A 72,089-nucleotide genomic window follows, 5' to 3' on the forward strand; every position below is an offset into this window, starting at 1 on the left:
CTATGTGGAGTGCGGCTCTGCGGGTGGAGGTCGGTGCCGGAGGCTCCATTATTCTCTATGTGGAGTGCGGCTCTGCGGGTGGAGGTCAGTGCTGGAGGCTCCATTATTCTGTATGTGGAGTGCGGCTCTGTGGGTGGAGGTCGGTGCTGGAGGCTCCATTATTCTCTATGTGGAGTGCGGCTCTGCGGGTGGAGGTCGGTGCTGGAGGCTCCATTATTCTCTATGTGGAGTGCGGCTCTGCGGGTGGAGGTCGGTGCCGGAGGCTCCATTATTCTCTATGTAGAGTGCGGCTCTGCGGGTGGAGGTCAGTGCTGGAGGCTCCATTATTCTGTATGTGGAGTGCGGCTCTGCGGGTGGAGGTCAGTGCTGGAGGCTCCATTATTCTGTATGTGGAGTGCGGCTCTGCGGGTGGAGGTCGGTGCTGGAGGCTCCATTATTCTCTATGTGGAGTGCGGCTCTGTGGGTGGAGGTCGGTGCCGGAGGCTCCATTATTCTCTATGTGGAGTGCAGCTCTGTGGGTGGAGGTCAGTGCTGGAGGCTCCATTATTCTCTATGTGGAGTGCGGCTCTGTGGGTGGAGGTCGGTGCCGGAGGCTCCATTATTCTCTATGTGGAGTGCGGCTCTGTGGGTGGAGGTCAGTGCCGGAGGCTCCATTATTCTGTATGTGGAGTGCGGCTCTGCGGGTGGAGGTCGGTGCCGGAGGCTCCATTATTCTGTATGTGGAGTGCGGCTCTGCGGGTGGAGGTCGGTGCCGGAGGCTCCATTATTCTGTATGTGGAGTGCGGCTCTGCGGGTGGAGGTCGGTGCCGGAGGCTCCATTATTCTCTATGTGGAGTGCGGCTCTGTGGGTGGAGGTCGGTGCTGGAGGCTCCATTATTCTCTATGTCGAGTGCGGCTCTGTGGGTGGAGGTCGGTGCTGGAGGCTCCATTATTCTCTATGTCGAGTGCGGCTCTGCGGGTGGAGGTCGGTGCCGGAGGCTCCATTATTCTCTATGTGGAGTGCGGCTCTGCGGGTGGAGGTCGGTGCTGGAGGCTCCATTATTCTCTATGTGGAGTGCGGCTCTGCGGGTGGAGGTCGGTGCCGGAGGCTCCATTATTCTCTATGTGGAGTGTGTCTCTGCGGGTGGAGGTCGGTGCTGGAGGCCCCATTATTCTCTATGTGGAGTGTGGCTCTGCGGGTGGAGGTCAGTGCTGGAGGCTCTATTATTCTCTATGTGGAGTGCGGCTCTGCGAGTGGAGGTCGGTGCTGGAGGCTCCATTATTCTCTATGTGGAGTGTGGCTCTGCGGGGGGAGGTCGGTGCTGGAGGCTCCATTATTCTCTATGTGGAGGGCGGCTCTGCGGGTGGAGGTCGGTGCTGGAGGCTCCATTATTCTCTATGTGGAGTGCGGCTCTGCGGGTGGAGGTAGGTGCTGGAGATTCCTCATTACTGGGTGCGGGGGACATTAACTCCTTCAGCACTGAAACTCTTTTGGGGTCTCTGTGTGGTGTGAACAGTGACGTAACAGCAGAGGAGTACCTAGGGTTTTGGTTCGGGGGGCGAAGCTTCTGAGTGGCCCCTAACCAGGTAACCTTGATTGACACATTTCACATCTCATATTCCGGCCCCATCACCATCTATTCCCAACCTGCACAACCTCCTCATCCTACTGATACCCCACTACTGAGCCGCTGCTAGAAAGTAATAGTGCCCTCTGTGTGCCCCATTGACAGTCACAGTAACCTGAGTTCCCCTATAACAGTAAGTGCTCACTTTACATTTTATAATGTCCCGAGTCTTCCCCCGTACAGCTCCACTACACACAGTATAATGCCCCCTTACTGTATATATGCTGACCCCTTAGTATTCCCCAAACTGTTTCATAGCTCCAACACTGTAATCTCCACACTGTATAATGGCCCCCTAGATAGCCTCCATAAAGAATAATGCACCAGACAATCCTCAATATAGTCCTCAATATAGTATAATGCTTTTCCCATAGGTCTCCATATAGTATAATGCACTCGCAATAGGCAGACTCTATAGTATAATGTACCCCATAGGCAGCCACTATAGTGTACTGCAGCCCTTAAAGGGAACCTGTCACCAGTTTTGGCCTATATAAGTTATGACCATCACCTTTTCGAGCTGATATACAGCATTCTATAATGCTGTATATTGGTCCCCAACCCGACCTGCAAGAGAAGAAAAGACGCATTATTATACTCACTTGATCCGGTCTCAGGGATGTCACAGGTCAAAGAGCCCCGACACCTGCACACTGCAGTACTTTGCTCTACCCTTAACAGGGCAGATAAGTACACCTGCACATGAGCGCGATTCCGGGGAGCCTGTGACGCATCATCCACACGAAGCAAGCAGGAGGACGGCGATCATCGGAAGATGGGAGTCGTTGGACCATGAAGAGCGACACCCCTCGGACTGGACCGCCCTGCAGGTGAGTATATCAAAAGATATTTTTCTCCTCTTACAGGCCGGTTTGGGGGCAGATATACAGCATTATAGAATGCTGTTTATCAGCCCTGAAAGGTGATGGCTGTATCTCTTATCAGCCAAACCTGGTGACAGGTTCCCTTTAATATAATACACGCCCATAGACAGACTCTAGTTTATTGCAGCCCCTAATATAATGCACCCCTAAAGGGAGGCCCCGCTGGCATCACTGCTTGGCCTCCCGTCCCCCACACACCAACTTAATCACTGCTCCAGGCTATACTGTGAGTTCCGTATGCTGCCGACTCCATGCTTTGTGCCTCTCGCTTCCTGCATACTCTGCATGCTTCCAGGCTGTATGCATAGGGGGGCGGCACCAGAACTCTCTGGTTCTTATGGAATTAGGGTGTACCTGCCTAATGTGTTACTGGCCAATTACCAAGAGGTCTCTAGTATTTAGGGCAACTCCACCTGGTGGTAGCTGCCTGAGAAACGCCTTTACTCAGTTAGCATCTTGCTGCTAAGTTGCCAGGTCCTGTTCTGTGTTTCGCCTTCTCTGGAGGCTTGTTTCCTAGCCCTGTATCTGTGCCTGTCTGCTTTGCCCTCCAGGAGGCAGAATATCCTGGTCTCTGTGTCCCTGTTCCTAGCCTTGCCTTGTATCCGTCCGCCCTCCAGGAGGCAGAATATCCTGGTCTCTGTGCTATTGTTCCTTGCCTTGTCTCATACTTGTCCTCTCTGACCTCCAGGAGGCAGTGTATCCGGGTCTCTGTGTCTTTGTTCCTGTACCTTGTCTTGTACCGTTACCTTGTCTGAACTCAGTCCTACCTCTGTCTGTCAGTCTCCTTGTCTGTGGCTCCTTTCCCTGCTATGTCTATCCTTGTGTCGTCTCCGACTGCCTGTGCTCTGCACTCTTCCGGCTCTGCTTGTGCTCCGTACCCTTGCGGCTCTGCTGGTGCTCCGCACTCCTGCGGTTCTGCTTCGTTCTGCTTTGCTCTGCTTCTGATGCTGCTCAATATCTTGATACTAACTGCAGCTCCTTTCCACAGCCTTGTGGGTCGCCCTCCCAGGGCTGTGGGGTACTCGGTACCGGGCCGGTGTCAGGGGGATTTGTCACAGCAGCGGTGACCCGGTCCGTGGCCCAGGGCACCCAAGCAATGGGAAGATGTAGTTAATGGTAGAATAGTTTGTGACGCCACCCGTGGTGTTTGGCAAATATGGTGTTAGGCCAACGCTGCATACAGATCCGCTGGGACTGATGGTAGGTGCAGCTTAGATGGTAAAGCTCCCCACAGGTGGAGCTGTAGTCCCAGGGCAGTGTAGATGTAGCTGCCACGGGAATGTAGCAGTGCCAAAAGCGTAGGGAACATACAAGACACAGCGGTTGTAGTTTCTGTACCTTTACTGAGTATATGCAGTCCAGAGTCCTGATTACAGATGGTATTGGAACAGGTTAGCCTGGAAGCAGATCAGGATTCTCTCTCAGCAGAAGGGCTGTGCAGTCTCCTTCCTAGCACTTTGTAGTGTGAAGCACTCCAGTACTTAGTTACTCTGAAATGCCTCTCCTCAGATGTTCCTAGAACTATACTTGTATGACAGACAGCTGTAGCCTCTCTCGGGGACTCCTCTCCTGAGTCCTGGCTCTCTATTCAATTGCTGTTGTGTCCCAAGTCTTTGGTGAGAGCAGGGCATTTACAGCCTCCTACTCCTCTGGTAGCTGTGGCAGGACCGTCAGTATCCGTACCACCGTGGAGACCAGACTCCAGTTCTCTGTGCTCTCAAGCTGAGGGAGCTCGCCTTCTGCAGCTCAACCTCTCAGCTTCGTTCCTCCCGTCTGCACACTTCACCCTCCGCAGACTATCTGATCCTTCTTCCTCCTGGCCCTCAGAGGACACTCCTCTCCAGAATCCTGGTTCAGAGTTCCCCCTGCTGGCCCGGAGTGGAACTGTGTTGCATGCATTAGCTTAACTGCTGGAGAGACCCATCACTGCTTCCAAGCCTGGCATTACCCTCCCCTGGAGGAAGGCAAAGTCAGTGTGGTGACCATACTCCTGGGGGCGCCACATTCCCCCTTGTGGAATGAATAACATATAAACAATTGAACAATAATAATTTGTACAAGATTTGAAAAAGGGAAAAATGTACAAAAACCAAGAGCTCAAAAATGGTCCTATGATGATAAGTCCAGCATCAATGTCCATGGTCCATTCTTGGCAAATGGTAAATTATTTACAAATAAAGTTTTTGACCACACACAAGTCCTGTGGTTCAGTGTCCATAAAACAAACTCCGAAGGAAACTCTTACAGCTTACCTGTAGGTACAAAACTTAGAAAACAGTTACATATTTATATTCAATTTCAATATTCACATTACTTTATATACGGTATCTAACTGGTAGTATGCCTTGTGTGGTGCGAGTGGATCTGCATAACCCTAGTGTAGGCAAACTAGGTAGCATTGTCCTATGGACTCTTAGACTCACCATGGGTACAACAGGTTCACCATTGGCAGGGCGAGGGTTCTCTGGCTCCACTGCTGGTGTGGCATCTGCTACCTGATTCTCCTGATTCTCTTGAGTCACATCTTCCTGTGCTACCACTTGGGGAAACGGCAACACTGGCACCACTATAGCATCGTTCACTTTAGTCCAATTTGCAGGGAATTCTCCCAGCACGGTACTGACTGTCTTTTCTTCCTCTGTAGGTGGGATGTTATCTGATCCTCCCGCTTTTTCTTTCAACTGGTCAGGGCATAACTTCAATTGATCCCTGGATACCGCTGCTATGGTCTCTCCTCCATCTTTGCTAACAAGGCATACTTTGGCATTATCAAAGTTCGATGGCAAAATTGTATAGGGCTCCTCTTCCCATTGATCATCCAGCTTATGCAGTCTTCTTTTTCTCTTGAGAACTTGTTCTCCCGGCGAAAAAGGAACAGCAGGTGCATTTTGGTTATAAAGTCTCTCCTGCTTCTGCCTTGCCTGAGCCAGACTCTTCTCCACACACTCCTGTACCCTTCTGTACTGCTGCTGCCTCTCCTTGTCCCAGTCAGCATCTGGTGACGTTACTTCAGGCGTCAGGACTCCCATGTCCAAGTCAATAGGCAGCTTACCAGGCCTTGCTCTCATCAGGTACGCTGGAGTACAGTTGGTAGAGTTCACTGGGATATGGTTGTAGAGGTCCACCAGATCGGGCAACTTTTCTAGCCACAGATTTCTCTCCTCCAAGGGCAATGTCTTCAGTAAATCAATCACTACCTGATTCATCTTCTCGCACATGCCGTTGGTCTGTGGGTGATAAGGTGTTGTCCGGATCTTCTTACACCCATATAAGTTGCAAAATTCATGGAACACTTCTGCCTCGAAAGCTGGACCTTGGTCTGTTAGCACCCTTTCAAGATAACCATGTGGTCTACAGAAGTGCTGTTGGAATGCTCTGGCCGCTGTCCTGGCCGTTAGATCTTTGACGGGCACAACCACCAGGAATCTTGAATAGTGGTCCACAATGGTAAGGGCATAGAGGTAGCCTGACCGGCTTTGAACCAGCTTCACATGGTCCAGGGCTATCAACTCCAGGGGCTGTTTGGTGATGATTGGCTGTAAGGGAGCTCTCTGGCTGTCTCTATCCTTTCTGCGCAGGTTACACTGTCCACACTCCCAGCACCACCTCTCAATGGCCTTCCACATGCCAGTCCAGTAGAACCTCTCTCGGAGCAATGTTTCCAACTTCTTCCATCCAAAGTCTCCAGCTCCATTGTGGTATGCTCCTAGGACCATTGATGCATCTCTCTTTGGGACCACCACCTGCCTGACCAGCTCATGTGTGCGGGCATTGATACTCCTCCGACACAGCTTCCCTTCATAAATGAACAGCCGACCTCTTTCCTTCCAGAACTGATGAGTTTCTTCAGGAGCATTCAACTCTGGGCATGAGTCACCTTGTGTCAGCAGCTCTTTCACCAGGTGGACTGCAGGGTCATTATCTTGCACTTCTGCCCAATCTTGATGGGGCAACGGATTCAGAGTGACTTCCTTCAAGCCAGGCCGCCTGTTTCTCACTCCTTGAGCACGTTGGGCCACCAGTGGCTGGTGGAAGGGAGGCAATTCTACCTCTTCCAGAGCCTCAGGGTCTTCTCCTGCATCTGGCAGATTAGGCATTCTGGACAGCGCATCAGCATTGGCATTCTTGTGCCCTGCTCAGTACTTGATGGTAAACTCATAATTGGATAACCGAGCCATCCAGTGCTCCTAGCTTGGCAGTGTCCAAGTGGGTCAATGGGTTGTTGTCCGTGAAGATTGTAAATTTGGCCGAGGCTAGGTAATGCTTGAACCTTTCGGTGACAGCCCAGACGATGGCAAGGAACTCCAGCTTGAAAGAACTGTAATTATCAGGGTTCCTCTCAGTGGGATGCAGCTTCCTGCTGGCGTAGGAGATCACTCTCTCTTTTCCATTCTGTACCTGCGACAGTACTGCTCCTAATCCCACTTTGCTGGCATCCATGTACAGCACAAAGGGTTTGTCATAATCTGGGTAGGCCATGACTTCGTCACCTGTGAGAGCCATCTTCAATCTGGTAAAAGACCTCTCCATCTCTTCAGTCCATTCAAATGTGGAATTCTTCTGCTTGCCTTTCTTGGACTGCCCAACCAGAAGGTTTTGCATCGGGGTGGCTATTTCAGTAAAGCCTTTGATGAATCTCCGGTAGTAGCCTACCAGTCCAAGGAATTGGCGTACCTCATGGAGGCTGCTGTGCTTCGTCCAGTCCCGGATGACCGTGACCTTGTCATGATCTGGTGCCACACCTTCTGCACTGACCACGTGACCAAGGTACTGTACCTTAGGCTTCAGGAGGTGGCATTTGGAAGGCTTCACCTTCAGGCCAAAATTGGCCAAAGCTTCAAATACTTCAGCCAGGTGTTCCAGATGCTCTTCATAGGTCTTGGAGAAAACAATGACGTCATCCAGGTCCAACAGGACCGTCTCAAAGTTCAGGTGTCCCAGACAACACTCCATCAGCCGTTGAAATGTTCCTGGAGCAGTGCAGAGCCCGAATGGCATGTAATTGAACTCACAGAGACCCATTGGAGTAGTAAATGCTGTTTTCTCCTTATCTGCCTCTGCCACGGGAACCTGCCAATACCCACTGGTGAGATCCAAGGTGGAAAAGTAGTTAGCAGTTTTAAGTGCAGCTAATGACTCTTCAATTCTAGGTAATGGGTTGGCATCTTTATGTGTGATACTGTTAATTGTCCTGTAATCAACACACATTCTCATAGTACCATCCTTTTTCTTTACAAACACTATTGGAGCTGCCCATGGGCTACAACTGTCCCTAATGACCCCAGCTTCCTTCATCTCTTTCAACATACTCTTAGCACATTGGTACTGTGTTGGGAGTATTGGTCTGTACCTCTCCTTTATGGGTGGATGGTCTCCAGTGGTGATATGATGTTGCACCCCTTTTGCCTGCCCAAAATCTAGTGGGTGTTTGCTGAATACCCGCTCATACTCCTGTGTCACTCTGTAAACCCCATTTTTCTGGTACGAAGGTGTAGAGTCAGTTCCCACCTGCAGTTGCTGGCACCACTCTTCTAGCTGCTTCACAGGGCCATTGTCCTCCACCGGATCGGATGAGACCAAAGGCTCTGCTGCCTGCAGTGAGTTGTTATTAACAGTGAGCAGCTTAGCAACTGTGGCGTACTGAGGTATTGTGGCTTCCTCATCCCCACAATTCAAAAGGCGTACAGGTACTCTCTCCTTTCGTACATCAACCACCCCTCTGGCTGTCAGGACAGTGGGCCTGCTATTGGTATATACTGGCTCTACCAATGCTTGGTAATCCTGCCCTCTGAGCCCTATGGCAGCCTGAAACCAAACCAACATTTCACATCTGGGGGGTATTACAATGGGAAAAGCATCACCAACTCTGACGCTGCCAATCTCTCCGCCAGAGAATTCTACCTATTGCCTTTGCATCAGGGCTCGGATCTCCTTCTGCAGGACTCGCTGTTCACCAGAACCAGCAGTCTCAGCCACCTGTTGTAACAAGACAATAACCTCGGACAGACAGTTTTCAATTACATTTGTACCAAGAGTCATTATGGGATTACATTCACGTCGGTCAATATCAACAATTATCAGACCTTGTGATTTTAGCTCCACCCGCCCCACTTAATTTCCTTGCATCCAATCTGTGGCAAGGTATGACCATTATTAGCAACTACTGTTAGTTCATCAGTTGGGCCACGGGTGAGTTCAGAATCAGCCCAGTACCTCTTGTACAAAATATACGGCATAGTGGTCACCTGGGAGCCAGTGTCCAGCAAAGCATTCATGGGGATGCTGTCTATCACCACAGGAAGGATTGGTCTCCCTCCCACATACTTGGCTCTCCAGTTCTTTGGGCCTGCTGAACCTACTCCTGGGGGTTGGCCCTTTGCCCCAGGGGTTGCTCGTTTAAAGGACAGTACCTTGCAAGATGACCTGCCTTGTAACAGCGCAGACAGATGGGGCGTCCGTCCTGGTCATAGCGATCATTGTTCCTTCCTCGAAGTGGCGGGGTTCTCCTCCTCCAGAGCCACGGGACATCCTCTGGACTGGAAGCAAGCTGGACCTTTTCTTTGGAGAATCCTGCAGGGACTGAACGGTTCTGGTGAGTGCAGCCATTCCTTTGGTCAGCTCCTGGACCTGAAGACGCAGCTCCTCTGTTGGATCTTTATCCAGGGTCTGGGTATCAGCCTCCACAGGGATGGAAGGAAAGGATATAGCTTCCTGATGGTAGGTGATCGCTGGGCACCTAGGGGGTGCTGGACCGCTGTCAGAGGATTCCTGCAGTACCCGGATAGCCCTGTCCTTAAACTCTACAAAGTTCAAATCAGGATTTTGCAGGGTAATGATGCGTAACTGTCCTCTGTGGGTACTGGACAGGAGTCCTTCGATGAACTGCTCCTTTAACAATTTGTCTTCTTCTTTCACACTATCAGGGTCAACTTGCTTAACTGCTTGCAGCGCCTCCTGCAGGTTGAGGGCATAGTCCCTGATACTGTCCTGAGCCCTCTGTTTACAGCCAAAGAACCGCATCTTAATTTCAGCTGCCGTGCGGGTGTCAAAAGTGCTCTTCAGTTTGGCCAGGACCTTTGCATCAGTCTCTTTATCAATGTCTTGCCAGGCTTTCACTTCTCTTAGCGCTGCACCCGTTAGCTGTCCAATCAGGATGTTCACTTTCTGGTCTTCAGACAGAGGGTAAACTTTAAACAAGCTGCACAGTCTTTCTTTAAATTCACTAAGTGTGTGGGACTCATCCGAGTACTGCGGTAGCCAAGCCGCTCCCGGTATGTAGGGCATGGACAGCGGCATTATGGGGACCGGAGCGGCAGGCGCTCCTCCTTGCGGTGCTGCGGGGTTGGCAACGGCGTCCGCCGCTGCATTGGCTTGTAGCGCAGACATCTTCTCCCCCCAAGTTAACGTTAGCCAGGGCCGGGGGTTGTGTGAGCTCACCGGCGGCCGCTTCACAGGCCCGACGCTCCGGGCTGTAGGCCTCAGCTCCTCCTCTTCTCGCGCCCTCTCCTCTCTTCCCGCGCGGCTCTTCGCTTCTTCGTGCTCTGCGGCAGGCTCCGCCCACGAAGGCCGCCCCTCTTTCTTCCCGCGCGCGCCAAGCAGCACGGCAGTGGCGGTTTCTGGCCCCAAATTCTCACAGTTCACAACACAGTCTATGGCACACAGGACCCGGGGATACCGGGCTCCGTAATCCTGTTTGTGACGCCAAATTGGGTCACCCTCTCAGGGCTGTGGGGTACTCGGTACCGGGCCGGTGTCAGGGGGATGTGCCACAGCAGCGGTGACCCGGTCCGTGGCCCTGGGCGCCGAAGCAATGGGAAGATGTAGTTAATGGTAGAATAGTTTGTGACGCCACCCGTGGTGTTTGGCAAATATGGTGTTAGGCTAACGCTGCATACAGATCCGCTGGGACTGATGGTATGTGCAGCTTAGATGGTAAAGCTCCCCACAGGTGGAGCTGTAGTCCCAGGGCAGTGTAGATGTAGCTGCCACGGGGATGTAGCAGTGCCAAAAGCGTAGGGAACAGACAAGACACAGCGGTTGTAGTTTCTGTACCTTTACTGAGTATATGCAGTCCAGAGTCCTGATTACAGATGTATTGGAGCAGGTTAGCCTGGAAGCAGATCAGGATTCTCTCTCAGCAGAAGTGCTGTGCAGTCTCCTTCCTAGTGCTTTGTAGTGCGAAGCACTCCAGTACTTAGTTACTCTGAAATGCCTCTCCTCAGATATTCCTAGAACTATACTTGTATGACAGACAGCTGTAGACTCCTCTCCTGAGTCCTGGCTCTCTATTCAATTGCTGTTGTGTCCCAAGTCTTTGGTGAGAGCAGGGCATTTACAGCCTCCTACTCCTCTGGTATCTGTGGCAGGACCGTCAGTATCCGTACCACCGTGGAGACCAGACTCCAGTTCTGTGCGCTCCCAAGCTGAGGGAGGTCGCCTTCTGCAGCTCAACCTCTCAGCTTCGTTCCTCCCGTCTGCACACTTCACCCTCCGCAGACTATCTGATCCTTCTTCCTCCTGGCCCTCAGAGGACACTCCTCTCCAGAATCCTGGTTCAGAGTTCCCCCTGCTGGCCCGGAGTGGAACTGTGTTGCATGCAATAGGTTAACTGCTGGAGAGACCCATCGCTGCTTCCAAGCCTGGCATTACCCTCCCCTGGAGGAAGGCAAAGTCATTGTGGCGACCATACTCCTGGGGGTGCCACACTTGCGTTTTTCTCCAGTGTGAACAGCTCCAAACCTGTTCCTGCATACACCACTCCTTCCTGCCAGTACCTGCACCTCCTGTGTGAACAGGTCTCTACCTATTCCATACACCACTCCTTCCTGCCAGTGTCTCAGCCGTGCCCACCTGCCAGTGTCTCAGCCGTGCCTGCCTGCCAGTGTCTCAGCCGTGACCGCCTGCCTGAGTACCAGTCGTGCCTGCCGTGATCACCTGCCTGTCTGTCAGTTGCACCTGTCCTAGTGTCCTGCTCCCCAGTGGGATCAGTAGCCACAGCCAGACACCACCCTGGAGTGGAACCAGGCAGCTACCTACCGCACAAGCCTGACCTCACCATCAGAGGCTCCAGTGAAGACCAAGGTAGATGTCCTAGTCAAGCCCATTCCAGAGTAGTGTGGTTTCTGGAACAGTGGGGCCACAACCCCCTTGCTCACGCCAATCTGCCAAGGTGCGAGCGTGACATGCACCCTCTATAGCATATTGAAGCCCCTAATATAATGCACCCCCATAGGCAGCCTCTATAGCATAATGCAGCCCTTAATATAATGCACCCCCATAGGCTTCCTCTATAGTATATTGCAGCCCTTAATATAATGCACCCCCATAGGCAGCCTCTATAGTATAATGCAGCCCCTAATATAATGTACCCCCATAGGTAGACTCTATAGTATAAAGCAGCCCTTAATATAATGCATCCCCATAGGCAGCCTCTATAGTATAATGCAGCTCCTAATATAATGCACCCCCATAGGTAGTCTCTATAATATAATGCAGCCCTTAATATTATGCACCCCATAGGCAGGCTCTATAGTATAGTGCACCCCCATAGGTAGACTCTATAGCTTAATGCAGCCCTGAATATAATGCACCCGCATGGGTAGACTGTATAGTATTATGCAGCCCTTAATATAATGCACCCTCATAGGCAGCCTCTATATCATAATGCAGCCTTTAATATAATGCACCCCCATAAGCAGCCTCTATAGCATAATGCAGCCTTTAATATAATACACCCCCATTGGCAGCCTCTATAGTATAATGCAGCCCTTATTATAATGTACCCCCATAGGCAGTCTCTATAGTATAATGCAGCCCCTAATATAATGCACCCCCATAGGCAATCTCTATAGCCTAATTCAGCCTCATTAAAAAAATAATTCCAATGCTCACCTTTCTCCCTGGTTCCTCCACTGCTATAAGTGCCCGCACATCTCCAGACAGAGGGCTCCAGGTAATGACGTCATCACAACCCCCTCTCAGTGTTGGCATCGGTAATGTCAGACGCTGAGGGGGATGATGGCAGAGGGAGAGTAATGCTCCTTCTCTCATCAATGCGGTCAACTGTATCAGCTTCTAGTCAATACAGCTGAACTTGTGATGATGGGTGTGGGGGCCCATTGCTGGCAACGTGCGTTCCCCCCGCCTGATCAAGGGCCCCATAGCAGCCGGATGGCAGAGCTGGGAGATCAATTCTCCCTGCCCTGCCGCAGAATGTAACTGTACAGGTGCGCTGTGCATGCCGATACAGTTACAGTACCATAGCTCTGGTGGGCCCCCTCAGAGTGCGGGGCATGGGGCGTCCGCCCCCTCTGCTCCTTCTGGTAGCTACGCTACTTCATAAGAGCTGTGGACAGAATGCGGCTTAGCTGGTTCCCAAGTCCACATTAGATCCATATAGACAACTGGAGGATGAGAGGACAGAAGCCCCAAGAAGTTCCCACAAAATGTGATTATTTCTCTCCTAGTTCCGCTCCAGCACAATAATGTAGACACTAGTGATGAGTGAGCCGCTCTCCACTACTCCATCAGACATCGGGAGCTCGGACAAGCTTGTTACTCGATTATCGCAGGTGATGGAGCGCCATGCTCGAGTTCCCAGCCAATAAACATGCTGGAATTGCCCTCCATATACGGCAAGGCTGTAGTCATGTTGGCTACTGACATTACTGTGACTGTCCGGCCGCATCACGTTATCAGGTTTATAGAAGACCCAGTGACGCGATGCTCGGCACACCGTCATCAGGAGGCAGCTCAGGGAGAGTTGTTATAGGAGGGAGCTCTTAGATAATTGTTCGCCCCCTAAATATTATAAAGTTGTATCCTTTAGTCTTTCATGTGGCCCTAGGGTGTATTTAACCCCGAAGCCTGTTTTCACCTTCCTGACCAGGCCAATTTTTTCATTTGTGAGCACTGTCCCTTTGAGGTCATAACTCTGGACTCTTCAATGGATCCTAGTGATTCTGAGGTTGTTTTCTTCATGACCTGTTTGTGCTTCATGATAGTCTTAAAATTTCTTCAATATGACTTTTATTTGTGAAAAAATTGAAAATGTGTCACAAGTTTGAAAACTTAGCAATTTTTGAACTTTGAATTATTGAGCCTTTAAATCAGAGAGATATATTACACAAAATAGTTAATAAATAACATTTCCCACATGTCTTCTTTGCATCAGCTTAATTTTGGAAACATGTTTTTTGTAAGTTAGTTAAGGTAAGTTCACACTGGGCGTTTTTTTAATTGCTTTTTTATGCTAATTTTTGGCTGCTTTTTACAGTACCAGCAAAGCCTATGAGATTTCAGAAATCTCATGCACACACATTGTTTTTTTGTGCCATCTGGATTTTGTGCTTTCCTCTGTTTTTTGGACATGGAGAATGTCCGGTGCAGCGTTTTTCACCCATTGACTTGAATGGGTGTTGAAAAAATGTAAAAACGCAGGTATCATTATTAGCAGCATTTTTCCTGCAGAAAAGTCATGGATATTAGCATGGGCAAAGAGACACCAAAAATGCACCAAATCTGCACCAAAAAGGCACCTAAACCTGCGTTTTTACGGCAGCTTTTTCCTGCCAAGAAGATCAGGTTTTGCTGCAGAAAAAAAAAGCAGCAAAAGTGCCCAGTGTGAACTTACCCTAAGGGTTAAAAGTTGACCGACGATTTCTCATTTTTACAACAAATTTACAAAACATTTTTTTTAGACCACCTCACATTTGAAGAGACTTTGAGTGGTCTATCTGACAGAAAATACCCAAAAGTGACACCATTCTAAAACCTGCTCCCCTCAAGGTGCTCAGAACCACATTCAAGAAGTTTATTAATCCTTCAAGAACCAAAGAAACGTGGAAGGCAAAAATGAGCATTTCACTTTTTAGTCACAAAAATGAACTTTTAGCACCATTTTTTTTTATTTTCAAAAGGGTAACAGGAGAAAATGGACCACAAAAGTTGTGCAATTTCTCCTGAGTATGGCTGGTTTCACATTTGCGTTAAAACAACGCTGCCCCCTGCGTCGTTAAGCCCCGCCCCGAGCCGGCTCCCTGCCCGCCCCATCCGGGATCACCGCCTACTTTCGCATTTGCACGCATGCGATCGGCGCACCCTATATTTAGCATAGGGTGCGCAGATCATGCGCTGCCAGTGTGAAAGTAGCGTGCTGCGCACTTTTGACGGTGCGCCGTGCGCGCCGGAATGCAGCATGTTGCATTTCGGCGCGCACGGAGCACCATCAAAAGTGCGCAGCATGCTACTTTCACACTGGCAGCGCATGATCTGCGCACCCTATGCTAAAGATAGGGTGCGCCGATCGCATGCGTGCAAATGCGAAAGTAGGCGGTGATCCCGGATGGGGCGGGCAGGGAGCCGGCTCGGGGCGGGGCTTAACGACGCAGGGCGCAGCGTTGTTTTAACGCAAATGTGAAACCAGCCTTAGATGATGCTCCATATGTGGGGGAAAACCACTGTTTGGATGCATGGCAGGGCTCAGAAAGGAAGGAACATGGTTTGACTTTTAGAGCACAAAATTGGATGGGATTGAGAGCGGACACCATGTCACATTTGAAAAGCCCCTGATGTGCCTAAACAAAAATCCCCCATAATTGACCCCATTTTGGAATCTAGACCCCTCAAGGAACTTATCTAGATGTGCGGTGAGCACTTTCAACCTCCAAGTCCTTCACAGATGTTTATAATGTAGAGCCATGAAAATAAAAAATCACGTTTTGCTCCACATAAATGATCTTTTAGCTGTGATTTTTTTTTTTTATTTTAACAAGGATAATAAGAGAAAATGGATCACAAAAGTTGTGCAATTTCTCCTGAGTATGCCAACACCCCTACGTGGGGGAAAACCATTGTTTGGGCGCAAGGCAGGGCTAGGAAGGGAAGGTGTGATGTTTTGGAATTCAGACATTGATGGAATGGTCTGCGGGTGACATGTCGCACTTGAGGAGCCCGTGTTGTGCCTAAACAGTGGCAATACTCCATAAGCAACCCCATGTTGGAAACTACACCCCTCAAGGAATTTTTTTATCTAGAAGCATAGTTTTATAGCAGTTATTATAATGTTTTTAGTTTTACTAGTGTATGAATTTATAATGTGATGTTATGTGTAAGATGTATATGTGTGGAGTACATCAGATTATAAAAGTGTGCTGTGTCAACAGGGTAAAAACTAATTTTATTTATTTGTGGACATGTGGTATGCTTTGAAGCAATCCTGTCATGGTTTGCCTGGGATGCTTAGGTCTGAAGCTGCTGGGGTTAATCTTGGGAGCCTTCCTTTGGTTTCAGCGAGGCTTTTTATAGCCTCTTTGTGGATCTAGGTGTCGTAACTCGTAAGTAATAATTTTGCCCTCAGCTGAGTACGTCGAACCCCGTGTGTCAGTGCCTTTGTGCATGAGTCCTCTTCTGTATGTTTGATTTTGACCTGGTTTGTTCCCTGTTGTGATTTTGCCTCCTGATTCTGTACCTCATCTGCTTCTCTGGTTTCTGACTTTGGATGTGTCCTAGGACTTTTCTACTTGTCTTCTGATTCGGAACTTCCTCATCTGACCAGGCTTACCTGACCCCGGCTTGCTTTGCCTATACTTCCCTTGTGCCCTTCCCTCTCTGTTTTCCCGTAATTACCGTTACCCTCCTCGGGTATTTGCTGTGTGCTCCACTATCTCCTCTGGCAGCATTGCGCTATGCCCCACCACCTTCCCTCATGACCTGCAGTCACGTGATCACAGGTCCTGTTCCTGCATTCTACTCACTCTCCCAGCTTCTCTGCCTGCACCGCGGCACAGCAGTTGCTGCCCTCAGTTCCTGGACAGCGTGGGAGCTGCTATCTGTCCTGAGGCATCTGTGACTCTGACCTCCCACAGCTTGGATTGCTCAGACCCCTGGTGAGTGTTTGCCTGGCAGGTTCTGATAAATCCTGAACTCAAAGATCAGGTATCTTAGGGCAGGTTTCACATTGGTATGTTGTGTCCTTTCAGATTCCCCTCTGCTTTAGTGATCTTCCTTTCTTCACAGTTTGGGGAACCAGTCCTGTAAAATGTTGACCTGGGACAATACGGGCACTATCAGTTTCAGAAGTACTGCAACCATCACCTTCCTGAGATCCAAACATTATGGCCTTGATGACTAGCTCCTGAGACTGAAGGAAGGTCCCCGTATTGCTGGCAGATCAGAACAGCACAAAAACATTGTACGGTGTCATCTATACAATGCGCACAGCTAATTTTTTGTACCATACTTGGGCTTTTTGCATGGCATTGTAGGGTTTGAGGACCTGATCTGAGAGATCTACACCCTCCTTGTACTGATTGTAATCCAAGTTACAATCTGGCTTTGGGATTGTGTTGTGGTACCACCAACAGTGACAAGGGAGCTGTTGTCACAGTGTATGGTGGTGAAGATAAGGACATCCCTTTTGTTGGACTATCCCCTGTACTGCTAGTTGAGAAAGTCTATCAGGAGCAGGAAGATAAGGACTGGAAGAAGTTGTGTTACAGAGATTAATCTCCCTCAGCAAACCCTCCTCCATTACACTGTGCTAGAAGGAATGCTGTGGACTGCTGTGCCTTTGTAAAGAGTCTTGATCTGTGCTGAACTGAGATATCAAAAGAGACTGGTAGTCAATGTGCCTCTAAGAAGCAGCTGTATTGTTTATAAAGCCTGTGCTTAAGAGACTTTGAATTATACTGAATGTGCTGTGACATAAAACTACATTGTTCATGAGGACTCTATTGTATCTGTGTCAGCAAGTGGATACATCTTGTGCCTGACAAGCTGCAGTACATGGTCGCCCTGAGTAACAGGTCCCCCAGAGTTCCAAAGAATTCATGAGACCTTTCCCGCCCATATCTGAACCTAGCGGCGTGCTCGTAACATTGATGGCCCGTCTGGGAATTCTGAGTGGGAATTAGCATGTAGAGGGAAAAGAGGCAAAGTGACTGGAAAATACAACAGCACAGTACCTCAACTTAACTCTGCTATACCACTTAAAGGGAACCTGTCACCTCATTTTTCCGCAATAATCTGTGGCCACTGCCTTTCGTGGCTTATCTACAGCATTCTATAATGTTGTAGATAAACCTCAAATCTAACCTGAAAGAAAAGAAAAACAAGTTTTATTATACTCACCCGGGGGTGGTCCGGTCCGATTGGTGTCGCAAGTTCGGGTCGGGCATCTCCTTTCTGCTTGCGATGTCGTCTGTTGTGAGTTCAATTTTCCCTTCACCATTGAGGTCTGATGAACTACCTCCTCTAGTGAAGGAAGGTAGTGAGGCTGATTACCAAACACCTGGGCAGCTAGATGATGACTGGGTGGCTGGAATTGAGGACTGGATATAAGGCTGCCGACGCCCTTCTTCCTGGCTGGTGATTTTCCTCCTGGATTCTTGGAGACCAGTCTGATTCCTGCATCTCAAAGCTAAGTTTTTATGCTCTTCTTTGTACTCTTCAGTTTTGTTTTGGTTTTTCCTTGTTTTTTGGGAGTTCTGCCATCCCCGGCCGGGGGTGAGCTGAACTCCATTTTTGTCTCTGATCTGTTGATATTTTGCTCTGTCTTCAGAATACACCTGAGTGCTGATATAGTCTTTTAAAGCCTAGCGACTTCAGGGCCTGTTTTTCCTATCAGTCGGTTGGCTCATTTTGATAGGGTTTTTGCGGATGGCAGACAGCAGCTTTCCTATCCTGTCCTATGTAGTTAGCTTGGGCCCCATCATTTGCTCAACCTATCTTTCTATCTGTGTTAGTGTTTTCATCTTGCTTCACCGTCATTATATGTTGGGGGCTGCCTATTGCTTTGGGGTCTGCTCTGGGGCAGTTTAGTTTTTCCCCTTTCTGTCTTTAGGCTATATAGTTCTCCGGCTGTGATCGAGGGGTCTAGGGCACCGTAGGAACCCCCCACGGCTACTGCTAGTTGTTGTGGATAGGTTCAGGGGTCTGCAATCCGATAGCTGCCAACCTCTCTGGTTTTTCTGGACTTAGCTGGTATTTTGTTTTTTCCTCCTTCGGTGACTCATCATAACAGTCGTCATCTTTCTTGCCTCATGTTGTGGCTCCTGCGCAGGCATACTGATCTGCCCTGTTGAGGGCAGAGCAAAGTATTGTAGTGCGCAGGCGCTGGGCCCTTCTGACCTTTCCCAGCGCCTGCGCACTGCAGTATTTTGCTCTGCCCTCAACAGGGAGCCACAAGACGAAGCAAGGAAGATGACAACATCGCAAGGAGATGGGAGGCGCCGGACCCGGACTTGCGACACCCATCGGACCGGACTGCCCCTGGGTGAGTATAGTAAAACTTGTTTTTCTTATATTTCAGGTTAAATTCGGGGCTTATCTACAGCATTATAGAATGCTGTAGATAAACAATGAAAGGCAGTGGCTGCAGCTTATTGCGGAAAAACGAGGTGACAGGTTCCCTTTAAAGGGGACTAGCCCTAAATGAGCACAGCACCTCAACTCAACTCTGCTACACTAGTTAAAGGGGACCAACCCTAAAGAAAGCTCACTAGCAGCAATGGATGTGGAAATACAAATGGACAGAATCAGTGAACTGCTTCTTCAGTTAACATGTGAAGAATTGAGAACAGTAGCAGAACATATAAAGATGTCAGAAGAATTGATCTCTAAAGCAGGCTCCCACAGACAACTTGTAGCCACCATTACAGAGATGGATGAGTTGGAGGAGAAAGAAGCTGAAGATGTCACGGGCATGTTCCTCCAGGAGCTAACACAGTTTCTACCCGGGTTGAAGTTAGAAGATGGAGGGGTAGCACTGGGTCGCCCTCCCAGGGCAAGCGGGGTACTCGGTACCGGGCCGGTGTCAGGGGGATGTGTCACAGCGGCGGTGACCCGGTCCGTGGCCCTGGGCGCCCAATAAAATGGGTGGTGGTGGTGAATGACTTATAGGAATAGTTTGTGACGCCACCTGTGGTGTTCGGCAAATAAGATGTTAAGCCAACGCTGTGTGCAGATCTGCTGGGACTGATGGTGTGTGCAGCATAGATGGTAAAGCTCCCCACAGGTGGAGCTGTAGTCCCAGGGCAGTGTAGGTGCTGGTGCCCAGGTGTAGCAGGGCTGAGTGTGTCGTCGCAGAATGAATGGAGGACACCAGAGGTTGTAGTTCCAAGGCTTTACTCTCAGTCTGTAGTGCACCCCTGTGCCTGCCTCTGTGCCGTGTCCTCCAGGTTAGAGACTCGGTCAACCTCCAGGCTAGATAGGATTCTCCATGCCAACACTCCGCCAATGTGTGCCTTTCTGAACGACTCCTCCAATGCGCCTTTAGTGCGAAGCACTCCAGTACTTAGTTACCCTGGAATGCCTCTCTTCAGATGTTCCTAGAACTCTACTTGTATGACAGACAGCTGTAGCCTGCTCGGGGACCTCCTGGATCCCGGCTCTCTATTCAGTTGCTGTTGTGTCCCAAGTCTTAGATGAGAGTAGTGCATTTACAGCCAACTACTCCACCGGTGTCTGCTGCAGAACCATAAGCGTTCGTACAAGCTCAGAGACCAAGCCCCGGCCTTGCGCTGGAACCTATAGGCTGGGTTCTCTCTCTCTAACCCACGTCCTCTCTGTTCCGTTCTCCTTTGTTCCGTGCTTATCCTTCGTTCTAATGGAAGCTGCAGTTTCAGGTCTACGTCTCTTGTCCTTCCTTTCCTTTCCGTGCCAGCTGGCTCAGGTCACTGAGGCAGTTGCAGCACTCCTTCCTCCATCCCTTCTCCCAGGGATCCTCACTCTTCACCGAGTGACTGTCCTCTCCTACTCCGCCTGCCCTCTCTGCAGACTGACCTTCGATTGACTGACTGACTGATCTCTCAATCCTACACTTTCCCCTTCTTTTATACTAACTACACCCACCTCCCAGCACATCTCGTGTTACGAAGCAGGGTTCTACGAAGGGTGCTCTGCTACCCTGAGCCTGAAGCTGCAATGTGGCTCTGCTGAACTATCCTGTGTGTGGGATGCGGGTGTTGGAGTGTAGCAAGGAGTTCCCACCTTACCTGGATGGTGGGGTACTACACCTTAGGAGAAGGTGCATTACCTCTGTGGCGACCGAGCCTCAGGGGCGCCACAGCACCAATTACCAAGAGCGATATTCTCCTTCCTCAGACAGAACTACAGGAATTGAAAGAACAATTCAAAGCCTAAACAAAAACCCTGCAGAAATCTACCGAACCCTCTGAATGTGTGACAGACTCTGACAGAACCTTTAAACTGCTTGGGTTTGATAAATCAGGAAAACAGTTACTCTTCATCACCACAAATCGCCATAAGGAAAAAGTTCAAAATCTTTGGACAGATTTGAGAGTGTAAGCAGAAAGAGATACTGTCTTATACGAACTTGTTGCAACAGATCGATGCAGGTTTATTATTATTATTATTTATATAGCACCATTAATTCCATGGTGCTGTACATAAGAAGGGGTTAAAAAGTTATAGATATCGTTTACAGTAAACAAATTTACGATGACAGACTGGTACAGAGGCGAGAGGACCCTGTCCTTGCGAACTTACATTATATGGGATAATGGGGATAATAGGGCTGGAATGAGCGTCTTAGTGAGGTTGTGGAGCAGGTGGGAAGGGATGGGGTCAAGTGCACAGGTGGTGAGATGTGATTTGAAAAGGAGGTGAATAAGCTCTCCTTCAGTGATGTTGGAGAGGGAGGTTATTAGGGAAGGGGAGAGATCTGGTATATGGAGTGGTTGGGGTGGTGGAACAATAAAGGTTTGCCTTGTTTGGTCGATCTTATTTTTGAAGTAGGTGGCAAAGTCCTTGGCAGAGATGAGGGGAGTTGGAGGTGGCAGTGGTTGGCGGAGGAGAGAGTTGAATGTGCTGAACAGTTGCTTTGGGTTGTAGGATAATGAAGATACAAGGTTTGTTAAATAGGTCTGTTTAACAGAGGTGAAGGCTAATTTGAAGGCAAGTGTAGCTTGTTTGAAAGCAGTGAAGTCATCTGGCAGGTGTGTTTTCTTCCAATGCCGCTCCACGACCCTGGATGCTTGTCGAAGTTTTTTGGTGAGATTGTTGTGCCAGGGTTGCCTTTTGATTGTCTCACTTTGCCATGCATGAGAGGGGTGACTGAGTCTATAGCTAATGTGAGGGTGGCATTATACAAAGCGGTGGAGCTGTCCGTGTCGTGGAGTGAAGATATAGAGGACAGAGGTAGAAGAGAGTCTGAGAGTCTGTGAATGTCTAGGTGTGCGAGGTTTCTGTGAGGATGTGCTAGTGGCTGGACATGGGGGGTGGGTGAGGAGGACAAGGATGAGAAGGTGAGTAGATGGTGGTCAGACAGGGGGAAGGGAGAGGTTGTGAGATTAGATAGGGAACAGAGGCGGGTGAAGATGAGGTCTAGTGTATGTCCATCTGTATGGGTGGCTGTGGAGGACCACTGAGTAAATCCAAAAGATGAGGAGTTTGGAGGCTGCTGGCTGGCGGGTGTCAGTAGGGATATTAAAGTCACCCATGATGATGGTGGGGATGTCAGCCGAGAGAAAGTGAAGAAGCCAGGTGGCGAATTGGTCAATGAAGGCAGTGTCTGAGCCTGGTGGTCGGTATTTGACAGCCATTTGGAGATTAGAGGGAGAGTAGATACGGGCAGAGTGAACCTCAAAAGAAGGGAAGATAAGGGAGGGTGGGGATTGGATAGGGATGAAGGAACAGTTTTTTGAAAGAAGAAAATCCACTCCTCCGCCATTTCTGCTGCCAGAGCAAGGAGTGTGGGTAAATTGGAGGCCACTGTAACTCAGTGCAGCAGTGGAGGCCGTGTCAGGGGGTGTCAGCCAGGTCTCAGTGAGGTCCATGAAGGAAAGGTTGCGGGAAGTAAATAGATTGTGGATCACATGGAGCTTTTTGCAGATGGAGCTGATGGAGCTGGCATTCCAAAGTGCTCCAGAGAGAGGAAGCAGGGGGGTGGGATTATTGGAAGGCTACCAGCCAGATAAGATCATTGAGGGGTGGTGAAAGTGATCAACCCAGGACTGAACCTCCGCAGTATGCTAGAGATGAAAAGTCAATTTTCCCTACCACAGTTGGAGATTCTCTTTAAAAGGGCACTATAAAGAAGAGAGTACTTCATAATTGTTCCACTGACTCATTAACATCTCAGAGAACAATAATCAATCACCCTAAAGTTTCTTGTTCAGAGCGATTGAACTTAAGAATAGACTGTTGTTCGCATCCAGAGATGTAAGGGCGGAGGAGATAATGGGCTAGTCCAGAAGTTCTTGAGATCGTTGGGAATGGGCTTAATCAGCAAATATATTAAGTTACAGCTGAAACACTACCTAGAAGATCCTGGCATTCTGGACGAAGTCCTATTTGAAAAAATGATTGAGGCAGCTAGTTTGGAGTCAGAGAGCGAACTGTTATGAATAGGTCACCGAGGAGGATGGCAGGAAAAGGCTAGGCCACCAGGAAACCAGAAAGGTTGGTCACTTAGCAGATTACAGACCTCTGATCCTAACAGCACAACTAACAGTGGCCATGAAGTGTACCTACGATGCCCTAGACGTCTCAGCACAGCTGGAGAACAAATTAAGCCTAAAGCAAGAAAGGTGAAAGCTAAATTGCCCCGGAGTGGAACCCCAAAGAAATAGCCCCCAAATATATATTGTCGGTGAGACAAGATGAGGCACAAACACAGGCAGAAAATAGACTGAGCAAATGATGGGGCCCAAACTGTCTAGATAGGATAGGAAAGGAAAGATAATGTCTGCCATCACGCAAAAACTTTAAAAAATCCAACATGTCTGATGTACAGAAAACACTGAGGTCTCAGGACCTCTCCCCACTATATCAGCATTCTGGTGTGAACTGGCAGCAAAGCAAAAGAGACTAATATAACAGGGGACTGAACAAACTGACACAAGCTGTAACATATGGAGCGGGGTCCAGAACATCCCCAGCAGGGAGCACGCTGGACCAGCAAAACAAGGCAGAAAGAGGCAAAACCAGATCAGATGCAAAGGATTAGCAAATGAACAACTTAACTGAAAAATTCAGGATCAGGCAGGAGACAGCAGACCTCAAGTGGCATAGGAAGAAACTAATCACTATCAACAACTGAGCGAAGCCTGCTCACTTATATCCTCCCAGTCAGTAACCCCTGTTTTCCAATCATCGTCATCAGGTGGCAGACTTCTGTCAACCCGTCCAGCTCCACTACCCGCAGTAACCACCAGAGGGACTCCCGACCCAGAAGTCAGATCAGAGAATTCACAACAGTACCCCACACTTGAGGGGTCACCGAACCCTCATCAACGCCACCAGGCCGATCAGGATGGGCCCGGTGAAATGCACGAACCAATCTCTTGGCATGAATGACAGAAGCAGAGACCCAAGAATTATCCTCCTGGCCATAACCTTTCCACTTGACCATGTACTGGAGTCTGTCTAGCTAGACGAGAACCTACCTCATACTCCAAATTACCCTCAACCAATACAGGGTCAGGGGGTGCTGCCATGGGAACTTCTGGCCCCACAAACCTTTTCAACAAAGATTTATGAAAAACGTTATGAATCTTAAATGTAACTGGAAGAGCCAAACGGAAAGAAACGGGGTTAAGGATTTCCAAAATCTTATAAGGTCCAATGAACCTTGGCTTGAATTTTGGAGATGCAACCTTCATAGGAATATTTTTTTGAGGACAACTAAACCATATCACCCACTTTAAACCGGGGACCAATGGTCCTATGCCAGTTGGAAAACCGTTGGGCCTTTTCCTGAGAGTGGGACAACTCATCCACTACTTGGTCCCAAATCTGCTGCATTCTCTCTACCACAGAATCCACACTTGGGCAGGCCAAAGCTTCCACCTGCCCCGAAGAAAATCAAGCATGAAACCCAAAGTTACAGAAAAAAGGAGACATCAAAGTGGCAGAACTAGCCCCATTGTTTAGTGCGAATTCGGCCAAGGGCAAAAATAAGACCCAGTCATCTTGATCAGCAGATATGAAACATTTCAAATAGGATTACAACGTCTGGTTTGTCCTCTCAGTTTGCCCATTGGTCTGAGGATGAAATGCAGAGGAGAAAGATAACGGAATTCCCAGTTTGGAACAAAAAGCTCTCCAAAATCTGGAAACAAACTGGACTCCTCTGTCCGACACAATGTTCTCAGAAATTCCGTGCAAACGAACCACCTGTTGTAAAAACAAGGGCATCAACTCAGAAGATGGCAACTTTGGGAGTGGTACAAGATGGATCTTCTTAGAAAATCTATCACAGTTCACCCAGATAACAGTCATTCTCTGAGAGACAGGGAGATCAGAAATAATATCCATTGAGATATGGGTCCATGGCCTCCTGGGCACCGGCAGAGGCATCAACAAACCACTAGAATGAGAACAGGGCTTGGACCGAGAACGAGTCCCACAGGACTGCACAAAATTCCTGACATCACGAGATAAGGCAGGCCACCAAAAAGACCAACTCACCAAATCTCTGGTACCAAAAATACCTGGATGACCAGCTAACGTAGAGCAATGAATTTCAGACATTACTCTTCTCCTCCACTGGTCAGGGACATACAATTTTCCCATAGGGCATCGCTCAGGTTTGTCCTCCTGAAATTCCTCCAGGGCACGTCTCAAATCGGGTGAGATGGCGGAAAGAACTGCACCCTCATTTAGAATGGTAGTAGGCTCGGTCACATCAAGAGAATCCGCAAAGAAACTCCTAGAAAAGGCGTCCGCCTTAACATTCTTAGTGCCCGGAATCATGATGAAGAGTCTTCAGTACCACGGCTGAGAGAGAACCTTAAACAACCAACAAAAGGGAGGACAGCCAGAGCTGACTGGGAAGAAGTAATAGGAAAACTGCGAGCTGAGCTGATGGAGGGAAAGAGTTGATTTGTTCCAGGCCAGGATCTGTAGCTCTCAGACCCAAGAGTGGGTTCGAAAACAGAAGATATCTGGCTTGTGAGGCGTGCCGTTCATCAAATCAGAGTGCAGTATGTGTCCACTGTTTAAAGGGAAGGTGCTGTGATTTTAATTTCTGTACTAATAATTATTGATTATATAATCAATTATTTTTAATACAAATTAAATTAACTACTTTAACAGTTTTTAATTATTGACTTTTACTTTTGCCACTGGAGGCTGCCATTTTCATTAGTGGGGGCATGTGTCTGGGCACGACACTTGCACACCTCACTTTACGGCAGCCATGGGCATAAGAGACTGCAGTCAGAATCTGACCGCATCTCTTCCATTGAGGCCGCTTCTCCTGCCTCTTAACTGTGACCTGGACATGCCCCTGGGCTGTTCAGGTCACAGCTGTGGTAGGAGATAGCTGCCAATTTATTGTAGCCCGCAGCATGTGCTGTGGGCTGTATTTTCCTCTGTCATCGCACATAGTACTAAATGTGTGCAATGACAGGAGCTGCCGGGACCCAAGGGTTCAGGGTGAGTATCTGCAGCGGAGAGGGTGATTGCAGCCTGTAATTAGTATTCCAGTACAAGCTGCGATCACAGCTCACTGCCGACCTGTTCGGTGCACAGCAGGAAGATAGTCACACTGCTCTGCCCTGAACAGGATGCAGCACTTCCTGGAAGAGGAGAGAAGGTAAGTCTAAGCTTTTTTTAAAAAAATTTTCCTATGCATTGTATAGATGTATGGCTGCATGTATGTATGGCTGTACGTATTGTAAGATAGTGCTTACTGTGTGTGCTGGGGAAAACTCACTTGGCAGCGGATTAACGTAGACAGGCATGAATTTTCACACAAACAGTCCATACCGTTTATTTAAAACGTCATAACCCGCACCATAAGCCATGTTGCACATCACTGGCTTAAACATAGTCCATTACTTCATCACATATGGCTTTACAATGCATTCACTTGTCACACCTGACTCTCTCCAGCCAACGGGTGACCGCACATTTCAGTAAGTGACCTTTGTCAGTGCTCATAGTTCCTTCCCCATACCCAGGGTTACCTTTCAGGAGCTCCTGCTCCACAGGCTTACTTCTCGCCAGTCCAAGGTCCTCAACAAGACAGCATCTTCCTCAATGCAGGGCCTTCCCTGGCTCTGCACACACATGTGGCCTGTCCAGGTGCTATTCAGGACGTTCGTCCAACACCCAGGCCACCAGGTCCAAGGTCTCTCTGCCTGCTCTTCAGGAAGTCCATCCCCACCTGGGACCTTCCAACACAGACCTTCCAGGAACTAGCACTCTGAACCATTCAGGTCCATACACTCTGATCATGTGACCCTCCTGGATCTGCTAACCCATGCCAAGGAGGGTGGATCCATTGAGGACGTAGAGTTTGGCCACCAGCTCACCGAGGACCAACGGTCCCAGCTAGCGGATACTCTGTGCCCCTTCCGGAAGCTGTTCAGCAGCCTTCCCGGAAGGACCGAGTTGGCTGTCCATCACGTGGACACTGGGGATCACCCCCTTATCCGGTGGTCAGCATATTGGTCTCTCTCGAGGTGCTGCAGCAGATGCACCAAGAGATTGATGAGATACTGAAGCTGGGGTGATCCAAGCATCCAACAACGCATAGGCATCGCCAGTAGTCCTCGTCCCCAAAAAGGACTGAACCCGGTTCTGCGTGGACTACTGGGGGCTGAACACTGTCAAGGTCACCGATGCATTCCCTATGCCACGCGTTGATGACCTGCTTGATCATTTGCCTGGGGCTAAGTACCTGATCGTCATGGATCTGAGCTGGGGATAATGGCAGATCCCTCTGACCCACGAGGCCCAGGAGTGCTCTGCCTTTATCACCCTGTTTCGACTGTATGAGTCCACCGTGATGCCATTCGGCATGAAGAATGCCCCTGCCACTTTTCAGCTGATGGTCAACACGCTGCTCCAGGAACTTGAAGGCTATGTGGCTGCGTACCTGGAAGATATTGCCATCTTCAGTCCCACATGTGAGGATCACCTAGAGCATCTGATGCAGGTGCTTAGGTGACTCCACTGGGCTGGTTTGACCATCAAGCTGGAAAAGTGCCAGCTGGGCATGAGGGATGTTCTCTACCTGGATCACCAGGTAGGTGGGGGGTTCTGAAGCCAGAACCCAGGAAGGTGGATGCCATCGCATCGTGGCCCACCCCCAGGGCCAACAACCAGGTGATGTCCTTCCTCAGGACAGATGGGAACTATAGAAGTTTGGTTCCACACTATAGCACCCTGGCCAAGCCCCTGACGGACCTCACCAAGAAGAAGCTGCCTCTCACGGTAGACTGGTCAGTCACTTGCAAGACGGCTTTTCAGGCGCTCAAGACCGCTGTCTCCAGCTCCCCAGTACTACAAGATGCTGACTTTGCGTGGCCATTTGTAGTACAGACCGATGCCAGTGACTTTAGCCTTGGTGCCGTGCTCAGCCAGGTCAATGCAGCGGACCAGGAGCATCCCATCCTGTACCTGAGCAGGAAGATATTGCCGAGAGAGGTGGCCTACTCCATGATGGAAAAGGAGTGCCTGGCAAATATGTGGGCCCTGCAGCATCTGCAAACATACTTGTACGGGCATCCCTTCATTGTATAGATGGACCACAACCCTCTCTGCTGGTTTCACACGGTCTCCGGGATGAATGGGAGATTGCTGCATTGGAGCCTGGAGCTCCAGCAGTACCACTTCTCCATTTGCCACAAAAGGGGCTGCGACCATAGCAATGCTGATGGGCTATCTCAGCAAGGACAGATTGCGGGAGTGTGCTCGTGGCACCCAGGAATATGATGCCCTCTAAAGCGGGGAGGTGTGAGGGATGAAGTGCTGGTCTCTCCCCTCCTGAAATGTGCCCCACCCTTGCATCCCCCAAGGCCATTAAAAGCCATGCAGTGTTTAACTTTAATTAAAAAGCCAGGAGGAAACTCTTTGAAGCTCTTAACACAATGGTGTGAAATCTGCTACAGCCAGCTGGTTCCCATTGTTCCTTCATGCTTTCATCAGGCACCACAGGTCACAGCAAGGCTATGAGGTATTGAATCTAGAAAATGACCTATAATAACAGAATGCAATATTTCTGAGACCAGCCGAGCACATAATGCACAGATAAAATCCGGTGGAGCCCAGTGGCGGTGCAGCTGGCCCATTCGGAGCTTCGGGTGCAAAGTTGTGGGTCATTCATGATTCTGGACAGAAAATCTTATTCTCAGACATGGGAGGAGGGAGGCAGCCAAGCCCAGGGGTGGCAGCAGAGTGTGGGAGAGAACAGCCTAGGAAATATAAGGCAGACCCACATTTTGTACTGCATTTTTTTCTAATGGCCGGAGGATACGTTAGCTGACGCAGCCAGGAAAGCCTGTAAGTAAGATTTGGACCTGTGATCCATCAGCACCTCCCTGTGGGCACATGCTACATAACACAGTAATTGCAAACTATCTATACCCTATCCTTTGAACTACACTCCTGACTGCATACTTGTATATTGTTCTGTAAATATATGCTTGTATACTTCTAGTGCGCCTCAATTTGTTTTGAAATACAACAAGCTCACTCCTATTTAACCCTATATTATATACTTAGCAGTTTTGGCATCCAAATGAGAAGCAATATACGTCTATGACAAGGTGAATAATCTCAGGATACTGCTATACATCCACCATCACGTGTTTTTTCATACACCAGCAAGTGAGTACTCAGCTATATATTATATATTTTTTTATTTCCCAGCATAGCACGGTGTGTCTCTTTTCTTATCAGCTTTAAATATAAAATTAATCTTGGGCTGCTTCATCACACCATGGGGACTATATAAGTGGATCCGCATACCGCTTGGGCTCAGTCCAGCTCCAGCAGAATTCCAAAGGAGCATGGAGACATGTTTAGAAGGATTGAGGGATGAAATCTGCCATCCGTACTTGGATGACAATATGGTACACAGCAAAACCTTTTGTGAGCATGTAGAACATGTGAGGACCAAACTTCAGCATGTTCAAAAGGCAATTCCGCTTTCTAGGGAGTATTGCGTCCTGAGAAGGATATACCATGAACCCTTCAGAAATCACTCTGAAACTGGCCTTAAAAGACAAGCGGCCCTCTACTGTCAGGGAGGTGAGGCAGATCATAGGATTCCTTTCCTGCTATCGTACTTATATATTATCTGGAGCATCTACAGGATTGCCGCCCCACTTTATTTCCTCTTGGGGGGGGGGGGGGGGGGCAACAGAGTCAACAACACCCATGGAGAAAACGAAAAACACGGGCAAGACCGGACTTAAGAGAAACAATGCCGTTTTGTCCCAGCAGCCCATTCTCTGGAAATCAGACAACCAGGAGGCATTGGAAGAACTAGTGGAATACCTGGTAAAACCACCCATATTGGGATATCCTGATTTCAACTTGCCATTTGTTCTTGATTTCGACGCTTCTCAAGTTGGACTGGGAGCTGCCCTTTATCAGCATCAAGATGTGAAATTGAGAGTTATCGGTTACGGTTCCAGAACATTGACAAACGCCGAGAGAAATTACCACCTGTATGCGGACGACACTCAGATCTACCTCTCTGGTCCAGATGTCACCTCTCTGCTGTCCTGAATCCCAGAGTGTCTATCAGCCATATCCTCCTTTTTCACCTCTCGCTTCCTAAAACTCAATGTAGACAAAACTGAACTCATTATCCTTCCTCCATCTCACGTATCTTCTCTACCCGATCTGTCTATTATAGTAAACGGCATCACACTCTCTCCCGCACCTGAAATCTGCTGCCTCGGAGTAACTCTTGACTCTGCCCTGTCCTTCAAACCACATGTTCAAACTCATGCCACCTCCTGTTGCCTCCAACTCAAAAATATTTCCAGAATTCATCCCTTCTTCAGCCCTCAATCTACTAAAACTCTTGTACATGCCCTCATCATCTCCCGCCTTGACTACTGCAACACTCTCCTTTGTGGCCTCCCTGCTAACTCTCTTGCACCACTCCAGTCTGTCCTCAACTCTGCTGCCTGACTAATCCACCTCTCTCCTCGCTACTCCCATCTCTCGCCTCTGCAAATCCCTACACTGGCTCCCAATTTTCCCAACAAATCCAGTTCAAACTACTAACACTGAACTACAAAGCCATCCACAACCTATCCCCTCCCTATATCTCTGAACTAATCTCCTTATATCTTCCCTCACATAATCTTCGATACTCTCAAGACCTCCTACTCTCCTCCACACTTATTCGTTCCTCACACAACCACCTCCAAGAATTCTCTTGATTATCCCCTAACCTCTGGAATTCCATGCCTCAACATGTCCGATTATCCACCACCCTCAGATCCTTCAAACGTAACATTAAAACCCATCTTTTCAGGAAAGCTTACAGCCTGCAATAAACATTCTGCCGCCTCACCACCAGCCGAGCTTTCGCCTGTAAACCACCAGAGCTGCTGCACCCCCAACCTTCTGTCTTTTCCCCACTATCCCATAGAATGTAAGTCCACAAGGGCAGGGTTCTTTCCCCTCTGTACCAGTCTGTTATTGCAAATTTGTTTACTGTGAGCGATATCTATAACTTTGTATATAACCCCCCCTTCTCATGTACAGCACCATGGAATTAATGGTGCTATATAAATAATAATAATAATAATCATCTCTATTACAGCAAAGAGTTTGAGGTTTACACGGACAATAACCCCTTGACCTATGTTCTCACTACAGTCAAACTGAATGCAATGGATAAGAGATGGATAGCTGAACTAGCTGACTTTAATTTCAGTATTAAGTACAGGCCAGGGAAATGCAATGCAGATGCTGACGGATTGTCGAGAATGCCACTAGAGCCTGAGGAGTGCAAGCAAGACTGCTCAGAGGAAGTCAGTCTGGAAGGTATTGAGAGCACTACCCAAGCAGTACAATCTCATCAAGAGGTAGACACCATTGTGTTGTCCGTTGATGGTGGAAACCACTGTAAAAGTGAAAGAACGAGATCACCCCCTGTCCATTCAGCAATTACCAAAAGGAACAATCCATAGAGCACAACAGGGAGATCAGATAATTGGCAGAGTACTTCCTTATGTGGACCAAAATCATTTTCCAAGTAAACGAGAGAGATAATGAGTCACCAGCAGTATTGGTTTTAGTTAGAGTGGTCAAAGCTCTACCTCAGTGAAGACTGTATCCTGTATCATAAAGGAGAACAAAAACGGCAGTTGGTGTTACCCAGAGTGTACCTTATGTTGGTCTTCAAAGAACTCCATGAAAACATGGGACACCTGCGAGTGGAATGAACAACAAATCTGATCCGTGAACATTTCTTCTGGCCGTACATGCAGAGAGATATTGAGAGGTATGTGACCAGGGAGTCTGGTTGTCTGAAAGATAAATATCCCAACACATCAACCCGGGCACCTATGCGCCACATCCAGACTATGTCACCGTTTGAGATGGTCTCAATAGACTTTTTAAATCTCGAGATGTGCAAGGGAGGTTATGAATACATCTTAGTGGTGATGGACCATTTTACTCGATTTGCTCAAGCATATGCCACCACCAATAAATCTGGTCGAACAGCGGCAGAGAAGATCTTCAATGATTTTGTTTTGAAGTTTGGGTTCCCTATGAGGTTACACCATGACCAAGGAAGAGAATTTGAGAACCAGCTCTTTCCAAAGTTAGGAAAGTACTGTAGAATTCGGAGATCCCATACAACACCCTATCACGCAGATGGTAATGGACAAGTGGAATGTTTTAACTGGACAATATTGTCAATGTTCGTGTCTCCCTCTTTCCTCATAGACTGTAAGCTTGCGAGCAGGGCCCTCACTCCTCTTGTTATTTGTTATAATCTACTGTATGTGATTATTGTTATGCTGTAATGTCTATTGTCTGTACAAATCCCCTCTGAAATGTAAAGTGCTGCGGAATATGTCGGCGCTATAAAAATAAAATTTATTATTATTATTATTAATGTTGCATACTTTAACAGCTGATGAAAAGAGAGACTGGAAGAGTTCTCTGTCAAAAGTGGTACACGCCTGTAACTGTACCAAGAGCGAGGCAACGGGTTACTCACCTTTCTTCCTATTGTATGGACGATCGCCAAGACTGCCAATCGACATCATGTCTGTCAGTCCAGTGTCAGAGACTTATAAAACTTATCCGGAGTACATTCAGAAATAGAGAGAACGGATGACAGAGGCAAACAACATAGCGTCCAAAGTGGCTACCCAAGAGCAGAGCAAGAGTAAGTTGTACTTTGATTGAAAATGGTATGTAGCAGAACAAACACCAGAAAGTCGGGTGCTCGTCAAGAACATAATTGAAAAAGGTGGTCCAGGAAAACTTCATTCGTACTAGGAAGACAAGGTGTACAGTATGTGGTTGTAAGGAGGAAAGCCAATGACTGTCCAGTGTATGAAAGCTGATTGGAAATGGGGGACAAGAAAACCAGAATAGTCCATCGGAATTTACTACTACCCTGTGATTATCTCCCACTACAAGTCCCGAGATCGACTAAGGGACTGCCACAGACAAAAGCTCCGGAGGTGGATAGTGACCTTGAGAGTTCCGATGAAGAAGACCACATTGTTGTATCTCTCGGACCAGCAAGGAGAGGGATGTACTATCCTCAGGAGAGTGAACTAAGTCCCGAGGCTCCAGAGTTTGTACTAAGGAGTTCAGATGAAGTCAATTCAGTTCTGATGATCAAACACCAATCATTGCAGAGACCAATCGACACTCAGGAGGAGTATTACTGGACTGTGTGGAAACAGATAATTCAGAAGTATAGGAACTTACAGAGGCAGTTCCAAGAGCATCTGAGGAAGTAAATGAGTGTGGCGGAAGAAACTCCTGCAACCGAACCTGTGGTATCTGAGGAACAACCCACCAGTAGGATGTCTATTCGAGAAATGAGGAGGCCTGTGATGCTGACGTATGAGACACTTGGTAAACTGAGTCGAGTCCCAAGGACTGTCACAGGTGTCTCTGCCCACGGACCAGGTAAGCCCAGTTGAGTGGTATTCACCACCAAGAGGCAGTATAGAAGACGTTGCCTGGTGGACAAACTTGTTTTATCGCTCTGATTTTCCTTAAAAGACTTTGTGGAAACGAAGAACTGTTAAGGCCTAGTGAGAGAGAGTTGGTTGAAGACATACGATAACTTCCAGCTGAAGAGATGCTGTTTGATTTAGTTGTTTATTTCTTACAGGAGTCCTACAAGTAAAATCTCATAAAAATAGGTTGTTATTAATGTTTATGAATGTTATGCCGATATGTGTTATGAGCTCATTTTCTGCTCCACCAGTTGAGAGTTCCCCTTCCGTTCTCCCTCTGGTGGTGACGGGAGGTGGTGAGGTTGTTTGAGTGGTAGTGATCTGCCACCTGTGAGGAAGATAGTGATTGAATCTCTGGAGTATCAGACTGGATATAAGACAGCCGACGCCCTATCCTGTTGCTGGTGATTCAGTCTGTTTCTCAGGTCTAGGACTCAGCTCTGTTCCAGTCTTCTAAAGATAAGTTTGTTTTTTGCTAATGTTCACACTTGCTCTTGTTGGTCTTTTCAGTTTTTTGTGTGGTCAGCCAGCCCGGCTGGGCTGTGCTGAATTTCCACTCTTATTTGCCAAATTGCCTTTTTTTGTCCCTTATTAGATTGGCCTCTTTTTGCTCTGTCTCAGAATATTTCAGAGTGCTGATATAGTGGGAGAAGTCTAGTGACTTCAGGGTTAATTTTGCTATCAGTTGTGTTGGACATTTTGTAGGGTTTTTTGGCAGACTGCAGACAGTGTCTTTCCTTTCCTGTCCTTTCTAGTTAGTCTGGCCCCATCGTTTGCTCAGCCTATTTTCCTGCCTTTGTTTGTGTTTTCATCTTTTTTCACCGTCAATACATGTGGGGGGCTGTCTCTTCTTTGGGGTCTGCTCTGGGGCAGTTAGTTTTCCCCTTTTCCTGCTTTAGGCTTATTTAGTTTCTCCGGTTGTGACGAGGCGTCTAGGACCACCATAGGAACGCTCCACGACTGCTGCTAGCTGCGTGTTAGGATCAGGGGTCTGCAGTCTGCATAGTTACCAACCTCTTTGGTTTTCTGAGACTTAGCTTTTGTTGTTTTTTATTTCCTCCTCGGCTACCCGTTCATAACAGATATGTATATGAAGTGACATGACTCCCACCACTGTCTTAGAATTGGTCAGATCGATCAATTGAGGCAAATGTCCAGGACGACATTCAAAAAGAAGGGAAGAGTGTGACATGCAGAAGTAGTGCTAAATGCTGTGGTTCAAAAGCATCCAGCAACTAGAGGGGTTAATACAGTCACAGGAGATAGGGAGTGATTATCAAAGCCCCAGATAAATTATGGGAAAATTGTTTACTGTTCTGGCATCCAAAGGGATGAATGGTGTGTGATCTCTCTCTCACAAAAGTTCAGGCAAGTGAACCTTAGGGGCATAGCCCAACTCCACTCTGTAATGGAATCCTATATCCTATACGTTTAGTTGAGAAAGTCTGTCAGGATCAGGAAGATAAGGACAGGAAGAAGTTGCGTTACAGGGATAATCTGCCTCAGCAAACCCTCCCCCCTCCTCCATTACACTGTGCTAGAAGGAATGCTGTGGACTGCTGTGCCTTTGTAAAGAGTCTTGATCTGTGATGAACTGTGCTATCAAAAGAGACTGTTCGTCAATGTGCCTCTAAGAAGCAACTGTACTGGTTATAAAGCTTGTACTTAAGAGACTTGAATTGTACTGGATGGGCTCTCCCAGTACTTACCCGCACGCAACCTTCGATCCTCTCAAGAGCTCCTTCTCTACTCGCCCCTTCTCTCTTCTTCGCACAACCGAATACAAGACTTCTCCCGTGCTTCCCCCATACTCCGGAACTCTCTGCCACAACACATAAGACTCTCACCAACAATGGAAACCTTCAAGAAGAACCTGAAGACCCACCTGTTCTGAAAGCCTACAGCCTGCAATGATCCCCACTTTTCTGAACCACCGCACGACCAGCTCTACCCTCTCCTAGTGTATCCTGTAGACTGTGAGCCCTCATGGGCAGGTTCCTCTCTAATTCTGTACTTGAGTGTCCCTTGTCTTACACATGTTTATTGTACTTGTCTATATTTCTCCCTTTCATATGTAAAACGCCATGGAATAAATGGCGCTATCTAAATGTATAATAATAATAATGAGCTGTGACATTAAACTACACTGTTCATGAGGACTCTATCAATTGTATCTGTGTGAACAGGTCGACTCATCTTGTGCCTAAGGAAGCTGCAGTACATGGTTGCCCTGAGTAACGGGTACCCCAGAGTTCCAAAGAATTCATGAGACCTGTCCCGCCCCTATCTGAACCGTGTAACACGGCGTGCTTGTTACACTTATACTTGACAACCAGCATGTTGTCGCTGCATTGGATTCGGCTTTTACTTTTTCTCTGCGTTTGCCCAATTAGTGGCTTAGTCAGGCCTCTCTGATTTTTTTCGCATGGCGCCACAGGCAACTGTACCTCTGGCAGAGAGAGTCTTGAAGAGGGGGATGCTGGTGTGAAAGTTATCAATGTAGAGGTGATCACCCTTATCCAGCAGTGGGTACATCAATTCCAACACAATTTTCCCACTCACCCCCATGATAGGGTGACATTCAGGGGGGTTAATCTGAGTTGGGGCGGGAAGAGAGGAAGAAACAGACATGGGCAAAGTCAGCTAAGCACAACAGGACAAATCATGGTATCACCAGAGTTAGGCCTCTTTCACACATCAATTTTTTAAAATCAGTCACAATCCGTCAAAGTGGATCCTGTGCTGATTGTAAAAAACTGATGCACCGGATCTGTGTTTTTCACGGATCCATTGAAGCAGCAGCTGTAAGAGTTTTAAAGGAACAGAATTCTAGAGAGAGCGAGAAAGAGAGATTTTTTTTGTGCCAGAATGGAAAAAGCAGCTGTAGGGGTTAAATTAAAGAGAGAAATTATTCCGGGCATGCTCAGTTTTAAACAACGGAATCCATAGCTGGATTCTGTCTTTTGACGGACAGCGACGGATCCTGCGCCCGTAGACTTCCATTATAGCCAACGACGGACGGCTCTGGATCCGTCGCTGTCGGACTTTTTGACGTACACAAAAATTGTTACTTTGTCCATTGTGTCCGGCCGACGGACAAAGAATTTACGACGGATCCGTCAAACGACGGATGAAACCGACGGTCATCCGTCGCAATCCGTCGCCAATACAAGTCTATGAGAAAAAAACGGATCCAGTGGCATCATTCACTGGATCCGTTTTTTTTTAAAAAAAGACGGATTGTGACTGAAGGCAAAAACTGGTGTGTGAAAGAGACCTTATCTACTCACGCCATAGGCAGAAAATATAACTGACACTGCCTGCAGGATGCAGCGCAGAGAAATAGCAGACCTGACACCAGAACGAGGCAGAGAAAAGTTATCTCCTGACATGACCGGGAGAGGGGAAGACAGGACTCAGAACCCGGTCTGGATCATGACAGTACCCTCCTCTCAAGGGGGTGCCACCGGACCCCCAGGTTTCCCAAGATAAAATGCATGAAAAGCCTGAGCCAACCGATCAGCTTGGACTGATCGCTCCCAGACCCAAGATCGATTCTCAGGACCGTAACCCCTCCAATATACCAAGTACAGAAGTGAACTGCAAACCATGCGATAATCAACCATCCATTCAATTTTGATCTTCCACAGTGACAGGAGGCGGAGGAGATGGAGACCATGCAGAGGAAGGTACAAATGACATAAGAAGGAACTTATGGAACACATTGGGGAACAGAAATTTAGGTCCTACAGATAGACGCTTATCAGCAAAATGTTTTCTGTTTGCTCTGAGCCACCCCAATGTTCTTCCGGACCTCCCTCCACACCTCCCCCACCCATTGAACCGCCGAATCAGACCCTGGACACCCCGAATCCAACCTGGAAAATTCACCAAAATGGGGGTGAAAACCGTAGTTAAAGAAAAACGGAGAAGTGCCGCTGCACTGATTAACCTGATTATTAAATGTAAATTCAGCCACGGGCAACGAGGAACACCAATCCTCCTGCTGAGATGTGGCAAGACACCGCAATATCTTTTCAAGTGACTGGTTGGTCCTCTAGGTCTGACAAGTGGTTTCAGGATGGTAGGCTGAGGAGAAGGTCAAGCTAATATCCAATCTCTTACAAAATGCCCTCCAGAATTTGTATACAAATTGCACCCCTCTATCAGACACCAAATTCAGAGGCACGCCATGCAACCACACAACGTGCTCAATAAACAACTTAGTGTTTCAGCGTTAGTCAGTCCTGCCAAAGGTACATAATGCGCCTGTTTATTAAATCTGTCAACCACTACCCAGACCACAGTTTTGCCATTGGAAGGAGGGAGATCAGTGATAAAATCCATGGACAAATGAGTCCAAGGTCTACCCGGAATTGGCAATGGTACCAGTTCCCCGGCCTGTTATGGAGACTTTAACACCTGCACATGTAGCACAAGCAGACACAAACATGGTGATGTCAGAAGACATGGAGGAACACAAGAACAGTCTAGCAATAGCTCTCCGGGTGGCCAAGACTCCAGGGTGCCCACAGAAAGCAGCGTCGAGGAACTCCCGGAGCACCCTCAACCGATACTTAACAGGAGCGAAGAGCTTGTTATCAGGCAATGACGGAGGAGCAAAACACTGAGCCTCATGAATATCCCGCTCCAATTCAGAGGACACCCCAGCAACGACCACCCCATGCTGAAGAATGGAGTAAGGAGGTTCGGGAGATGATATCAGATCCAAGCTGCGAGATAAGGCATCAGCCTTGGCATTCTTGGAACTTGGCCAAAAAGGTGATGAAAAAATAAAAACGTGAAAAAAAAAGCGACCACCTTGCCCGTCTAGGGGTCAAACGTTTGGCAGACTCAATGTACGACAAGTTCTTTTGGTCTATAATCACCGTGATCCGTTAAATAGCCCCCTCCAAAAAGTGCCTCCATACTTCATAAGCCAGTTTTATGGCTAATAACTCCCGATTCCTGACATTGTAATTTCTCTCAGCAGGAGAAAATTTCTTGGAGGAAAAAAGCTCAAAGTTTTAAATTAGTCAAAGTGATCGGTCCCTGAGACAGCACCGCCCCCACTCCCACCTCTGATGTGTCCACCTCAACAATGAATGGTTCAGACGGATCGGGCTGGACAAATACAGGAGCAGACATAAAACATTTTTTCAATGTAGAAAAGGCTGCAACTGCCGAGGGTGACCAGTCTTTAAGATCAGCCCCCTTACGAGTGAGATCAGTGAGAGGCTTGACAACCTGAGACAACCTCTTAATAAATTTGAAATAGTAATTGGCAAAACCCAAGAAATGCTGAAGACCTTTAAGGTATCTGTGTTGCACCCAATCAACAATGGCCTGTACCTTTCCAAGGTCCATACGAAACCCCTTGGCAGACAGGATGACCCCAAGAAAGAACACCTCTTGGACAAAAAATTATCACTTCTCAGGTTTAGCGAACAGAGAGTTCTCCCGTAACCTCTGAAGAACTGCACGTAAATGACCCATGTGAGATTCTTTGTCAGATGAAAATACAAGAATTTCATCTAAAAATACCACCATAAAGCATCCAGTGAAGTCAGAAAATGCATCATTAATGAAATTCTGAAAAACTGGTGGCACATTCGTGAGACCAAAGGGCATGACCAAATTTTCAAACAAACCCTCAGAGATGAGGAATGCTATTTTCCACTCATCCCCCTACCAATACCAATAAGATTATACGCTCCCCTGAGGTCCAAATTGGAATACCATTTAGCCCCAGATAATTGGTTGTAAAGATCAGGGATAAAACGGGAGGCGGTAGTTATTTCTCACCGTAATTTTATTTAGTTCCCGAAAATTGAGGCAAGGACGTAAACCACCATCTTTTTTTTTTTTTTTTTCAAAAAAGAATCCAGCAGCCACAGGAGAGACAGAGGGATGGATGTGACCTTTAAGTAAACTTTCTGAGACATACTCTTTCATAGCGGTACGTTCCGGGCCGGAAAGATTGTACAGACGGGCATTGGGCAATTTAGCACCTGGAATGAGATTAATAGTACAATCAGACATGACCAGACCGGAAGAGGGGAAGACAGGATTCAAAACCCGGTCTGGATCATGACACATTTATTACTTTCATAGTACGGAGCCCCTTTCTGGCCCCCACACACCGTATAATGTTCCCACAGTACCACCATCCTCAATTTTATTTTTGTAATCAAGATAACGGAATGGAGAAAGTCAGCACTCACCCCTTTTAGAAGATGCTTCAGTCCTTCTACTGGTCCATTTTCTTAGACCAGATGAACACGGACCAGTAGAAGTCCAAAACGTTTGTCCGTCATATCTTTTTTTTTTCGAAATTACTGCACCTGCCGCCACACTGCTAGCACTGTTGCACTTTTTGTCATTGTCCTGAATCAAATAAATTAGAAAGGACTGAAGTATCTTCCAAAAGGGGTGAGTGCTGATTTTCTTCATTCCATTGTCTTGATTATAAATAGTCACCCTGAAGATTTAATATAGTGGAAGTTGTAACATTGGTTCAATGTGTTCATATACTGGGTAAAAACTTTCTATTTGGTGCCTCAACACTTCATTATAATTATTTTAGGAATATTTTCACACTTTTTTGGTGTTTTTCATGTAATATATGGAAGATTACATGGAGACATTGGCAGCAAATAACTTCTGTCTTGATGTTCTTACATAAAAGCTTTTATAAAAGCCTCAAACTTCTGTGTGTGAATCAGAGCTGAGATCTAACATGATTGAAGATTACAGTCCGGTGAAGACGGGAAACCTTCATATAGACGGCCGGTGGGGATGGAGTCAGTGACGGACTCTGGACAAATATGCTTCTAGAGCCGTAGTAGAAGATGAAGATGTCGTCCTCATCATGAAGTAGTTATTTCTCCTGTCACATGTAATGAATATCTCCTGCAGTATTGCTAATGCCGATTCCAGTGTCGGTAAATGAGACGAGAATTAGCGTTATGGAAGATGAGTCTATGAGAAACGTGTTCAGCTGCCGACTCCGAGGAGGAAACTGCTTGTTGTCTGTGGCCTAAATATATAGGTTTTATTAGTATATGTAAAGAAGAAAATAAAATAGTGTAAAATAATAAATCTCATATGTTTCCCTTATTATCTCCAGTAATTGTATTATTACACAGGATTTTATGATGTTACATCGGCTCATCTTCTCATTCAGATATCTACAATATCGGATCCTCTCAGTGAAGATCTTCTACATAAGAGAATTTTCCTGATTTACCCATCAAAGATGGATATGGACAGAGAAAAGAAGGCAGAGAAAATATTACACCTCACCCTAGAGATCCTCTTCCGGCTTACTGGAGAGGTGAGAGATCCTGATGACATCCCATTACATCATTCTTATCTATAGGAAAAACAGATGGACAGAACTGGAGAGGTGAGGACTCTGGAAATGTCTGTAGTGAGATTTATTAATGTATCTCTCCATAACCAGAATTACACAGTAGTGAAGAAGACCTCTAGTGAATGCAGTCAGGACCCTGTGTCTGAGGGATGCGGAAGAACCCTGAGCCCAATCACGGGGCCTCCACCTCACCCCCTGATACATGAGAACATCAATGACCAGAAGATCCTAGAACTCACCTATAAGATGATTGAGCTGCTGACTGGAGAGGTGACACTGCTGGGAATGCTGGGACATTATACAGTAATGCTATGAAGGGATCGGGGGATGACAGTATCATTGTATGTGTCAGGTTCCTATAAGGTGTCAGGATGTCTCCATCTATTTCTCCATGGAGGAGTGGGAGTATTTAGAAGGACACAGAGATCTGTACAAGAATGTCATAATGGAGGTTCCCCAGCCCCTCACATCACCAGGTAATAGACAGGACTAAATACACTCGGCCTATATCTATTTGAAAAGAATGAATTCAGTCTCTGTATGTGTTTCCTCCAGTTCTATCCAGTAAGAGGACAACACCACAGAGATGTCCCTGTCCTCTTCTTCCACAGGACTGTAAACAAGAAGATCCTAATGCTCCTCAGGATCATCAGGTAGATGGAGAGAAGGTGTCATGAGATCTCCCCTATGTGGTGTAGACGACTGTGAAGGTCTTGTGCTCAGTCTTGTTTTATCCACCAGTATTATATGTTTTGTACCTGTGTAATGAGAACGGTGGAGATGGCAGGATTAGAGCTGATCATAGATGTGACTTCTCGATCTGTACGTGACTTTTACAATATTTGTTTCAGGGTGAAGATCTGACCCATATTAATACTACAGAGACATATGTGAGGGGTGATGAGCGGTGTAAAGAGGAGATTCCCACATATGACTACCCAGGTGAGTGGTAACCACTAAATGCAGAGAAGTCACAGATTCTTATCAGTCACCAGCTGTGGCTGCTATATCGTTGGTGTAGTCCGGCCGTATTACCATGATCACCATTTTGCCTCTAGATCACAACATTTTCCTGCACCCAAAACTGTTCAAATGACTTTGGGCATTCAAAGCCCTTTTCTATAAAACTTACCACCTGGAGGATCCACCTACCCCCTGGGATTAGAACACTCTGACCGTTACCTGCCCAGATCTGTAAACTACAAAGCCAAATGACAGCGTACATAGAATGTTCTGATAAATTAGAAAATCACTTGAAGATAAGTATTATGATGGGTCTGTATCAGAAATCAGAGGGTAATGATGCTGTTGGCTTCTTAGAACCCTGATATCTTATTGGATGAATCTACCTTCTCTCCCTTCTGTGCTGCTGAATGTGCTCATATGGTCCCTACAAGACCAGGTCTTTTTGGCCAAAAGTTGCTTCTATGATTGACAACATTAAATGGGCAGTGAGTGTCAAGTGTGAATTTCTGTACAATAGCAACAGTTTCCCTTTATCCTGACTTTCAGGGTCGGACTGGGATAAAAAAGCAGCCCTGCCACACAAACCCCACCAGCCCACATACTATAACACTCCCCCCACACCCGATCAGTGGATTTTGTTATACTTTGTCGTGCCCTTCAACACTCATCTTAAATGAGTTATTTGAAATGCCATGTGTGAATGCCACCTCAGTGCGCATGATCGACCTCTTCTTTAGAGCACTGGTTCTCGGGATCATGGAGGTCCCACTGGTCGTACCCCAGGGACTACATAGGTCTCGGGATAGGGAATTACTTTGCATAATCCATTTAAATGGGTTTTCCAATATATACACCATATCTTTCAGACTATAAGATGGACCTAGGTTTTAGAAGAGGAAATTAGGGGAAAAAAAAACTGAAGCAAAAATGTGGTCAATTCTGTACTTAATATCCCCTATCCTGGTAAATATGGTCCCCTCATCTCCATCCTGAAACACATGGCCCCTCATCCCTATCCTGGTATGCATGTTTCCTCATCCCCATCATGGTATGCATGTTTCCTCATCCCCATCATGATATGCATGCCACCTCATCCCTGGCCTGGTAGGCATGGCCTCCTCATCCCTATCCTGGCAGAAACGATCGCCCTCATACCTATACTGATATGCAGGGTCCCCATCTCGTCCTAGTATGCATGGCTCCATCCCTATTCTGGTATGCAGGGCCCCGTCTCATCCTAGTATGCATGACTCCGCATCCCTATCCTGGTAGGAATGGTCCACCTCATCCTTATCCTGGCATGAATGATCACCCTTATCCATATAATGGTATGCATGGCCCCCATCCCTGTCCTGGTCTGCAGGGCTCCATCCTTTACCTGTTATGATTGGCCCCCATCCCAGTCCTTGTATGCATTGCCTCATCAGAAAAGATTTAAAAAAAAAACCTTACACTTACCTTCCCAGCGCTCCCTTGCAGCATCTTGTTCCGACGCCAGCAGCTGCTTTATACTTGTAAGCAGCACTTGTCCGGAACATTATGCGCTGCTTTCAAGCCGAAGGGCAGCTGCCGGAATACTCAGTGCTCTCTACATGCCAGGACTGTTCATTGCAGAGAGTAGTGAGTATTCATTGCTCTTCAGTAGTGCTCACCGTCTCAGCTGGAGCATTCCTGCTGCTGCCGGTGGTCACGTGTGCCTATACTTGAGAAATTAATATTCTGAATATTCACTTCTCTTTAATATCGGCACGCATGACCGCCAGCCGCAGGAGGACGGCTCCGGATGACACTGCGCGCTACTGAAGAGCATTGAATACTCGTTGCTCTCCGCGCAAACAGTCCCTGCATGCAGAGCACTGAGTATTCCGGCAACTGCCCTTCAGCTTGCAAGCAGCGCATGATATCCCTGCCATACGCTGCTTACAAACATTAAGCAGCTGTTGGCTATGGAGCAGGACACTGCAAGGGAGCGCCAGGAAGGTAAGTGTAATAGTTTGTTTTTTTAATCTTTTCTGATGGTGCCATGCATATCAGTATAAGGAAAGGATGGGACCAATCATATCAGGATAAGGATGGGGCATTGCATACCAGGGTGGGGGTGGGGGCCAATCATACCAGAATAAGGATGGGACCAATCATACCAGGATGGGGATGGGGGCCAATCATACCAGGATGCTAAAAAGAAATTAATATTCATTGCCCTCCATACTCATGGGGGTGGAATGCAGTGAAAATTCATTTCTCTTTATTAGCGGGCACAGGAGATAGCTACAGCCGCTGGCTCCTGCTTCTGTAACCCACTGCTCCACTGATGCCGCTCCCCCACATCCCCACCACAGCCAGAGCCGGTACATCTGGACTATAAGACGCACCCCCAATTTTCCTCCACATTTTGCAAGGAATAAAGTGCGTCTTATAGTCTGAAAAATACAGTATTTCTTATTTTCCCATAGTATTCCTGAAAATAATAAACCAATATTAACCCTCCCAAAGACCAATGTCACCTCTCCAAGAACAGGACAGGAAAAGTGGTACTGAGCAGTGTATATTTACAGGACAGGAGGAGTGGTACTGTGCAGTGTATATATGCAGGACAGGAGGAGTGGTACTGTGCAGTGTATATATGCAGGACAGGAGGAGTGGTACTGTGCAGTGTATATATACAGTACAGGAGGAGTGGTACTGTACAGTGTATATATACAGGACAGGAGGAGTGGTACTGTGCAGTGTATATATACAGGACAAGAGGAGTGGTACTGTGCAGTGTATATATACAGTACAGGAGGAGTGGTACTGTACAGTGTATATATACAGGACAGGAGGAGTGGTACTGTGCAGTGTATATATGCAGGACAGGAGGAGTGGTACTGTGCAGTGTATATATTCAGGACAGGAAGAGTGGTACTGTGCAGTGTATATATGCAGGACAGGAGGAGTGGTACTGTGCAGTGTATATATGCGACACAGGAGGAGTGGTACTGTGCAGTGTATATATACAGGACAAGAGGAGTGGTACTGTACAGTGTATATATGCAGGACAGGAGGAGTGGTACTGTGCAATATGTATATACAGGACAGGAGGAGTGGTACTGTGCAGTGTATATATACAGGACAGGAAAAGTGGCACTGAGCAGTGTATATATACCGTACATGAGGAGTGGTACTGTGCATTGTGTATGCAGGACAGGTAAAGTGGTACTGAGCAGCAGGGCTGCCACTAGGAATTTCGGTGCCCCATACTGGCAAAATTTTCGGGCCCCCTTGAGACTACGCCCAGGCTCCGCCTCAGCTCCACCTCCACCCTTCGAACCTTCCACAGTCCCACTGCTCACTCTATGAAAAACTCAACTTCACCATGTCCTCATCAATCAGATATTAACAGTTCCCATCAAACACCAGATCACATACATAGCCAGCAGCTTTTGTTCTGGCCAAAAGAATTTTTAAGCCGCCACCACAAGGTAGACTTTTTTGGCCGACCCTACTCTACTCTAACCTATTAAAAATAAATATATTTTTATGTATTTTTTTTTAAGGAAATGAGTCATACATTTTTTTAAATGACCATTAATAAAACATACAAGGGACAAATACCATCACACCATGACCAGACCAAATATTACCACCACATAGTGACCTATAATACCACATACAAGGGATAAATGCTGTCACACCATGACAGACCACATATTACCACCATATAGTCACCAAATAATAGCACATACAAGGAACAATTACCAGCACACCATGACCAGACCACATATTACCACTACATAGTGACTGAATAGTACAATACTGATCAATAATAATTTAAAAAATCTAAGTGACATTATACACAGGAACTCCGGCTTTAAAAGCAGTCTACCTACTCCCAGAAAACGGAGCCTTACAGGCCTTCCAGAGCTACACCATGACACAGGCTCAACACCTCCTGCCTTAGCTGCTATTGTGTTTTTGGCATTACCGGCAGATGCACCACCACCACCCTCAGTACCAGGTGGCCCCCCACGCCCACGTCCGCATCCTCTTCCACCATGCTTCCTCATGTTTTGGAAAATGGACCCAAAATACCAGCAGATATATGGTACTGTATCAGAAGCGTACAGCTCTATACAGTCTAGGGATAACAGTAAATATCCGTATATATTTCATGAGTCATACACAGACACTCACAGGTTCAGTATGGATTACCCAATAAAATAAAAAGTTGAAAAAGGGTACAGTATCACCAGATACAAGGTATATATAGTATAGTGTAAACATTCTGAATCTCCGTATACATTTCAGGAGGCAGACACAAACGCTCTCAAGCCCAGTATGGATTACACAAGAATATGAAAAGCTGTAAATGGGTAATGTAACACAAGCGTACAGCTTTATACAGTGTTGGGGTAATTTTAAAGCTCCAAATATATTGCCGGAGTAACAGACAGATGTTCACTGGCTCATTCTGGGTTACACCAGAATCTAAATAGCTAAAAAGGTTACTGTATCAGAAGCATACAGCTGTATACAGTGTTGGCCAAATTTGAGATCTCAGTATATATTTCCAGAGTCACCCTCAGACGCTCACTCAGTCTGGGTTTGACCATAATAAAAAATGTTGTAAAAAAGGTACTGGATAACAAGATAGGAAGTATATATATTATAGGGTACAATTGAAATCTCCGTATACATAGTCCTGTAGTCACTCTCAGACGCTTACCCAGTATGGATTTGACCGTAATACTAAATGTTGAACAAAGGTAGTGTATAACAAGATACAAGCTGTATTGAGTATAGGGTAAAAATTGGTATCTCCGATTCACCGTATATATAGAAGGCGTAAACCACACACGCTCACTCACTATGTATGCTACCGTAATACAAAATTTTGAACAAAGGTACTGTATCAGCACATAACAGGTGCATCCAGTCTAGGGGTAATTGTAAATTTCTGTCTATACTTCCGGAGTCAGGCACAGATACTCACAGGCTCACTATGTATTATACCAGAATTTAAAAAGTAGGAAAGGGAAAGGTAGTCGAAGCGTACAACAGTATACAGTGTTGTGGTACTTTTAAATCTTTGTATATATTTCTATCTCAGTAAGCCAGTCCAGACTCTCCACTACTGGAAACTACATGGATACAAGTACAGACGGAAAGTCGAGTGTTAGCAGAAATTTGGGAATTACTCATCGAGGGAAAACCTCCTGGTAGATGTTGCAGAGGCGATGCAGACCCTCAACTACTGTGTCTGTGGAGACAGCGAAAATGGTTCTTTGTGAAGAAAGGATACTGTACCCTTTTTCAACAGTAGCGTGGATCACATCACCGTTACTTGTCTACATCAAATTGTGATCACAGGGAGAGATGTAGACATGGTCCTCACTGCCTATCATGATGTGTCTGATCATTTTGGAGTGTAAAAGACAGAAGTCACAGGCCGCAGGTAATTCTATTGGATTGGCATGAGAGGAGACATTGAAAAACCGTGGCAGGAATGTCACACGTCTGTGACTATCACAACAGTGAAAGGTGATCATAAAGCACCACTGCATCCGCTTGTAAGTTGACGTCCATTACAAATGGTAGCCATTGATCATCTGAAGGTAGAGGCCAGCAGGACAGGCCATAGCTACATCATAACCATCATCGATCAATACACCAAATTTCTAGTGGCCGTCCCTGTGAACCCTGTGATGGATTTAACTGCCCAGACTACACAGTGGTGGAGCAGGGAGAGGTAAGTATTGCAACTTTCAAGTGCTGTGGCCATGACCAAGCATGGGGGGCACACTCGTGGTCGACGGTACTGGCACAGGGCCCCTCAAAGTACGCTGGTGTGTCTGATGGCGAGTGGGCCCCCCACCGTAAGAGCCACTGTATTGTACTATGAGGGGCCCTGTGCCAGTGCCATCGGCCATCAGTGTGCCCATCCATCTGTTCAGAGCAATGGCACTTGCCCGGGTGCACCAAGTGTTGACCCCAGCCCTTCGGGGGGGGGCAGCCCAGTTAGGGAGGTTTAAAAAATGGCATATGTTGATGTGTTGGCTGGTCATTCAGCTGCTGCAAAGGGCAGAATTGGGCAAGTCCGAGGAAGAGGAGGACAAAAGCGAGGCAGTTTTCTGGCAACCTATGTGTCATCAGGGGAAGGTGGGACAAAGTCCTTTGAAACCCATGCATGGTTCATTTTAATGAAAGTTAGAGCATCAACATTTTGGGTCGACAGACGGGTCCTTTTTTCTGTTAGGATTGATCCATCAGCACTGAAGACTCTTTCAGATAACACACTAGCAGCAGGGCAAGCAAGCTCCTGTAAGGCATATTGTGCCAATGCAGGCCAGGTGTCCAGTTTAGAGGCCCAATAGTCAAAGGGGAATGACCTGTGAGGGAGAACCTCGATATGGGAGGATAAGTAGTTTGTAACCATAGTTGACAACTGCTGTCTCCTGGCACTTTTAATCGATGCAGTATTAGCAGTCGTGTGAGCAGTACTTGAGAAATCATTCCACAACATGGTCAATAAACCCCTGTCTCCAATGCCACTTCGGCTGTGTGCACCACGAACACCTCTTCCATTGTTCTCACTACTGCTCATGGGAGAACCAGCACCGCTGCTGTGTGCTGGGAAAGCCTCTAACAAACGGTTTACCAGAGTTGCTTGTTTGTTTGCCAATATTATCTCTAGGTTCTCCTGTGGCATGATGTTGTGTAATTTGCCTTTGTAGCGTGGATTGAGGATGCTGGCCAGCCAGTAGTCGTCATCCCTCATCATTTTGGAAATGCAGGGGTCCCTTTTTAGGATACGCAAGGCATAATCACACATGTGGGCCAATGTTCCAGGTGTCAATGATGCACTGCCAGTGTTAGGTGGAGGAGCACTTTCTGGCAAATCCACATCCCTACAGTCACGCACAAACACTGTACCTGACCTTGGAATGCCAACATTTTCTCTTGCCCCCTGAGAAGCATCCTCCTCCCCTAAATAATCATCCCCATCATCCTCCTCTTCTTCCTCCACCTCGTCCAGGAGAGTTCCCTGAGCAGACAATGGCTGACTGTCATCAAGGCTTCCCTCCTCCTCTTCCTCCTCGGGTGCAGACACCTGCTCCTTAATGTGCGTAAAAGTTTGCATGAGCAGACGCATAAGTGGGATGCTCATGCTTATGATGGCGTCGTCTGCGCTTACCACCCGTGTGCATTCCTCAAAACACTGAAGGACTTTACAGAGGTCTGTCAGCTTTGACCACTGCACACCCTACAATTCCATGTCTTCCCTCAAACTGCCTGCCCATGTATCCTCCCACAAATGCATTACAGCCTGCCTCTGTTCGCACAGCCTCTCATCCAAATGCAGGGTGGTGTTCCACCTTGTTGCAACGTCTATGATTAGGCGGTGCTTGGGAAGGTGGAGCAATCGCTGCAGCTTCTGCATACGAGTGGAGTGGATGTTTGAGCGACAGATGTGTGAGCACAGTCTTTGCACCTTATGGAGCAGGGATGTTAACTCCGGATAATTATTAAGAAAGCACTGCACCACCAGGTTCAAAGTGTGAGCCAGGCACGGTATGTGTGTGAGTTTTGCACGGGCTATGGCTGCCACAAAATTACGGCCATTATTACTGATTACCTTGCCTGGCTGAAGATGTAGACTGCCCAGCCATGACTCAGTTTGTCACTGCAAGTAGTCGGCCAGTACCTCCGCGGTGTCTCTGTTGTCGCCCAAAGACATCATCTTTAACACAGCCTGCTGACGCTTACCGCTAACTGTTCGATAGTGGGACACCTCGTGTGCAACACTGCCAGCTGCGGATGGAGTGCGACTGCGCTCTGTGGACGAACTTTCGCTGATGGAGGAGGAGGAGGGTCGAAAGCTTACAGCCAACTGTTTCCTATACCATGGGCTAGGCATCGCTGTTCCACCGCCGCTGTCCCCTGTGGAGCCTGCATCCACCACATTAACCCAGTGTGCAGTGATGGACACGTAATGGCCCTGACCATGCCTACTGGTCCATGCATCTCTTGTGAGGTGCACCTTTCCACTCAATGACTGTTTTAGTGCATGGACAATGCGGTCTTTCACATGCCGGTGGAGGGCAGGGATGGCTTTTCGAGAAAAGAAGTGCTGACTGGGTAGGTCATAGCGTGGGACAGCGTAGGCCATGAGCTCGCGGAAAGCTTCGCTTTCAACCAAATGGTAGGGCATCATCTCTAATGAGATTAGTTTGGCAATGTAGGCGTTCAAACACAGTGTACACGGATGAGAGGATGAGTACTTTCTTGTCCTACTCAGAGTGTCTGGTAGGGTGAGCTGGACTAGAGAGCTGCATATGGGGGAAGTGGCGGTGGACCGGATGGAGTGAGAAGGGGTTGATGATGGTATTGGTGGTGATGGCCTAGATTCAGTGTTGTGTTGCAAAACCACTGTGATTCCCTGGTCTTACAGTGGTGGAAGCGATGGAGCGTTGCTGGCTACCTTCAGTCAGAGCAGGTGCACATGTGCTACCTGAGGTTTTGTAGTCCGTCCACGCTTGCAAGTGCATGTTGATTAAATGTCTAAGCATGCAACTGGTATTCAAATTTCTGAGTTGTTTACCTCGGCTAAAGGTCCTTCCACACTTCTTACAGGTAACCTTTACCTCATCAGTAGAATTTTGGTCAAAGAAGTGACACACTGCCGCTTCCTACTATGGTATACATTTTCTGGCCTTGCACGCTGTGCTAAGTTGACCGTCTGGCCAAGCTGTCCTGCAACTCTTTTAGTTTTTGGTCCACGTTTTTGGACAGCTACGGGCCTGCCAGATAACGGCTGCTGCGATGTCAATGCCTGCTACGGATCCTTCTCCTTATCTGAACTATTGCCAGCGCCACCCTCCTCCCACAATGGATGCCAATCCGGGTCAAGAACTGGGTCATCCATCACCTCCTCTTCAAAGTCATCTGCACCTTCCTCTTTACCTTCCTCTGTGTTACCATGTAAGGTGGTATTGTATGCGGGAAGGGGCACCTTTGTTTCATCAGGGTCAGATTCTGGCTCAGTAGACTGCGAGGGCAATGTTGTGCTCTGGGTGAATGTACCAGCAGAATCATCTAGCAGTGGCTGTGCATCAGTGCACTCCATGTCAGATTCATCTTGGACTGGGGAATTCAGGATTTGACTAGATAACCCAGGCATGGTATGTGAAAAGAGCTCCATAGAGTAATATGAAGTGTGGGCTGCCGCATCCCTAACTTTTGTGGGGGTGAAGGACACAAGGAAAGGTGTTTATCCTGACCAGAACCCTGCACTGACGACTCCATGCTTGCAGGTTTTGAACGTTCAGAAGAGGAGGCAATAGAGCTGGTGGCTATTTCGGCAATGTACGCCAAAACCTGTTCCTGATGCTCCGGCTTTAAAAGCGGTTTTCCTGCTCCAAGAAAAGGGAACCTTACAGGCCTTCTTGGGCCAGAGGATGACGCAGGCTCAGCACCTCCTGCTTTAGCTGCTATTGTGCTTTTGCCAGAACTAGCCGATGCACCACCACCATCAGTACCAGCTGCGCCCCCCTGCCCACGTCCACGGCCTCTTCCACCATACTTCCTCATGTTTGGGAAAATGTACCAAAAATACCAGCAGAGAGATGGTACTGTATGAGGAGCGTCTAGCTGTGTAAAGTGTATTAAAAAAATAAAATCTACGTATATATTTTGTTAGTCACAGACGCTCTCACAGTATGTATTTGACCTTAATCCAACAAGCAGATATACGGAACTGTACCAGAAGTGTACAGCTGTATTCGTTTTTTGTTTAACTAACAATCTCCGCATATGTATTTACGGAGTGTCACACACACACGCTGACTCTGTATAGATGTGACTGTAATGCGAACAGCAGATATACAATACTGTTTGAGAATCGGACAGCTCTATACGGTGTCTGTATGGAAATTTGTCAATCTCCGTCTATTTGTATACGGACTCACACATGCTGTTTCTGTCTAGTTTTGACCCTAATCAAACAGCAGATATACAAAACTGTTTGAAAAGCGGACAGCTCTCTAAGGTGTAGGTCTGGAAAAATGGAAAATCTCCTCAGCTTGTTTTTCCAGAGTCACACACAGATAGCTTCTATTTGTCCGTGATACAAGGCATTACACGGTAGTGTGTGAGGAGTGTCCACCGCTATACGATGTCTGTATGGAAAATTGTCAATCTCCGTCTATTTGTATACGGACTGACACACGCTGTTTCTGTATAGTTTTGTTCGTAATCAAACAGCAGATATACGAAACTGTTTGAAAAGCGGACAGCTCTCTAAGGTGTAGGTCTGGAAAAATGGAAAATCTCCTTGGCTGGTTTTTCCAGAGTCACACCCAGATAGCTTCTATATGTCCGTGATACCAGCAGGTACACGGTAGTGTGTGAGGAGCGTACACCGCTATACGGTGTGTGAAAAAATGAATGCTCGGTAACTCACCAGAACAAAATAATACAAGTTGGAGTGCTTTGAAAAAAGCAGTTTGAACAGCAGTGTGCCCACAGCAATGCAGCTAGCAGGTAGCCTTAAAAGGCAGCCTAATCACGACCAGTGCTGCTGCACACAACAAAAATCCTCCCCTTTCACTGCACACTAACTGTACAGTGAAAAGTGCTATCAGCTGAAGCAATTTTTTTTTCTTCTTCCCTGCCTAATGCTCTCCCTATTCAGAATCAGCAGCAGCAGCAGCACCTCTCCCTATTGTAAGATCGGCAGAAGTAAGATGGCGGTCAGCGGTCACAGCCTTTTATACCCACTGTGACGCCACACAAAGCCAGCCAATCACTTCAATGGTCTTCTCTAAGATGGTGATGGCCGCTGCCCATGTCATCGTGTTGCCCACAGTGTGTGTCCTCCATCATTGGCTGAGAAAAGGCGCTGGAAGCATTATTTGAAACGCGACTTTGGCGCTCGGCTCGGCGACCTCATGGCCGAACTCACGCTATGGTCGGGTTTCGATCGGCGAAACCCAACTTTAGCTAAAGTCAGCGTTTTTAGAATTTGACCGACCCATTTTGCTCAACTCTACCAGTCACTGCATACTCAGCGCCCTTCACTATGTAACTCCAGCTCCCTGACTCATTATATTTATGCACCCCTTCTGCCCCAATTCATTGTCATGTCTTCTCACTCCCACCCTCTATTCATCATCAACAGCTCTACCCCCATATTCAATACATCATTTACTCCCCCACCCGCAAAATTCATTATTTGCTCTCTCCCCTGATCATCATTTGCTATCCCCACACCCAACCTTTGATTCAATTGCTGTCCCTCTTAACACACTCTCAATTCATCATTTGCAGTCTCCCATCCCCTCCCCTACTTCATTATGTGCAGTCCCCTTTACCCCCACTTCATCCTGTGCAGTCCCCTTTACCCCATGTCATGATTTGCAGTTCCTTTTAACCCCCACTTCATGTGCAGTCACCCTTTAACCTCTCCAACATAATCATGTAGAACCATAGAACCGTAGAGTTGGAAGGGACCTCCTGGGCCATCTGGTCCAACCCCCTGCTCAAAGCAGGATTCGCTAAATCATCCCAGTCAGATGTCTGTCCAGCCTTTGTTTGAAGACTTCCATTGAAGGAGAACTCACCACTTCTCGTGGCAGCCTGTTCCACTCATTGATCACTCTAACTGTCAAAAAGTTTTTTCTAATATCTAATCTGTGTCTCCTCCCATTCAGTTTCATCCCATTGCTTCTAGTCTTTCCTTGTGCAAATGAGAATAAAGTTGATTCTTCTACAATGTGACAGCCCTTTAGATATTTGTAGACAGCTATTAAGTCTCCTCTCAGTCTTCTCTTTTGCAAACTAAACATTCCCAATTCCTGCAACCTTTCCTCATAAGACAGGGTTTGCAGACCGGTCACCATTCTGGTCGCTCTTTTCTGAACTTGCTCCAGTTTGTTGATGTCTTTTTTAAAATGTGGTGCCCAAAACTGGACACAATATTCCAGATGAGGTCTGACCAAAGAGGAGTAGAGGGAAATAATGACTTCACGTGATCTAGACTGTATGCTTCTGTTAATACATCCTAGAATTGCATTTGCCTTTTTTGCTGCTGCATCACACTGTTGACTCATATTCAGTCTGTGATCTATTAGTATACCCAAGTCTTTTTCACATGTGCTGTCACTTAGCCCTATTCCTCCCATTCTATATTTGCTTTTTTCGTTTTTATTGCCCAGATGTAGTACTTTGCATTTCTCCCTGTTAAAAACCATTCTGTTAGTTGCTGCCCACTTCTCCAGTTTATTTAAATCTTTTTGAATCCTTTCTCTCTCTTCTCTAGTATTAGCTATCCCTCCTAGCTTTGTGTCATCAGCAAATTTAATCAGTTTACCCTCAATTCCTTCATCTAAATCGTTGATAAAGATGTTGAACAATACAGGGCCCAGGACAGAGCCCTGTGGTACCCCACTTGAGACATTCTTCCAACTGGATGTGCAGCCATTTACGACCACTCTTTGGGTCCGATCACTAAGCCAGTTATGAATCCACCTAACAGTTGCCTTGTCCATTCCATACTTAGTCATTTTTTCAATAAGGATTGTATGAGAGACTTTGTCAAATGCTTTGCTGAAGTCAAGATATACTATATCTACAGCATTTCCTTGATCCACCCAATCAGTGATACCGTCATAGAAGGAAATTAAGTTTGTCTGACATGACTTATTAGTTACAAACCCATGCTGACTCTGTTTAATCACTTAATTCTTATCCAGGTATTGACATACATGTTGTTTAATAATTTGTTCAAAGATCTTTCCTGGTATAGAAGTCAGACTCACCGGCCTATAGTTGCCTGGGTCCACCTTCTTCCCCTTTTTGAAGATAGGAACAACATTTGCTCTTCTCCAGTCTTCTGGCACTTCTGTTATCCAAGAATTTTCAAAGATTATGGAGAGGGGTTCAAAAATTTCTTCTGCTATCTCCTTCAGTACTCTGGGGTGTAATTCATCTGGACCTGGAGACTTGAATTCATTTAGGTTAGCTAAGTGTTTCCTCACTATCTTTCTGTTTATAGATATCCTGGATTCTTCTATTCCCTTAATAGGACAGTGAATAACAGTTCATGTTACATTTCCTTTCTGAGAGAAAACAGATGCAAAATAGGAATTTAAAAGTTCAGCCTTCTCAACATCCTGTCTTACCATTTCATCATTTTCATCCTGTAAAAATCCTATAGCATCTTTGACTTTTCTTTTACTTTTGACATATCCCCAAAATCCTTTATTATTGCTTTTGACATCTCTTGCAAGCCTCAATTCATTTTCAGCTTTAGTAATCTGATTTGTGCCCTGCAGGTTCTGCAGACAGCATTATATTCTTCTTTAGATATGCCTCCCTCTTTCCATTTTATAAACATTTTTTTCTTCCTTTTTAGCATGTGCTTAAGTTCTGTGTTCATCCATCCTGGTTTCCTTAAATGCTTCCTATTCTTCCCTCTTTTCGGAATTGTTAACAACTGTGCTTTGAGAATTTCATTTTTCAAGATTTCCCATCCTTCCTGGACATTTTTGTCTTTAAGGATATCCAGCCATTGGATCCCTCCAATTCTCTTTCTGAATCCCTTAAAATCTGCCTTTCTGAAATCAACATGGGTGCAGTCACCCTTTAACCACCCTCCCCACATCATCGTGTGCAGTCCACCTTTAACCCCCCACATCATCATGTGCAGTCCCCTTTACCCCATGTCATCCTTTGCAGTTTCTTTTAACCCCCATTTCATGTGCAGTCCCCCTTTAACCCTCTCCCCACCTTATCATATGCAATACCCCTTTAACCCCCAACATTATCATGTGCAGTCACCCTTTAACCCCCCACATCATCATGTGCAGTCCCCTCTACCCCATGTCATCCTTTGCAGTTCCTTTTAACCCCCACTTCATGTGCAGTCCCCCTTTAACCCCCTCCCCACAACATGCGCAGTCCCCCTTTAACCCTCCTCTCCACATTATCATGTGTAGTCCTCCTTTAACCCCCCTCCCCACATCATCATGTGCAGTTCCCCTTTAACACCCTCTCCACATCATCTTGTGCAGTCCCCCTTTAACCCCCTCCCCACATCATCATGTGCAGTCCCCCTTTATCTCCCTCCCCACATCATGTGCAGTCCCTCTTTACCCCCCTCCCAACATCATCATATGCAGTCCGCCTTTAACCCCCTCTCCACATCATGTTCACACTGCACCCAGGGTGAGAACCACAGGTGGCATCATCCATCACCTATCTCTGTCCCTGCATCTAGTAAAGTTATCCTAAACTTTCTGGGAGTGCGGTAGCCGGGAGCAGACTCTCCTGGTGCTGGCTGCTGACATTGGCCGGGCTGGCAGGACTCCCTTGCAGCACAGTGATGTGCAGTGTGAGCAGCACAAGTCCCAGCAGCAGCAGGAGCTCCGCTGTAAGCCGCACCATCCTCTTGATGTATCCAGCTTTCAGTGCCCGCTCGGCTGCACCCTCGTCCTCCGAGATCAGGGGGGCCGGCTGGAAGAGCAGCCGCCAGCACCACCGCCACCACCACAGCAGCAGCACTTGGCAGCCACTGTGGGACAGGAAGTTACAAAGCCCCTGGGAAAACTTCAGGAGAGGGTGGTGGTGGCGGTGGGCTTTTCAAACTTCTGCACAGGTCCTAGTGCGCACTCTCCTGCTTCTCCGCACTGGCGAGGGCCGCGCTCACGGGCTGACGCAGGCCGCCGCGGTCTTGGTCAGCACGTGCATTGAGAGACTATGCACACACCAGGGCCTGTGCAGAAGATTTAAGTGGCCGGCGGCCCATTTTGAAGCTCAGAGCCGCCAGTCCAGCAGGCATCTGCCCACCTGGGCAGATAATCAATCTGGGTCTGCTGACTTTTCAGTTTGCATTAAAACTAATTTCTAGGAGGATTGTGATAAACTACAGGAAAACCATTACCCCTGTGCCATGATATATCTCTAAGCTGTGCGAAGCTGATGGCTGTAATATACATTTATTCACCCCTGCAGGACATGTGTTGGCATGGCTCCAGCCCTGGATTCATGGATTCACTCCATGTCATAAATTATATTGTTTTCAATCCTAAGAAATTCAGATTACGGCACAATCTCTCCTGAAATGGGGAGCAATATTATTTTCTCTAATCTTCTGGTCAGGACCCATAGTAGCTCCAATGGTCCACTATTAATGAATGCAACTTCGGTTTACTGTTGGAGTTCTCCCCTCATACATACTGTACGTTGTTGTTAAGGATGCAACATAATTCTTTATTCTATGTCTTTTTTACCTGTTCATTCTGTTTGATTGTGGTGAGATTGTCCTGCGTCACTTATGTGAGAAGGACAGAATACAGAATCAGAAGACACGAGTAATCAGTAAACGGGCCACGGTCACAGCAGGAGACAAAAGCCGCGAGCTGAGCACAGAGGACTGAACCAGAGGAGAACAACGCTGTGTCTGGCAGATTCCGGCCATATGCTTTGAGCTTTAGTAGGGTGTGGTACTTTCCTATTGGCTGAAGTAGGGAGCAGATCACTCCAGCTGGACACCAGGAACAGATCCCAGATGAGATTGGACACACCATATGCAGGAGCCCTAATATAACTAAATGACAGAAAACCAGAATAGTCGAAATCCCCATAAAGTGATTCCATTTTATAAATTAATTCACTGAGGGTTATAATCTATAGGAGGACTGAATATTTTGACTCCACAGCCACGTTCTGGAAATTAACACGCAGTGGATGTTGGAGAGTGAAAATTACACATTTGCCATTTTATCACCCAACACATAGTGCCCAGATTGTGCTCCAGGAGACAAACACCATAAATTAAGTGGGTTCTTCTCACTATAGTATTGCTAAATACAGGGATCCTAAATGTTGTTTGAGCACACTGCAAGGCTCAGAAGTGAGAGCGGATTTTGCAGGGTTGGTTTATAGAAACCCTGTTGCTTTTTAACAGCCTTTCAGCCACTAATAGTGTGGGAACCTCTGTTTTTCCATTGACAGATGATGGACCTGAGTGGGGAGTTGTTTTTTGTGAGATGAGAATTTGGTATTATTTTTGCCTACATAACATTGATTGGTTTCTTTTTATTTGATATTTAGGAGGCAGAATGAATAAAAAGTTGAACTCAGACTCAAATAGGTTTTATTGGCAGGACCAAAATACATTTAGTGTTTCCAAAGCAAGGAAAGAAAATGTGACGGGAGAGGATCGGGATCACCACACACTACTGGTTCATCCAGCAAGGTTTTCTATTAGACTGTGAACTGTCATTGTCTTGGTAATTAAAGTTTTTTACACAGCTTCCCATTTTTATGAACAGTTTAAGTAGAAGTATTCAAAAATATAAAAATCAAGCATATTTTATTAAAAAATAATAATTGTTTTTTATCTTAGCAGATGACTGTACCAGGAGAACAGAAGGACAGCTGACATCTCCAATTTTTAAATGTGATGATCTTGAGATCCTACAAGATACAACTGAGGTGATTGCTGTTACTCCAGATATACCATCATCCATTCACAGCAAAGATCTGTCATCTGATCCTATGAAACAGGTCCCATCTTCTGACTCATTATCGACTACTAAGGAAAATCAAAGTCACAAAATAGGCATTAAAAAACAAACTGCTCCTAAAGCAAAGAAGTCATTTTCCTGTTCAGAATGTGGAAAATGTTTTAACTGGAAATGGAATCTTGTTACTCACCAGAGAACTCACACAGTAGAGAAGCCTTTTTCATGTTCAGAATGTGAGAAATGTTTTAGCAATAAATTAGATTGTGTTAAGCACCAGAGAATCCACACAGAGAAGAAGCATTTTTCATGTTCAGAATGTGGGAAATGTTTTGGACATAAATCACATTTTGTTTACCATCAGAGAGCTCACACAGGGGAGAAGCCTTTTTCTTGTTCAGAATGTGAGAAATGTTTTGCACGAAAATCACATCTTGTTAGTCACCAGAAAACTCACACAGGGGAGAAGCCTTTTTCCTGTTCAGAATGTGGGAAACGTTTTAAATGGAAATCAGATCTTGTTATTCATCAGAGCAGTCACACAGGGGAGAAGCCTTTTTCCTGTTCAGAATGTGGGAAATATTTTAACCGAAAATCGGTTCTTGTTTGTCACCAGAAAACTCACACAGGGGAGAAGCCTTTTTCCTGTTCAGAATGTGGGAAATGTTTCATCCAGAAATCACATCTTGTTAGCCACCAGAAAACTCATATAGGGGAGAAGCCTTTTTCCTGTTCAGAATGTGGGAAATGTTTTAACAGTAAATCGGTTCTTGTTAGTCACCAGAGAACTCACACAGGGGAGAAGCCTTTTTCCTGTTCAGAATGTGGGAAATATTTTAACCGAAAATCAGATTTGGATAAGCATGAGAGAATTCACACAGGGGAGAAGCCTTTTTCCTGTTCAGAATGTGGGAAATGTTTTAACAGTAAATCGGTTCTTGTTAGTCACCAGAGAACTCACACAGGGGAGAAGCCTTTTTCCTGTTCAGAATGTGGGAAATGTTTCAACCAGAAATCACATCTTGTTAGTCACCAGAAAATTCATACAGGGGAGAAGCCTTTTTCCTGTTCAGAATGTGGGAAATGTTTCAGCCAGAAATCACATCTTGTTTATCACCAGAAAACTCACACAGGGGAGAAGCCTTTGTCCTGTTCAGAATGTGGGAAATGTTTTAACCGGAAAGAGCGTCTTGTTAGTCACCAGAGAACTCACACAGAGGAGAAGCCTTTTTCATTTTCTTAATGTGGGAAATATTTTACTTGGAAATCAACTGTTAATAAACATCAGATATGTCACACAGGGGAGAAGCCTTTATGTTCATAATGTTGGAATGGTTTTAACCAAAATTGGATCTTCTTAAATGGGTTGTCTCTTGTCATTCCTCATGTTTGCTGACAAAAGGATAAAGCTAAACTTTATTAATTCCAAATGTAAAACTATACCCATAATTCACCCCCTGAAGGTTAGTCAGAAGGTGACTAATAGAAAAAACATATACCCCACATTTCGGTTTGTAGGGTGAGGTGGCGTATTCACACTTGCTCTCCAAGCCTCTCATTTCTACGGGTTTCATCATCCTCACCAAAGGAGACTCATCAGGAGACTATTTAATATTAGCCTATATTCAAGCGAGACTAAACAAAAAAAAACTAAAATTACTTATCATGTTATCTGAAACCGTCAGAAAACTAACCAGATATATGCAGATCCCAGACTTCAAAGTATATACTTCATAAGTTTATAATCCACTCCAGTGGCGGTCAGTCAGGAATAGAAAGTAAGTGAAAATACAGTATAATTATTGTACTTTTTCTCCTATAGGGACTGCCCTAGTTTGGTATTGTAAGACCAGTCAATTAGTAGTGCAGACAAATTGTCTTAGACTAAACCCAGTTTTCAGACGGCCCAATATCTACCACTCAGGGAAAACTTACCTGCTCCAAAGATCATTAGCAGCTTGTAAGTAATGGCCATGCTGCGGTCTGTCAGGGAATGAGTGCAATATCGTTATAAAGACTAGGGATATGTGCAACCATAATGTCTGGGAGATCTGTGCCATTATTTAGTGTGAATCTGGAAATTATATCTGGAGCAGTTACGTGTTCCCTGAGTGGTATATACTGTATTTTCACATACTATCTATTCCTCACACTGGAGTGGCTTATAAACTTATGAAGTATATAGGTTGAAGTCTGGGATCTGCTAATATGTGGCTAGTTTTCTGACTGTTACAGATAAAATGATACAGGATTTTAGGGTTTTCTTTGTCTAGTCTCGCTTGAATATAGGTCAATAGTCTCCTGATGAGTCTCCTTTGGGGAGGACGATGAAATCCGTAGAAATGAGGGGCTTGGAGAGCGAGTGTGTATACGTCACCTCACCCTATATACTGACATGTGGGGTATATGCTTTTTCTATTAGTCACCTTCTGACTAACCTTCAGGGGAGAATTGTGGGTATAGTTTTACATTTGGAATTAATAAAGTTTAATTTTATCATATTGTCAGTGAATCGTCTAATCAAGGGATAATTATGTATATATATATATATATATATATATATATATATATATATATGTATATATATATATATATAATTTTTTTCTCTTAATGAACTCATTCCTCATGTTTGGCCTCATTAAAATAAGAACACTCATACTCGCTGGCGTGCCGGCTCCACTTCAGCGGTGTCGAGATTCACTGTCCTGTGGCTTATGTGAGGTTGTCACATCACACGACCCCTGCGCCCAATCAGCAGCAGCTTCACTGTTCCCGCCTTCGGACATTTTGAACATCATCAGGAAGCCAGGGCCACGGCTGCTCTCTGACTGCCTCATGATGCTCGATTTGTCCGAAAGTGGGGACAGTGACGCCAGCGCTGATTTGGCACAGGCTCACATGATGTAAAAGCCTCAAAAAGTCCTAACAATGCAAGTGCCGACACCACTGAAATGGCACCAGGATGGGAGGTTTGTATAAGTACTTTTATTTTAACAGGACCAAATATGAGGAATGAGAAGGGATTGCCCAATAGTGGACAATCTTTTTTAAACATCTAAAATCCCACTCAAAGAAAACTCATCCTACCTGGAGTGTGAGAAATGAGTTACAGGAAATCGTATTTTGTTGACCTTCAAAAATAACTCGGACGGGGAGAATCTATATATATATTATTGTCAAATTGTACAAAAACATGATGCGCGTGGCGTGCGTTCAAGGATGGAATATTATATGGGAGTTTTATAGGATAAACCAAATACCAACAGAAAATAAATGACCCAAAACAAACATTTATCAGTAAAAATAACTCCTCTTTATTAGGTAAACTATAAAAGAATTGCACCATTTTCCGATACCTGTAGCGGCTCCATTTTTCATGATCTCGAGTTGGGTGTTGGTTTATTTTTTGCGCTGAGCTGACGTATTTAATGAGACCATTTTGGTGCAGATACGATCTTTTGATTGCCCGTTATTGCACTTTAATGCAATGTTGCGGCGTCCAAAAAAGCGTAATTCTGGCGTTTTGAGTTTTTTTCTCGTTACGCCGTTTAGCGATCGGGTTAATTCTTTTTTTATATTGATAGGTCAGGCGATTCTGAACTCGGCGATACCAAATATGTGTATGTTTGATTTTTTTTGTTTTATTTTGAATGGGGCGAAGGGGGTGTTTTGAACTTTTATAATTTTTTAATATTTTTGAAAACTTTGTTTTTATTTTTGTCATTGTGAGACATACAGCATTGTATCTTAATTAACCAGATCACTATTTTTAGCAAACAAATAATAATAGAATGTTTTCTGTATGTTGGCTTTCAAATTCAAGTATTGATTTCTGGTTGGTCAAGAAAACAGACTTTTGTTTGTGTAAGCCGATATTATTGACTTTTATTGTGCGCTTATCCTTGATCACTAGTGATGTTTGCTGATATGTAGTGATGAGCGAGTATGCTCGGTGCTCGGGTTTTTGCTAGCATGCTCGGGTGTTCTCCGAGTATTTAAGCCTGCTCAGAGATTTAGTTTGTGTCTCCGCAGCTGCGTGATTTGTGTCTTATAGACAGCCTGAATACATGTGGGATACCCTAACAAACAGGCAATCCCCAAATATATTCAGGCTGTCTAGCAGCCGCAAATCATGCAGCTGCGACGACACAAACTAAATCTCCGCGCACACCCAAATATTCGGAGAACACCTGAGCATGTTCAGGAAAACCCGAGCATACTCGCTCATCACTACTGATATGCTAATTATGCATTGTATTATGGAATCAGTTTGTTGAATTCGAAAGCAGAGAGGGAAAAACTATTCAAACAGTTTAAATAATCAAGTAATGCTACTTGATCTCATCTCCATTCTTACCCTTTATGTAATTACTGAATGTTGGACACTTGTTAAATCTAAAAATAGGCTACATGCCTCTGTATAAAGAGACTGAGAGAGAGAGAAACAGCCAGAGAGATTCTGCCAAGACATCCATACATCGAAAGGACAGAGACAGGAAAGCAGCAATTTTACATCATGGCTCCATCATGAGGAACACAGATCTATCATTCTATATGAAACAACCTAGGGGTTTTCAGCCTCAGTTGGAAGAATACAGATCTGCTCCATTGACCATCGCTGAACCATGGATACGTTTGGAGCAGGCAGGTTGTGATCCTCAGATCAACTGGCCTTGTACCTTGTATTGACTCAATGTACTGTCATCTTCCTACGCTTGTTGTTATCTCCTCTCTCTGTGTGTGCCACAGGTGAGGTAGCGACTCTGGGAGCACTGAAGTCACAGCTGCTGCTATCCTGGCGAGTCAGTGGAAGGGTGAGACTCTGTAATGTGCACCATCTTGGGTATTTTTCTGGGACTGCTCTATGTGTTATCTGCCTGTTTTGTGGTTCAATAAAGCATTGCCACACTGTGTTACCCTCACTCTGTGTTGTCTGAGTATCGTTTTGCCCACGTTAAAAGGAGAGCGGGAGTTCACCGTGACGATCCCTGGTCCATGCGGTTTCAGCTAGCAAACTGGGGCGCCCGCTGACCACCCATGTCTCCACAGGTATGTTTCAATAGTCTCCATGGGAGACTAGAAGCTGCCATAACCCGATTGGCTCTGCTACATAGAGGTGATGATCAGATCATTGACGGGTTGCGAGCTAATCTGCTTTGACCAAAATAGTAACTAATACCCCTTATCGTTTTATCTTTTTGCACTTTTTATCATTTTTGCAGGATGCAGCTAGACCTCTTCATGTTGGCTTAGTTTTTTCTGTGTGATGCATATATAGTGCTGAGCAGCCCACCTGCTAATACTATGGGCATCATTAATAGGTTGTTCAGACACTTTGCACCACACTTATCTGTGTGACTGATGTCCTATGCAAGCCCTGTTTGTGTGCATTTTTTCCTCTAGGCAGCCAGACCCTCTTGTGTTACTGTTTTCATTAGTGGTTTGCACCTGTGCTGCCCCAGCCTTTATCAATGGAGGTCTGCTGCATCCTGCTAGTGCATTAGTCAGGGTTTTGGTGAGTCTACCTTTCATATTTGTTTTTTTTTTTTTACTTTTTGGGAATTTTTTTCCTTATGTGCACTCTCCAGTCCACTGGATCAACCCCCCTCCCCTCGTAGTCTCACTGCCCCATTACCAGGCGATGCTCAATGTCTCCCAACTTTTGATTGACCCACAATTTTGTATCTCCCGCCTCTATAGTCTGTAATCACAGTACAGTCTCCTCCAGATGCGAACTAACACAATTGATGTCCATGTTTCTGGAAACAATAGATCTTAAGAAAGTTTGTGAAATCCAGAAGACAGATCCATCAACACTAGCAGGAAGATCCAGCCCAGCCGGCAACCGATCTCCAAAACTCCATAGGTCATCCATCCAGGCGACCAGCGATTGTATATTTCCTCCATATTCCTGTCCCCTTCTCCTCCAGGTGTGAGTGGCAGGTGTGCTGCGGGGGAGTAGGGACAAATCTCACCCCTCGCCATTAACCAACCCTGGGAGGCGGGGGTGTGAGTGTGGACACAGGGGGACGCCTCTGTTGTGGAGTCCAGAATGAGTTCACCAAAATATGACAAACGAATGTGTGGCAATAAACGTTCAGGTCCGGACCTGTGTGTGAACGAGCATGTATGGGTGGCCACCAAAAACATCTTGTGGAAGTGTGTTGTGGAGTCTGATCAGCTCATGGCAAACATACACATACATAAACTCGTTCCCCAGGTCGGCGCTGTGGAGATGAGTTGTGCCTCCAGAACATGTATTGCCAATACCAGCGGTGCGTTTGTCATAAACCTGAAGTTTCAGGTGGTGGTGGGGTGAACCCAGGATCTGGGCGTCCCCGCTGTAGGTGTTTCCCTTATGAGGAGTGGTCTTGAGGGTCCAGAGGCCCCTCATTAAGGAGGGGGTACTGTCATGATCCAGGCTGGATCTGACAAGTTAAATGGACAAAGTGACCTTTTTTTCCTTTGGCTTGGTGCCAAAGTGGGTTGATTGCCCCCGGTGGCCATTAGAATGATTACACGTGGTGTCGTTCATTCTAAGTTGCCCTGGTGGTGGTGAGCGGTAGTGCACTTTAGTTTCTTTTGTTTAATGTGCACTTAATTACAAATCAGGTGTGAGGCTCTATAAAAGAGTTCAGGTGTGTTTGATCACTGTTGGTGATATTGTGAGTTAGTCATTCTCAAGGAAGCCTGGATGAAAGAAGGAGCTGAATGAGAGTCCTGGGCAGCCCAGCCAGAGGGGTTGAGTCAGCTATGGAGTCTGCATGGAGGGCTGGCATGGCGTGGTGGAGTCGCAGTTTATGGTGTCAGCAGGAGGTGCTTGTATGGCTTGGTGGAGTGGCGACGATGGTGAGAGTTGCACTCATTATGCTGGCCTTGGTTGCTGGAAACTGGACTCAAGCATGCTGGACTTTTTGGCAGAAGCTGGACTCATCTTTGGGACTCTGTTTACTGGGCAGCTGCAACTGGTGGTGGACTCTGCTCCAAGGCTGCACTATGGTGATGGATCCAGTTATTGTGATGGATCCGGGTGGAGGAGAAGATGCTCTGTTGCTAGGAGCATACGCAACAGAGCAAAGCTAAGTGGTGTTCCCCCTGTATTGTCATTTTCCCTTGTGTGTGTTTAGTGCAGTGGCGGGATTAGTTTCCGCACCGACCAATTCCCTAGTGAGGGTTTACGGTCAGGGCGAGTCAGGGTTTTAAGGTTCCTGTGTGTTGCCCGGTGCAGAACCGACATAGGGAACGTTAGGAGTGCAGGGACTCTGGCTCAGGGGAGTGCAGGAGGTCTCCACGTCCCAATTCCCTATCGCAGGGCCCACCATTGTTAATGTTACCCAGGTTCCCCTTTATTATTTAAATTCGCCTTACTGGAGGCGGGGTTTCCAGACTATTGTATAAATACGTGTAATACCTAAATTTGCCGGTAGGAGGCGGTGTATCCAGCTGCACATCTTATGATTTAAATTCGCCTAACTGGAGGAGGTGTATCCAGGGTCACGTGTGTCATATGGGTTTGCCTTGCGGTACTCGCTGCGTCCAGACACACGTGACCGTGACATTATCACCAATTTTTAAACAACAGAAAAAAAGGCAGCAACACTTACCTGCCCAGGTCTAGGAACAAATGCACTGCAGGGTGCAGCCAGCCCATAAAGCAAGTTGTTAGCAACACAGGTGCAAAATACCAGATTAACAGCCACTCTCCACATGCCCATTCCTGGAGGGGGTGACTGCCCAGTGTAAAATTGCACAATAAAGGCCCGCTTAGCGCGCTGTTCACACAAGGGAACTACACAGTGCAGTGTCTGGCTCACAGCCTATTAGTCACGCCCCTACTATTCGACTAGGCGGGCTTGCCAGCACACCCTCAATGCATCCCAGTGTGAACACCCCTCATACGAGACCAAACGTGTTTGGGCTCGGCTGCACCCTGAAAATTAATATAGTGCAAAAAGTACACAATTAGTGAGGTATTAGCTGATATTTTGGCCAAAATACTTGAGCCCATAAACTGCACCAAAGTTCCTCACGCTTACGGGTCCCTACACTAAACTAAATAGCAAAGCCACTAAGGAAGACTCAAGGTCTCCAAAAATTCATTTTTAAACAGCAGAAAAAAAGGCAGCACACGTTTGGTTTCGTGTGAGGGGTGTTCACACTGGGATGCATTGAGGGTGTGCTGGCCAGCCCGCCTAGTCGAATAGTAGGGGCGTGACTAATAGGCTGTGAGCCAGACACTGTGTAGTTCCCTTGTGTGAACAGCGCCCTAAACGCGGGCCTTTATTGTGCAATTTTATACTGGGCAGTCACCCCCTCCAGGAATGGGTATGTGGAGAGTGGCTGTTAATCTGGTATTTTGCACCTGTGTTGCTAACATCTTGCTTTATGGGCTGTCTGCACCCTGTAGTGCATTTGTTCTTAGACCTGGGCAGGTAAGTGTTGCTGCCTTTTTTTTCTGCTGTTTAAAAATGAATTTTTGGAGACCTTGAGTCTTCCTTAGTGACTTTGCTATTTAGACATTATCACCACATTTTTTTTTTTTCTGGTTAGCCTTGGCCATGTGAAGACCGCTGAGTAATTGCTGCCGGGCCTCACTGAGGTGAGTGAGGAGCGGCATGGTGTGTTAGAGCCACTGCAGCAGTAGTTATCAGGGTCTGGGGCCTTCCCTTTGGCTTCACTAGAAAATCAAAGTTAGGTTGGTGATAATGCAAGGGTCACGTGTGTCATATGGGTTCACCTTGCGGTACTCGCTGCGTCTAGACACATGTGACCGTGACAGATTTTCTAAGATGGTCCATCTTGTACCACTCCCAAAGTTGCCATCTTCTTCTGAGTTGGTGCCCTTGCTTTTACAACAGGTGGTTCGTTTGCACGGGATTCCTGAGAACATTGTGTTGGACAGAGGAGTCCAGTTTGTTTCCAGATTTTGGAGAGCTTTTTGTTCCAGACTGGGAATTCAGTTATCCTTCTCCTCTGCATTTCATCCTCAGACCAATGGGCAGACTGAGAATACAAACCAGACTTTGGAATCCCATTTGAGATGCTTCATATCTGCTGGTTAAGATGACTGGGTCTCATTTTTGTCCTTGGCCGAATTTGCGCTAAACAATAGGGCTAGTTCTGCCACTTTGATGTCTCCTTTTTTCTGTAACTTTGGGTTTCATCCTCGATTTTCTTCGGGGCAGGTGGAGGCTTTGACCTGCCCAGATGTGGATTCTGTGGTAGAGAGAATGCAGCAGATTTGGGACCAAGTAGTGGATAAGTTGTCCCACTCTCAGGAAAAGACCCAACGGTTTTCCAACCGGCATAAGACCGTTGGTCCCCGGTTTAAAGTGGGTGATATGGTTTGGTTGTCCTCAAAAAATATTCCTATGAAGGTTGCGTCTCCAAAATTCAAGCCAAGGTTCATTGGACCTTATAAGATTTTGGAAATCCTTAACACTGTGTCTTTCCGTTTGACACTGCCAGTTACGTTTAAGATTCATAACGTTTTTCATAAATCTTTGTTGAAATGGTTTGTGGAGCCAGTAGTTCCCATGGCGGCACCCCCTGGCCCTGTATTGGTTAAGGGTAATTTGGAGTATGAGGTAGAGAAGATATTGGATTCTCGTCTGGCTAGACAGAGACTCCAGAACATGGTCAAGTGGAAAGGTTATGGCCAGGAGGATAATTCTTGGGTCTCTGCTTCTGACATTCATGCCGAGAGATTGGTTTGTGCTTTTCACTGGGCCAATCCTGTTCAGCCTGGTGGCGTGGATGAGGGTTCGGTGACCCCTCCTCAAGGGGGGGGTACTTTTGTGAATTCTCTGGATTTCACTTCTGAGTCAGGGCTCACTCTGGTGGTTATTGCGGGTAGTGGAGCTGGCCGGGTTGAAAGTCTGCCACCTGACGCTGACGATGATGATTGGAAATCAGGGGGTACTGACTGGGAGCTTATAAGTGAGCAGATTTCGCTCAGTGTTTGCTGGTGATTAGTTCTTCTTGCGCATCTTGAGGTTTGCTGTCTCCTGCCTGATCCTGCATTTTTCAGCTAAGTTGTTCATTTGCTAATCCTTTGCTTCTGATCTGTTTTTGTCTCTTTCTGCTTTGCTGTGAGGGTTCAGCTTGCTCCCTGCTGGGGCTGTGCTGGACCCCGCTCTATATGTTACAGCTTGTGTCAGTTTGTTCAGTCCCCTGTTATATTAGTCTCTTTTGCTTTGCTGCCAGTTCACACTAGAATGCTGATATAGTGGTGGAGAGGTCGTGAAACCTCAGTGTTTTTTGTACATCAGATGTGTTGGATTTTTTAGGGTTTTGGCATGATTGCAGACAGTGCCTTTCCTTTCCTGTCCTATTTAGACAATTTGGGCGCCATCATTTGCTCAGTCTATTTTCTGCCTGTGTTTGTACCTCATCTTGTCTCACCGACAATATATGTTTGGGGGCTATTTCTTTAGGGTTCTACTCTGGGGCAGTTTAGATTTCACCTTTCTTGCTTTAGGCTTAATTAGTTCTCTGGCTGTGCCAAAGCGTCTAGGGCAGGGGTCCCCAAACACCGGGCCGTTGCAGTTCTGTTGCCGGTCCGCGGAGCAAATGGCTCAGAATGCTGGACACAAGGGGAGCCGGCGGCAGTAGCACTGTACTGACAGCTGCAACCGCTGGCTTCAAGAAGACATCGATATTCACTCTCAGTTCCTGCATCCCTGTCGGGTGTGGCAGCATCATCCAGTGCTGAGTGGTCACGTAGTACTGCTCATTAAGGTTATGAATATGGACGCAACTCCACTCCCATAGGCGTGGCGTCCATATTCATGACCTTAATGAGCGGTACTACGTGACCGCTTCACCGCACAGGAATAAGCTGACGTGCCAGGATAGAGATGCAGGGAAGTTCAGCGACGGTGTGAGGGTAAGCATTATGGGGGAGGACGGGGGAGCCTAGCCATGCATACAAGGGTGGGAGCGGAGCCATGCATACAAGGGTGGGAGCGGAGCCATACATACAAGGGAGGGAGCGGAGCCATGCATACAAGGGTGTCAGTCTCTCATTACCCCTAGATGGGACCGTCTTGTTGCAGGAAAACAAGCCCGGTGCTCCCACTCATTCAAAACCTATGGTGAGTTGAGTCACATTCACATTATAAATGTTATAATTAAATGATAAGTATGCACTACTAAACTACAACGACGTCCATAGCCATGCCCCCTTATGACCAAAGCCCCGCCCCTGCCACACCTCCATCCCCGCCCTGCTGGGCCATGGAATAATGGTCTTGCTTGAAGCCGGTCCCTGGTGCAAAAAAGGTTGGGGACCACTGGTCTAGGGCATCGTAGGTACGCTCCACAGCTACTGTTAGTTGTGTTGTTAGGACTAGGGATCTGCAATCTGCTAAGTGACCAACCTTTCTGGTTTCCTGGTGGCCTCATCTATTTCTGCCATCCTCTTTGGTGACCTGTTCATAACAAACACCACCTTCTGGAATGATATCCTGCAAAGAACAGATGCTACTAGTAAAAATCTACAAAACTTAAAACTCGATCTAAACACTGCTGTGGCGTCACTGACCAGCTTAAAAAACTATGTTGCATCAAAGCGTGTGTCTTTCAAAATTGTTGTAAAGCAAGGCGAAGAGCTGTCTGGTTCATCTGAGTATGTTCAGACGATAACTCAACACAGGCGCCGAAACGTGTGTCTCAATCCATTGGATTATGGCCATACAGAACAAGTACAACTCAGCCCTTCTGAAAATTACAGAACGGAAACTTTCTTGCCTATCATTGATCAGTTTATCACTTCTCTTGACCAACGTCTTCAAGCATATAAAGATATATCAAGCAAATTTGGCTTTTTTAGCCATCTGAAAGAACTGTCTTCAGACGAGCTTAAGGCCACAGTAGAGTAACTCATCAGGTCTTATTCAGATGACTGGGACATTACATTTATCGATGAACTGTGTCAGTTTGTAATATTTGCCAATTTATTCACAGACGAGGATCCAAAAGATATCAGCACTGAACTTTTCATGTACAAGCTTACCATGGAAAAGGGTGTGCAGGACACTTTCCCAAATATTGAGTTAGCTCTGAGGATTTATCTAATTTTGATGGTAACAAACTGCAGTGGTGAGCGTTCCTTCTCAAAACTCAAATTAGTTGAGAACCGATTAAGGACATCCATGAAGCAGGAGCGACCTGTAAATTTGGCTATCATGAGCATTGAGTCAGATATACTGCGTGAATTGGACTTTAGGCTAGTTTCACATTAGCGTTTATGGCTGCAGCGTCGGGCTGCGCACGGCCGCCGCTAAGCCCCGCCCCTGCTGCGCCTCCGCCGGTAGCTCCGCCTACGGGCGCATGGCGCTGCATGCGTCCTGCATCCCCTATCTTTAGCACTGGGGATGCAGGCCGAGCGCAGGTATGCGATTGGCGGTGCATGCGTCCTTTTGATGGTGCGCTAACCAGCGCCAAACGCAACCTGTAGCAATTTGGTGCGGTCGGTGCAGCGTCAAAAGGATGCATGCGCCGCCAAATGCATACCTGCGCTTGGCCTGCGTCCCCAGTGCTAAAGATGCGCCGACCGCACCAAATTGCTACAGGTTGCGTTTGGATGTCCTTAATCGGTTCTCAACTAATTTGAGTTTTGAGAAGGAATGCTCACCACTGCAGTTTGTTACCATCAAAATTAGATAAATCCTCAGATTTATCTAATGCGCCCGTAGGCGGAGCTACCGGCGGAGGCGCGGCAGGGGGCGGGGCTTAGTGGCGGCCGTGCGCAGCCCGTCACTGCGGCCGTAAACGCTAATGTGAAACTAGCCTTAATGACATCATTAGTGATTTTACAGCATGAAAATCAAGGAAAGTGACTGGATTGTAAAAAATGAATGATTTTACCTGAATTACTCTGCGTAAATGATTTTTGTAAATAAACTTGCGTTCGCTTCATTTTGTGTTTTTGCATTACATATTGCAACACCTTGAAAAATGGGCCCCGGGCCACCCACCTCTTACATCCGGCCCTGAGTGGCCAGCTCTTCACAATCATGCTCATATTTTATAAGGAGTCTATAGTCTCACGAAAGGCTGAGACACCGAGTGAGTCTTAAAGCAGATTATCATTTCTGATCCAACATCTGAAGCCTTGGAGTCCGGGACAGTCAGATTACAGGGTACAGGAGCATGATCTGACCATATAGCAGGACCTATCTGAGATGTAGGTTGCCATGTAAGCAAGTCATGGCTAAGTAAGAGAAGGGCTATACGGCTCTGTGTATCGTATAAAGGAGAATAATACGTATAATCCTTTATGTCTGGATGTAGCATCCTCCATACATCGTCCAGTTGGAGAGGTCGGAGCACGTTTAGTAAAGCTTTTGCTTATGTTTCAGATTGGTGACTCCGGCCCAGGGACGCGTCTAAAGGAGTGTCCTAACCAACATTAAAGTCACTTCCAATGATGATAAGGCCGTCCACAAAATGTTTTAGGTTGTTTATATTTACAGCATGTCTTAGTTTGGTCACAATTAGGGAGATAGAAGTTTGTCAAAGTCAAAATTTGGGAGTAGATGGAGATGTTATCAGACACACACCTCCCCTCCGTGTCAGACAGTGGTTCTAACATAGTCTGCGGCAGTGATTTGTGTCGGCCCATACTCAGCACCTTAGACCTCGAGACAGCATTTGTACTGTGGCTCCAAGGTGAATAATATCTGCTAGTAACTGAGGTGTATGATCGCCCCTAAAGAGGGTCTCCTGAAGAGAGAACATGTCTGTGTAGTTTCTGCATCTGATAAAACACTGGAGCTCTTCTCTCTGGAACATTCAGTCCTCTGACAGTCAATGAGAAC

At 46.6% G+C, this 72,089-nt stretch overlaps 1 protein-coding gene across 2 annotated transcripts; it reads left to right on the forward strand.

The window, feature by feature from the left end:
- Positions 1–28,945: 28,945 nt before the first annotated feature.
- On the forward strand, positions 28,946–59,562 carry LOC141094161 (uncharacterized). Of its 2 annotated transcripts, none has more exons than XM_073579911.1 (7): positions 28,946–29,071; positions 40,607–40,756; positions 40,886–41,065; positions 41,148–41,271; positions 41,351–41,448; positions 41,647–41,737; positions 58,149–59,562. In XM_073579911.1, the coding sequence occupies exons 2-7, from the start codon at positions 40,679–40,681 to the stop codon at positions 59,507–59,509; spliced, it is 1,932 nt and encodes a 643-aa protein (XP_073436012.1). In that variant the 5' UTR covers positions 28,946–29,071; positions 40,607–40,678; the 3' UTR covers positions 59,510–59,562. The 2 variants fall into 2 exon arrangements, with proteins under 2 accessions (XP_073436012.1, XP_073436013.1); XM_073579912.1 differs by having other exon boundaries at positions 58,152–59,562.
- Positions 59,563–72,089: the final 12,527 nt, after the last annotated feature.

The sequence above is a fragment of the Dendrobates tinctorius genome, unplaced genomic scaffold (assembly GCF_039654945.1).
Source record: "Dendrobates tinctorius isolate UK_male_01 unplaced genomic scaffold, ASM3965494v1 ptg000063l, whole genome shotgun sequence".
Classification (NCBI taxonomy): domain Eukaryota; kingdom Metazoa; phylum Chordata; class Amphibia; order Anura; family Dendrobatidae; genus Dendrobates; species Dendrobates tinctorius.

Bases quoted from the DNA above. Each gene is read 5' to 3' on its own strand.
- LOC141094161 (XM_073579911.1), top strand. From the start codon at position 40,679: ATGGATATGGACAGAGAAAAGAAGGCAGAGAAAATATTACACCTCACC. The intron at 40,757-40,885 runs GTGAGAGATCCT...CTCCATAACCAG, and splicing joins TCTTCCGGCTTACTGGAGAG to AATTACACAGTAGTGAAGAA. The intron at 41,272-41,350 runs GTAATAGACAGG...TGTTTCCTCCAG, and splicing joins CCAGCCCCTCACATCACCAG to TTCTATCCAGTAAGAGGACA.